General features: G+C 52.0%; 2 protein-coding genes across 2 annotated transcripts; one reads left to right on the forward strand and one right to left on the reverse strand.

Moving 5' to 3' along the window:
- Positions 1-10,048: 10,048 nt before the first annotated feature.
- Positions 10,049-54,940, forward strand: TECR (trans-2,3-enoyl-CoA reductase). Its single transcript, XM_037887701.2, has 13 exons — positions 10,049-10,251; positions 34,998-35,048; positions 43,978-44,029; positions 44,937-44,981; positions 45,485-45,588; positions 45,672-45,787; positions 46,423-46,528; positions 46,685-46,757; positions 48,400-48,443; positions 48,804-48,861; positions 49,846-49,934; positions 52,274-52,319; positions 53,448-54,940. The coding sequence occupies exons 1-13, from the start codon at positions 10,237-10,239 to the stop codon at positions 53,573-53,575; spliced, it is 927 nt and encodes a 308-aa protein (XP_037743629.1). The 5' UTR covers positions 10,049-10,236; the 3' UTR covers positions 53,576-54,940.
- Positions 54,941-57,247: 2,307 nt separating this feature from the next.
- NDUFB7 (NADH:ubiquinone oxidoreductase subunit B7) lies at positions 57,248-59,796 on the reverse strand. The gene is made up of 3 exons (XM_037887700.2): positions 59,562-59,796; positions 58,298-58,466; positions 57,248-57,423 (listed from the first exon to the last, which is right to left on the reverse strand). The coding sequence occupies exons 1-3, from the start codon at positions 59,671-59,673 to the stop codon at positions 57,336-57,338; spliced, it is 369 nt and encodes a 122-aa protein (XP_037743628.1). The 5' UTR covers positions 59,674-59,796; the 3' UTR covers positions 57,248-57,335.
- Positions 59,797-61,970: the final 2,174 nt, after the last annotated feature.

Raw genomic sequence — 61,970 nt, forward strand, 5'->3', positions numbered from 1 at the left:
TCTGAAGAGATTGCCAGCAAAGGGCCAGTTAGTACCAGTTGTGAGGGGAGGGGACCTCTACCCTCTGGGAAATGGAAGGAGACCCCCAAACGAGGGCCACTGAAGGGCCATCAGAAGAGAACAATTTATGGCCCCTGCATGGGGCTGCCATGGTACCTCTGTCCCTGACATTTCCACAGATCCATTTGTCTACAAATTTTTCTAGACATATGTTCTGATCATTTTCACACATTTTTTGCTTGTTGATCCCCTCACCCCACTCTTGACCATTGGCTGATACCAAATAAGCAACAGGAGAGCTGGCAAAGAGTAAACCAAGTGTGGGAGGCAGCGTGGCTTGTCAAGTGGAGCACAGGGGACTGGGAGCCAGGACTCCTGGGTTCTGATGCTGATTGGGAGGGATCATGGTGGTCTAGTGGTTAGAAAAGAAGATTGGAAATCAGGATTTTGGGAGTATTTTTCATGGTTAGAGCAGGGGACTGGGAACCAAGATTTTTCCCAGTTGGACTGCTGGCTCACTGTGTGACCTGGGGCAATCCGCATCATCTCTGCCTCAGTTTGCCTGTCTGGAAAATGGGCGTAATTGTGGCAAGAGAGGTGGGTGAGGTTTGTGTAACATGTGTCAAGCACTCTGTGATCCTCTGATGAAAGGCCATGTGTCATGGCCTAGTTGTGTGCTGGCTAACCAGCCGGATGTGTGGGGTAAAACAGGTGTTAGCCCACTTCACTAGTGGTAACACTGGTAATTCCTGGCTCTTATCGAGCTTCTCATCAGCAGAGCTCAAAGCATTTGACATAGAAATTCAGCATTATGAAGGGGCATTGCAAGGGGCTGCTGTCCCTCTGGCTCAGGCAGATTTGGACAGGCTTTTCAGACTGCAATGATCTCTTTGGGACAGAAAGCATGGCCCAGAATCTGAGCTCAGTTACACCAGGGCAGACCCATTCATTTGCACCAGAGTAACTGAGCTCAGAATCTGGCCCCTTGTTTTCGTACTTAAGTGGCTACCACATCCTCTGTCCTGCGATGCCGGAGCTGACCTGCCTCAGAGTGGGGAAGGAGGAAGGAGGAGCTGGTTGGCAGAAAATGTTTAGAAATACACGTTCTGCTGCTGGAAGATGATGCACAGTGATTTCATTTCCAGCTTTCCGGGATGGAGAAAGCCTGCCAGGAAAGTAATGGGTTGGTCTCAGAAGTTACTGCAGGAAGAGCTGGAGGAGTGACAGGCCGGGAAATACCCTCTTTGGGCCCAAATGGTCTAACTCATGCAAGAGCAGTCTGGTTATTGTGGGGAGTGAATTGCTTGCACGTGCCCTGGCCTTGGGAAACACTGGTTGATCACCAGGACAGCAGGTGAGGGGAAGGGGCCAGGCTTGCTCTGGGTATGGCAAGTTCAGTGCAAGGTTAGATATTCGTAGATTCCAAGCCCAGAAAGGACCATTGTGGTAATTTAGTCTGACCTCCTGTATCGTACAGGCCAGAGAACTTCCCTGGGTTTATTTCTCTTTGAACTAGAGCAGATCTTTGAGAAAAATATCCCATCTTGTTTCAGAAGTTGCTAGTGATAGAGAATCTACCATGACCAGTGGTTAACTACCCATCTGCTAAAAATTTGAGTTACTTCCAGCCATTGGATTATGTTAGCCCAGGGGTGGCCAACCTGTGGCTCCGGAGCCCCATGCGGCTCTTCAGAAGTTACTATGCGGCTCCTTGTACAGGCACCGACTCCGGGGCTGGAGCTACAGGTGCCAACTTTCCAGTGTGCCGGGGGGTGCTCACTGCTCAACCCCTGGCTCTGCCACAGGCCCCGCCCCCTCCCCCTGAGCCTGCAGTGCCCTCGCTCCTCCCCCGAACCTTCTGCACGCCACAAAACAGCTGATCGGGAGGTGTGGGGAGGGAGGGGGAGGCGCTGACCGGTGAGGCTGCTAGTGTGCGGGAGGCGCTGGGAACGGGGGGAAGCTGGTGGGGGGCTGCTGACGTATTATTGTGGCTCTTTGGCAATGTACACTGGTAAATTCTGGCTCATTCTCAGGCTCAGGTTGGCCACCCCTGTGTTAGACCTTTCTCTGCTAGATGGAAGAGCCTGTTATCAAAGATTTGTTTCCCAGGTTAGTACTTATTGGCCATTATCATGTCAGCCCTTAACCTTCTCTTTGTTAAGCTAAATAAATTGAGCTCTTTGAGTCTATCCTTTAAGGCAGGTTTTCTGATCCTTTGATCATTCCTGTGACTCTTCTCTGAACCCCCTCCAATTTATCATAATCCTTCTTGAATTGTGGGCACTAGAACTGGACACAGTGTTCTAGGAGAGGTCAAACCGGTGCTGGGGTCAGAGAAGCAATGATCTAGAGGAAGGGGGCTGGGAGTCGGCATTCTTGGGTTCTATACCTGATTCTGAGAGGGGAGTGGCGTCTGGTGGTTAGATCAGGCGGGCTGGGAGTCAGGACTTACGTAAGAACGGCCACACTGGGTCAGACCAATGGTTCATCTAGCCCAGTGTCCTGTCTCTGACAGTGGCCAGTGCCAGAAACTTCTGAGATTTAGGAACACCTGAAGCATGGGGTTGCGTACCTGACCATCTTGGCCATCGATGAACCTACCCTCCAGGAACTTATCTCATTCTTTTTTTGGACTCAGTTTTACTCATGGCCTTCATGATATCCCCTGGAATCACGTTCCACAGGCTAACTGTGCATTGTGTGATGAATGCTGCCTAGTAAGGTTGTTCTAGGTTCTATACCTGGCTCTGGGAATAGTGAATAGAACATGGGTGGACCAGGAACAGGACTCCTGGGTTCTATCCTTGGCTGTAGAAGGGAGTATATCTGATGGTTAGAGCAAGAAACTGGTCATCTCTGCAACTCGAGTTAAAGAGATCAGATACCATAGTGATGGGCATGGTATAAGAACTGAGGAGAGGAGACTGGAAAGGGCTCAGGGAGGGAAAGAATTGATGAGTGAGGTGTTGAGGTGGATAATTTTGACCTCATTGCTCTGGTAGTTGGAAAGCTCAGAGAGGATCTTTGGGTTGCAGGCACCTGGCCTGCAGACCCAGCCATCTCTGCCTTCCCAGGGCGATCCCTGCAGCGGGTTGTAGGTTTTTTTCTTCTTCTCTTTGCAATGCACAAGCTTGGCTGTCTGGCGCCCAAGGTTTTCACCATCTCGCATGTGGGTGCAGAGCTGCCTGCTGCGTCTCCAGAGGGTGTGGGCTCTGAGCGCCAGGGCTTGCAACCTTTCACCAGCCTTAAAGTCGCTTTGAACAGAATGTGACCAGGGGAGCAAAACGCAGAGATGTGGCTGGGGGGAGGGAGAAGGGAGGGAAGGTGAAGCCGCAGCAGCTTGGTTAAACAAAACACACTTTTAAAAGTGAGATGGAAACAGAGACTAGGGCTCATGGGGTGGGAAAGTGACCCTTAGCTAACCATAATATTGTCAGCATGTAGTTCCGGGCAGTCTCTCTCTCCTTGGTCACTTTATCTGACTGACTTCCACCTCTGCTGTTCTAACCCCTAGACACCACTCCCTTCCCAGAGCTGGAAATGGAATCCAGGAGTCCGGACTTCCAGCCCCCTGTTCTAATTGGACACCCTGCCCTACTATTAGGCTATAAATCCCAGCCTCACCAGCTCTGTTTGTTTGATACAAATGTTACAGCGAAACAAATAGACAGGTGGCTGCGCACATGTCTGAAAACAGTTCTCTGGTGCCTTGGGCAGTTGCCTCCGTTGTCTGCAGCAGTTTCATACATAAAGGGATTTGATCACTCCTTCTGTTGAGCCTTACCAAGCTTGGCCACCCACTGGCTTCAAGGAGATCTGTGACTGTTTTTGGATCCCATTAGCACTGTCCAGTGTAACGGTGTCAATAACTTCTGGCTCCTGTTAGCCTTGTGGAGCCAGCCCGGCTAGGGAGAGCAAGACAGATTCTACTCCAAAGCAACAGATTTGTTGAACAAGGCCCAGACCCTCAATGGGTCCCTAACTCCCCTTGAGAACCTGGGCCTCAGGACTTGCCTGCACTGAGGATTTATTTGGCAGTGTGTCTCTAGCGATAGCTATTCTGCAGCTGGCCATGTGGACTCTCTTGTTCTGCTTCTGCAGTAGCTTTTCCCGGCCATTTCCCCAGGCAGACAAGCCCTTAACTGCAACCTCGGTGTGAAAATCACCGTGGACAACAGTACGCTAGAGGGGTCACTAAGAACACAATCTGAAGACAACAGCGCTGCATGGTTTTAAATCACGACGGGATCTGCTCTAGTTCAAGTAGGAATCACTCCGGGGCAGGTCTCTGGCCTGTGTTATACAGGAGGTGAGACGAGATGATCACACTGGGCCCCTCCGGCCTTGGGATCGTGAACCCCAAGGATTTGCATTCCTGGCGAAGACGCAGAATAGCCCAGCTTGACTCTCAGATCGCAGGGCTAGTTTATGAGATCAGAAATGGAGGTTGGCCCTGCAAATTGGAGCCATTGAGGCAATAAATGTGGAACCCCTCAAGGGCAGCTTTAGAGTCACTCTGCAAGGCAGGGTTGTGCATTAGCCTTGCAGATTTGAATCTAAAGGGAGGAAATGCACTAAGCAGGAGATCCACTGGCAGTTAGCTTGGCTGCATATCCTGGTCTGTATTACTGGTCAGCTAGTCACATGGGTGACTGAATATGACAGAACCCTCCCCATTCCCTTCCTCCACTACACTGTAGCCACTGGAGCTGCCTTGCCTCATTGTCTCTCTGCTGAGAGTCAGAACTCCTGGGTTCTATTCCTGGCTCTGGAAGGGGAGTGTGGTTTAGTGGCTAAAGCAGAGGTGGTGTCCTGGGAATCAGGACTCCTGGGTTCTACCCCTGGCTCTGGGAAGGGAGTGGAGTCTAATGGGTGAGAGCAGGGAGCATCCTGGGAGTCAGGACTCCTGGGTTCTACCCCTGGCCCGGGAAGGGAGTATAGTGGTTAAAGCAAGAAATGGGAAGACCCTGCAGCTGTTTTTTAAGCCAAGTTTAGGAAGAGCATGTGCTAATTTGCAGGGCAAAAGTAGCCAAGGCTGGCGGCTCTGTCAGTCACTCCCTGCATGACTGTGAGGAAGACATGTCGCCACTCTGTGCCTCGGTTTCCCCATGAATACGACTGGGGTGTTTGTGAAGCTGACTAACTGATTGAAAGGCCATTTTGGAGCCTTGCCGGTAAGGGGTTATTATAAAGAGCCGAGTATTATTCCATTTTGTAATCCCATTGCGTGGTGTGAGTCACTGAGGTGCAGTCTTGGGAGTGCCGGAGCAGCTAAACTAGACAGACGTTTTTGCAGCTCACTAGGGCAGCGGTTCGTTTAATTAATAAAAACTGTAGCGCAAGATAAACCCAGGAAGGTGCTGACTTTCCACCAGCACCATCGCTGCAGAGAGAAAACCACATTCGCTCAGGCAGAGGAGCGCATTAGCTTCTCCTCTGAGTCGCAGCCAAACAGTCATGCTGAAAATCAAAGCTTGACAGAATTGGATTTCTATATAATTTAGACGGAAAATATTGATGTTTATTTTTAAGCATTTTTTTAGACTTTCATCAATTAATTTTCACAGTTGTGAGAAATTATGGGGAGGGCAGACAATTATCTAATGCCAGTCGACACGGAGATTCAAAAAGTGAAAGCTGTATAGATGGTTAAAACACAAATTGTCACCACCACATGCCAATATATACAAAGACAGCAGCCTTACGTCAACACACAATACCTGCTTTTACTAGTCATTCGCTAGTCATTTGTAAGAAGCCTAATTCAGAAGTCTAAATCACTGGCTTTTGCCTCTAATAAATTCTCAAGCAGCATTTGTCTTACTTTGCCCCTCTGCCAATTTCAGTTATTAGCAATGGAAATATTTTTTGTAGGGTTGTGCGTCTGGTGAAATTGCCATTTACCAACAAAAATCTAATCCTCCCAAGGCTCTGACTGTAAAGAATGTAGAGATTTTCATATCATGCCATGATCCTAGGCACGAAAGGGGGTAGGCCAGGTCTGGGATGGGGACAGACCTCTTCTGGCTGTGGTGAATAAAGGGATCTGATGGGCAGTAGGAGGTGCTGGGCTGCTGGAAACCTCACATCCTGCCATCCTGTTTATAGTTAACGCCAAAGACTTGGGCTGTTAACCGCTGTCTTCGCCAGTTTCCAACAAGCCCATTTCCGTCCCACCACTCTCAATTTCCTCCTGTGGTTTCACAGGGAGAGAGTACTCGTCACTACTTGTGTTGTTGCTGTGCACTTTTAAACAGCTGTTGTGGCCCTTATCGAGAGGTGGCTGCATTTTGGTGACTTCTGCAAAGCATCCTTGGAGCCACTGAGATGACAGGTGCTGTGAAACGATAAGAGCATATACCTTGTTTTCTCCGGCTGTCACAGGAGGGAGGGAGTTTTGAAGTTCAGCAGCGAAGAGCAAGCACCCAAACTGCAGACCATGGATTTAAAAAATCAACAGGCTAGTCTTTAGAAAGACAGTAAATGTAAGACCCACGCATATGTTACTACATTCATCCGCCTCTCTCCTCTACCTCCCCAAAAAATCTGGGTTGATCGTAGGATCTCAGCCAGAACCTGAGCAAGTGAAATTCCTTAGGGGTTAGTGTAGAACTAGATTGGGTAACCCCCTTCTGGCTCATTGCCTGCCAGATGTTCCTGCAATAAGCTGAGCTGGCTCAGCAGCCCCCGCCCTATCCGTGACAGCCCCCAACAAGTTGGAGTTAGCTGAAGCTCGGGGGGCCTGGGCAGGCATGGATAGGAGCATGAATAACCAGCAAGTTCGGTCCTGCACATGGGACCACATCCATTTGTGGGATGCTCCAAACACAGGGTTAGGCCTTCGCTGCAGGCCTAGGGCAGGAGAGGGAGGCAACACTTGGCCAAGCACAAACACCCGGCACAGCTGCAGCAAGGGCATAGGGCTGGTTAAGGAGGTGGGCCCAGTCCTGCCTCCTTTTAGGAGTTGGATTTGGGCCAAGGTTAAGCAGGTGGGGCTCACACTGCGTACTCTGAACCCTGCCTTCCACTACTGGGGCTTCCACCAGCAGGAGGGATGTGGGATCCTTGCCCACTTCCCCTAAGCTTCCAGAAGGCGCTGGCTGCCTCTCACATGGTAATTCCCTCCAGACACTCCCAGCCTGCACCCATATGAGTCACCAGGCTGCCTTGGTGCATTTCTTTCAGGGTGGATTTGATTTAAATCACAAGTCAGGAAAACTTGATTTAATCATAGATTTCTACACAAAAGTGCATTCTTGTTGGTTGTTATAACCTTAATACATATTCTTCACAACTCAGAGCTAGATGTAGGTTTCATTTTTAGAAGGCACACACTATACATTTTTAAGGGACTTATTTTGAAAGCTATATCAGAAAATGAATGATTGTTTGGCTATTTCATGTACCAAAGGTAATAGAAGCAGATAGTTCACTGCCCAATGACTTCATAAATATCTCCAGTTCAACAGGTTAATCATTAATATTTGGAGGATTTTCTTGCCATGCTGTATTAGGAGGAGAACATCACCAGACAGACATTTAAATTGTTTTATTTAACTAAAACAACGTTATGTATTCTGGATTTTTTTCTTCAACAGCAAACATATAATATTTTAACAAAAAAACATATGATTTTTTGAATTTAGTTAAACATTCACGTTTTTTAAAATCAGGTTTGTTTTTGTTAAAATTGTTCTTAACTAAAATAGTTAAATGAAATATTTAAAAACACAAAAACAAAAATTAAATAGACTATGTCAGCCAGGTCAACATGAGAAACTTAAAATATTGGTTTCTGCAGCCAACTCAGTTGTCTTCACCTTTATTTCCTGTTTGTTCATAATCAAAAAGGAAAACAAACTTTCCTGCTTTTTCAAGTCCCAAACGATTTCTCAGTTTGGAATGAATTAGTCCAAAGGAAGAAAATATTCTTTCTACACCAACAGAAGTTACTGCTGTTAAAGTGAGACGATCACTTCAACAGTCTCTGAATCCAAGTGCTTAAGTGACTTCCACCAGTTCACTGGTGTGACTTTCTTTAAAACATCATCAGCAAACATTTCTTGAATGGTTCTTATTCCCAAACTGGGCCTCTTTAACGGCCTGCTGCCATTATAGGTTTTCCCCCTTCTAGCAAGAGAATGGTATGGTAGATCTCAAATTAATGAAGGCTACACTCAGAAAGACCTCAAGACTTCTGGAATATGCTGCTCAGTTTCACTTTTGTTTCTATTGCCTGCCCCTCCCTTGCATTTATCTCCAGACTTCTCCTTGGCCAGATCTATTCCGACCCCAACAATCTTTTATTCATTGAACTTTTTGAAACTTTGCACTTTAAGAGAGAGGTAAGGGATTGACTCTGTGTACACAAATTTGCAGAGGAACAATAGGGCTGATGTCTGTTATTTCTCACCTCTATATATTATTTATTTTAAAACATGTTTGCTGTTAACAAGCATGTTATCTCTGGAGACACAAATCCACAGTCTGAGAACTGTAAAATTAAGCATCTCTGATGGCATCTTCTAGACTGAGCACTGAGTCCCATTAGGTAGATAGAAAGAATAACCTGAATAATCTATACAGAAGCCCCTGGAACCTCATAAGATTGGGTCCCTAATCCATGAACTATTGGAACTCATTTACAAAACTGTTCTTAAACATTACATGAATATATTATCTCATACTATAGAATTTATAATCCCTGTTCCATGATGAGATATATTTGAGCTATAATGTATCTATCTTTAGATAGTTTTTTCCTCAAAAAGCATTTTATCAAAAACATACAATTAAAAAAAAAAATCATTGATTTTTATCCACCAGGATTTCTTTGCCTGGCTCTGCTTCCTCTGTACCTTCCCCACCCGCTGTGCCCAGCGGGTAGCTGAGTCTCAGGGTGTCCCTACAGCTGGCTACGCCCTGCGAGAGCACAGATCAGCAGGTGACTTAGTGCTGGCTCAAACAATAGCAGGAAGGAACCAGATCCTGGTTCCTAGAATCATGCCATTCCCTCCCCAAACCCTTCCCATGCTTTCCAGGCCCCTCCCCCCCAACCCTCCCTGTGCCCTTCCGGCCCTCCCTCCTGCCAGTTCCCCCCCCCCGTCGTCCCCCAAACCCTGCCAATGCGCTTCTGGCCCCCTCCCCCACAAACCCTCCCTGTGCCCTTCCATCCCACCAGTCCTGCCAGTTCCCCCCATGTCCCCCAAACCCTGCCAATGCCTTCCTGGCCCCCTCCCCCACAAACCCTCCCTGTGCCCTTCCAGCCCTCCCCCGCGAGTCCTGCCAGTTGCCCCCAGATCCCCCAAACCTTTTCAATGCCCTCCCGGCCCCCTCTCCCACAAACCCTCCATGTGCCCTTCCGGCCCCCCCCCACAGTCCTGCCAGTTCCCCCCATGTCCCCCAAACTCTGCCAATGCCTTCCAGCCCCCTCCCCCACAAACCCTCCCTGTGCCCTTCCAGCCCTCCCCCCCAGTCCTGCCAGTTCCCCCCAGATCCCCCAAACCTTGTCAATGCCCTCCCGGCCCCCTCTCCCACAAACCCTCCATGTGCCCTTCCAGGCCCCCCCCCAGTCCTGCCAGTTCCCCCCCATGTCCCCCAAACTCTGCCAATGCCTTCCAGCCCCCTCCCCCACAAACCTTCCATGTGCCCTTCCGGGCCCCCCCCCAGTCCTGCCAGTTCCCCCCAGATCCCCCAAACCCTGCCAATGCCCTCCCCCACAAACCCTGCCCAGGTCTTTCCGGCCCCCTCAGACCGGCTGCAGGGGCCCCCTGGCCAGAGGGACCAGTCACCAGGAAAGCGGCACCATGGGGCTGGGACCAGGCGAGCGCTGGCAGGCAGAGACAAAGGCTATTCCACGGCCACGTGGCTGAGTAGCTGACCCTTCCGTGTTATGGCCTCCGCGCCTTCTGTCTTGATTGGCTCCAGGCGGGCAAAGCTCTGAGGGGATTGGCGCGCCGTTCCATCATTCCCGCCCACCTAGCTGGCTTCCGATTGGCCGGAGCCTTGTCACGCGCTTCAGTTTCCATGGGGACGCTTGGGGCGGGCTCGCAAGCGGAGGGGCGGGACGTGGAGCCCCCCGAGCTCTGATTGTCCAGCTCTCGGCGGCTTGGCTCCTACAATTGGCTGTTCCGACTGGTCGGACCCCGCCCCCCAGGTGAGAGTGGGGACGAATCACGTGAGGGGAGCGGGTGCCAGGCGGCGGCGGTAGCAGCAGCGGTTGGAGCGGGAGGAACTATGAAGCACTATGAGGTGAGGAGGCGGCGGTGGCGGCCGTGGCCCCGGCCGCGCAACGCTCGAACGCAGGGGCCCCCTTTGCGGGCCCTCACTCAGCCCGGCGGCGAGAGAACCGGCCCCCCAGGCTCCGCCCTGAGAAGCGGTGGGCGCCCACTGCGCATGCGCAAGACCAGCCAGACGGCGCTCGTGCGCACGCGTGGGATGAGTGGGCGGGGGAACATAACGCGTAAAGCGCGAAAAATGTGACGGAGAGGTGAGAGTGCGCATGCGCCTAACTTATCTCTGGACGAGCAGGCGTATGCACATGCGCTCAGCGAATGATGTGGGTGGGAGGGTGAGAGCACGCATGCGCACATGGTGGACAAGGGCCTGGGTGCGCATGAGCTGGGTGGATTTATATCGCAAGCAGGGGGGTGGCTGCTGGCTAGGGGGGCAGATACCCCCCACCGCCCGTCCTTCCAAACCTGCCTGCCCTTGACTGTTGCAGGTGCCAGCTCCAGTAGCTTGCATGCACGTGCCCCTCTCTGCACGTCCCTTCCCCCAGCAGGGGCATCCCCAGAGTCACCGGGTCGTGCTGGCTCCACCTCTGCCTGAGCAGCCTCTTTTCATTCACTGCCAGCTAACTCACTAACAAGGCACTTGTCGCCCTCGGAACCATCCTCTGCGTGTGCGGAATTTAGTGCTGGCTTGACAACGCTGGGCGCCTCTGTCCCCTGAGCAGGAGCAGAACTGGCAGCCTCAGCGTACCCCCAGTATCTTCCCTGGCCACTGTAGAGGAGGATTTGGGCTCTGTGGCTGTTTCGGGTCTTGTGGACATGTCAGATGGTAACTCACCATCTCTCTTGGGCTGGATTCCTGCTTAAGTTCCCTTGAACCATCCGGTGTATCAACCCTGTGCCCTACCTCCCGTCCGCCCCCTTCAAATAGAAAGGAAGAGGAGTGGGTTTGTGTAATGATTTCAAGTCCAAGCACTGCTGCGGTCTCTAGAAGGAGATTTCTGCTCATGGGGTTATTTCTGGTGAAATGTGAACAGATTTTTACTATAATTAGCATGAATGCCAAATATCCTATGGCAGTCTTCATAAAAGGTGGGCATGGCCCATTGGCTTTGATCAAAAATTTCCCCTCCCACGGCCAGAAGTGGTTGCATTTCACTGGTTCTGGATGAATATAGTATAAGTGCTTTGGGGCGTCTTCCTTCCGAATAAAAGCAGCTTATATGAATGTAAAATGATTTTTATTCTTTCCTTAATTGTTTGAAAGTTCTGAAGTTCTTTGCTTTCAGAGTGATGTTTTTGGAGTGAGTGTGCAGATTACCCACCAACCTAGAAAACTACTTGAGCCTGTAAAGAGAGGCTGCTGAAATCAGCTTGGACAGCTATGGGGAGAGGAGGTCACAGCAATCCTTGCACCTGTCTTGTAAACAGATATATACCCAGATTTGCAGGGCTATTAATATTGGCTGTAAGTACAGCTCTCTCAGCAAGTTCAGCAGTTTGTCCAACCAGAATGTTGAATGCAGGGCATGAAGTAGGGGAAGATTTAATAACTCCCACATGTGCTCTTTTGATCTGGGAGGAGAATCTGGAGTGCGACAGAGTATCCTGCAAACTGAACATTGTACTCCTGACTCTTCCCACCCTCAAGGACAGATGTGTATGCATGGACATGCTCTTCCTGATTCGCTGACAAGGGCAGAGCTGGTTACCTCATGCAGGTCAGCTCATGTCAGCTGTGGTCTTAACACCATCTATTTACCTCTATTGAAATTGGCAGCTGAACCTTTTATGGCTTTTAATGATCCCTGGCAGTTGTACTAATAAGGATACAGGTAGTTGAAAGCTGTAGGCACACCTAGGGGTGAGATGACAATCACATGGTGAAAATTAAAAGCTACATAAAGAGGTGTAGGATTTGTGCTGCTCCTAGCAGTCTGGGCAGCTAGAGGGGACAAAGGTCTGCACCAGTGTGGACAGTTCTTTCTTTGCTTGTCTTACTGCCTTATCATAGTTCTGTGCCCTTTGGATCACCTCCCTGAGCATAGAAAAGGGAAGAACCATTTGTTCCCCAAAGCCTGGGGTTCTGGGATTTCCCTGGCAAGGAGGACTCCCCCAAAAGACAGCTGTATTTGCAGTTCAGAAAACAGGTACCTGTGCATCACATTCTGCCCACCCCAAGGAACTAGTTCAGGAATACTGGCTTGTGTTCTCAGACTGTAGATTGTCTCAGTGGGATTGCCACTAAACACCTTTTTATATGGCTCCCAACCTATGTTAGTGGGCACCACGGAGCCCAGCAAACATGGAAGGGGGACGTGCAGGGACCTTCGGCACATAGTCTTCCAACGGAAGGATTCCACACTAAGGGAGAAATCGCCTGAGGCACCCTCTCTGTCGCTGTATCTCATGTATTTACAGTGTCAGCCTCTAGTTTCTAAGCCCTGATTTTACTCCCACCACGGAGGAGTTGGGAGAAATCTTGGAAAGGCTGCTTGGATTGGGTGTGGCGTGTGATCTGACTAATCGGACCAGGGCCTCTAAAGATACCACGGGAGCTCCTCATTGCTCTGCAGCCCTGAAGATGCTTGTCACTGTTCTAGACTAGTGAGTCTTGTTCTCCCTGTCAGTAGGAGTAAGCGACTCTCCCACCTGCACGTTACCACTAGCAGAACATTCAGTAGGGGAGTGATAATGGACTATGGAGTCTTGTGCTCCTAGGTGGCTGGTTTAAATTCAGCCCTGGTTGGTAGTGAGTGAAAAAAATCTTATTTACTGTCTTATTGGCTTTTAGTGACCTGTGTGTGAAACAATTTGTTGGGTTACAGTCCAGTTCCCATGAGTCAGGCATCCATGTCACTGACCGCCATACGGACACTAACTGGTGCCTTAGCTGACACCCTCAACAGACAGCAATGATTCACAGATTCCAAGGTCTGAAGGGGCCACTGTGATCAACTAGTCTGCTTTCCTGTAGAACACAGGCTAGAGAAAGTCCCCAAAATAATTCAAATCAGCTGCAGAAAACTGACTTCCCTTCTCATCTCAAATAAAGGCTGAGGATATTTCCAGGAGAGGGAAGCTTGCACTGCCACTCCTGTTCAGGGCACATTTACAGTAGCACTAAACGTGCTTCATTAACAATTTTGTATTTAAAAACCTCAAGGTTCCTTTACTCTTGTTCTTACTGAGCACATGGCTGTGCTGGGAGGATCAGGGAAACCCACAGAAGCCAGTTAGGTAATGAAACCTCTGAAACACTAGCTCAAACTAACTTTTTTGAAAGAGAGGCAAACTTTGAGCTTCCCTGAGAATGTGGAACTTGCAGGGTTATTGTGAGCTCTTTGGATCTTTTAGTTCTGTGTTTGTGCAGCACCTAGTACAATTGGGTCCTGGTCTGGGAGGACTAAGGCTGTGAGGTCCTGCCATAATAGAAATAATGTTTTGTGGTTGCTTTGAGCAGAGGGGATGTGTGGAGAGGGAGAAGAGCTTCCATAATGGTCCATTTGTGAGGACTTGTACTGGGTAGTCAGTAAAACAATCTGTATCGCTGGTTACTGATGAGACTCTTGAAATATATTGAATCTTGCTTCCTTCTTCAGGGTGACACTTTGGCACATCTCATGCTGCCTGTGTATAAATGGCATAAAGGGATCCCCCAGGCTAGCTTAGATTTTGCAATAAGTGTTCTCTCTCTCTCTCTCTCTCCTATTATTGCTAAGGATGGAGCAATATGACAGAGGCGTGGTAATTGCTCCATAATTAAAGTTGCAGCTGACTTTGCATTTTTGGCCTTGCCATTAAAATCTACCAAGTAACTTGCTGTATGAGGTCAATGTGATGTTGAGTATACTTTTCTACCAGACTGGCAGTGAATTGGATGGTGTTTCCATTTCAGAGTTCAAGAAGTCTTAATGTTTTTGCACCACTTTCTAGCAAAAAGCAGAAAAGACACAATTTGGCTTGCTGGACTCCCTTCAATGAGACCTAGTGACCAAATCAATTGAGTTGATTTAAAATCTACTTTCAGGGGATTAGTAAGCTCTTACTCTTGAGTGTGCAGCTTTCAATAGATCGCTGTTTGCCAACCTTGGTCCAGATCATTCAGTGCCTGCTGGAGAACACTTAAGCTTTTCATTTTCTTAAAATATCTCTAGCCCTTTTTCGTGCCAAGAGAGCTCAAAATGTAACCTAATTGTTAGGAAGGCTTGTAAATGGAAACGAGGTTTTCCCACTCAAAGGCACTCATGATGGGGAGACTTCCCACCTTGGCCAGGTGTGTGTGTGTGTATGTGTGTGTGCGTGTGTAAAAACTAGTGCATCTCCGCTTAATGTCCTGTTTCTTGTACCAGTAGCGTCTTGTTGCTGCTGTGAACCACAGGGAGGGGGTGAGAAGTGGGTGTGTGGGGTTGCTTGTTAGGCCCGCAGGAGGGGAGATGGCCCATTGAGCCTTGGGAGGGTTGTTATGCATGCACACTTGAGCTTTAGTTGGCTCTGTAGCCCCCTTGTGATCCTTTTGATGGGAGACTCCTCTTCAAGCTGGATCGTCTGCTAGGGTCAGCTGGGCCTATCTCACCTAATCAGTTTGCTGCCATCACAGGCACTTTGGTCTCTCTTGGTCTCCTGAGGACTGAAGTGCTTTCGTCTAATTGAAATCATTGGGCTCAGTATTGCGGTATCTGGGTGAAATGGAATAGCCTGTGCTCTCCAGGTCAGACTGGATGATCTAGTGGTCCCTTCTGGCCTGAAACTATGAAACTCTGCCTGGTCTGTGTTTTATCTTCTTGTGCCTTTAGAAAACAAGTTCTTCAGGACAGGGAGGCTGTCAGTTGGGCACATCAGACCCACGGCACAGTTGGATCTACCTCCAAGGAATTATAGAGGTGAAGCTGCCTGCGTGACTTTACCAGCTAATATTTCCAGTCGTCTGGAGCTAACAATCAATGCATTATCTCCCACTTCTGCATACTAATGTACTGCTGGCTTCACCTCTTTGAGACAGTGTAAAGTAATGGCTGTTGTAGTAAGGCTGTCAAAGCATATGGGAGTCAAGTAGTGGGGGGGAGGAGCAAGAGCGGGTAATCAGAATGATGTGACTTCCAAGGTTAACGCCTCATGACCAGCTAGAGGCGGAAAGAAGTGTTGTATCAAATCTCATTTGAAAGCTGATGGTCTGTGGATCTCGGCTTGCAAACAACATAAAGCACTTGTTACTAGGCCTGAATGTAGCAATGCATTATAGAGGACCAAAAATTAGGTGGGACAGTACACTTCCAGGAGGACAGCATATCCAGTATATAACATACATAAATCTGATGAGCTGTGGTAACAGACACTGACCTCTACGGTCTTTGGAGTCATCAGTTAGATAGCTAAGTTTAAACTCCCCAGCATGCCAAGGTCCAGTGCCTGGGTACTGGGAATCTTGGAGCTTCCCGCAAGGACTTTCTTTGCTGAGCAGCCTGGGAATTAAAGCCCTGGATGAATCAGTGTGTGCAAACAACTGTCAAACAGTGTCACTTTAACAAACCGCTGATGGCCCCTTAGCCTTTGTATTCCTTGAACAACAACTCCCCTAAGGCAACGTTCAGGGTACAGCAAGGGTTTTAAAAATCTTTTAAAGAAAGAAAAACTGTTTAAGATGCCAAATTATTAATTGTGGAATTGGGTGTCTAACTCTACTCCAAATAAAAGAAGCAAAGGGTCTTTCAGACATTGAATCTATTCTCTTTTTGCTGCTGTGTGAGGGTGTTAAGAGACCAACAGGCAGAATAAAAATCACTGCCCCTATTAATCAGTTGGGATTCTCTTTTTTGGTATGTGTGGTGTCCTCATCTGCCCAGTTCCCCACTTCTTAGTAGACATGACCTAACTTGTAATATTAAAACCTGACACAGCCGCCTTCAGTGTCTACATCCCAGAGAAACAAAGGGAACACACATTTCCCCTCTCTTCTCTGGTCACCTTGAAGAATGCTCTGGAGGAGGCAATTTTAATCTTTTCTGTGGCTGGAACATAATAGTTCTGGGATTTCTTGATGGAAGTGCTTCTTTGAAGCCTGTCCCCTAGCTGCTCTGCATCTGGCAGCTCCTGCTAATGCTGCTGAAGGATTAACCTGCTTGTGGGTTGCACTGGGATGCAACTTCAAAAGCCAGTGCAATGCCACTGCTCATGGAGAGCCATTGATGAGGCTAGAACTAATGTGGTAAGTGGCCCTAGGAATGCAGTAGAGTGATGAGACCTTTCAGGACAAACTCACAACTGGTATTACGTCTCCCAGAAACTTCAACCAGCATCTCTGTCCTATTGTTAGCGTAGCCAGTCAGAAACTCTGCAGACCAGTATGGAATTTGAGATCAGGCACCAGACTGGGAGTTAGGAGACTGGCTTTGCCACTGACACCTTATGTGCCAGTCATATCACTGTCTCCTTGCCTCCATTTACCCATCTGTTAAATGGGGGTAACAGTACTGACCTTTGTAAAGTGTGCTGCGATCCCAAGATGTAAAGCCCCTCTAAGTGCCAAGTATTAATAGAATTTGGTTGGAGTTTCTGGGGTGGGATTGTCCAAAACTCCTGCTCTAAAAACTAACTCTTAAATTCCCCATTCCTCCTGTATCCAAAATATTGATCAGCTCCTCAGGGAGAGGAGCGATGCACAATGGATGGGATCCCACCTTGGCAAACGCAGGGTTCTGGGTTGATTTGTGATCCCCATGTGCTTCTTGGAAATCTACAAGGAGCAGGGTGCTTGTAAATATCAGTGCCCTGTTCATGGGTGGATATCGATCTGATGGAGCAGGTGGGCATGGTGCCCACAGCCAAACACGTTTATTTGGTCTGGCTTACATCTCTTCAGCTGATGCTGTTCTTTAATGCTATTGCCTCACAGCAAATAAAGATCAAGTGACCTCCCTTTCTGTGGTTGCCCTCAGTGCTCTGCTCCTGTCCATGCTTCATCTCTAATCCTCTTGCAGACACTAACAACAAGGAGTCTGGTGGCACCTTAAAGACGAACAGATTTATTTGCTCAAATAAATCTGTTAGTCTTTCAGATTTATTTGAGCAAATAAATCTGTTCGTCTTTAAGGTGCCACCAGACTCCTTGTTGTTTTTGTGGATACAGACTAACACGGCAACCCCCTGATACTTGCAGACACTCATACTGCCGGCAGAGGAGGAGGGTGCATTGTGAATAAACCTGCCAGCAGGGGTTTGGTAAACTTCAGGTGCTTGTTCCTAGCAGAGAGGTCTTGAATTGGGCAAATCAAAGGGCCACTCTCTCCATTGTTTTTTTTTTTTAAATAGGTGCTATAAAAGAAAGGTCTTTTCCTTGTTATTACTTCCCCCGGAACAGTTTATAAAATTGCACTTGTCACTATTCTGTTTCCTCTGCATTTCTTGCTGCTCAGACAACAAAAGTGATTTAAATCAGTTTGTGCTGTTCATACAGTCCTTTTCACCTTCAGGTGGTTAGTAGCCATGGCTGGGTTGCAAACACCACTGGCGACGCACATTCTTAAAACAGTTGTTTGCACTTTAAAAGAAAATGTTTCCATGTGTATATATAAAAGCTTGTTATCATATTTAAAATGTTGGGCCTTGTGTCAATGGCTGTTTCCTAAGTACTCCAGACCAGGGGTTGTCTCTCGCTTGTGTCTGTAGAGCAGGGGTCTCAAAGTCCCGGCCCACAGGCCAGCTGCTGCCCGAGAACCTCCCCACTGTGGTCGGTGCACAGCTCCCATTGGCTAGCGGAGAGGGACAGAGATACCATCACTAGTTGCCGGGCAGTCAGCCATGGCAGGTGAAGAATTGTATAAAGCTGTATGACAGTTTTATTATTTCTAAGAAATTTGAAATAAAAAATACAATATAAACGTTTTCTTTTCTGAACACCACCTTCAGTGATGATATTGGCCCGCTGAGAGGATTTGAGGACTGGCACTCGCCCTAAGGTAAATTGAGTTTGAGACCCCTGCTGTAGAGTGCCTACCACAGTGGGGGTCTTATTCTTGCCTGGTGCTGTCGTACAGATCTCTGCCTTGCCTCTAGCGGTACTACTCCAGTGATGTGATGGGAAGGTTAGCGTGTAATTACTCCTCAGATCCAGATGAGGGTGTTGGAGTCTCTTTAGCACTAGGTCCTTCATGTGTACGCAAGAGGGTGCTGTTGGCTCTTTGATGCCAAACAGATGTTTTTTGATTTATTCTGTTTTCAGTTAGGTCCTATCCTGCCCTGGCTTAGCATGGTATTTAGCAGTAAAAGCCCTCCTGAAACAGGAGCCCAGCTTGATAAGCATTTATATAAACTGTAGAGACGGGCCTGGGTTTTTTTTTTTTTTTTAATGTTGCAACTTAATCGTGCTTTTGGCTATCTGCACCGCTTGGGATCAGCAGCTCCATAGAAAGCAGGATGCGGTTGAAGCTGGGGAGTGGACACAGCTGCCTAATACCAAAATACAGTCACACCTGGATTCTGACATCTTACAAAGCCTCTGAGCACAGTGTCGCCCCAAACACCAGGCCTGCCCCCTATTCCAGGGCCCATCTCTGCTGGCTCTGTCTTGTTCTGGTTTTCATACCCCCTGAAGGAGCTGCTGGCTGGTGAAATTGCCAACTGACTGGCTGAGCTCACGTGCATATCAGGAATGCATCCTCCCCAAAAGCCTGTTATATGTTAACCTGCTGCTCTTGCCCACATGAGACCCCCCACTTCTGCAAGTGTCCTTGAGCCAGTCTTCTCGTGTCAGCAGAGTCCAGTTGGTGAGGCAGGCACCCTTTTGTCTTGCCCTGTCATGGTGCCCACTGAAATAATTTTGAGCATCGGTGGTTCAGGTGCTAGCCAAGAACTTTGGAGACCCCGTTTCATTTCCCTGCTCTGCAGCTGACTTTCTGCATGACCTTGGACAAGTCACTTAGTCTCTCTGTGTCTGAGTTCCCCATCTGTATAATGCAGATAATGGCACTGCCCTGCCTCACAGGGGGACTGTGAGGATAAATAAATTGAAGATTGTGAGATCCTTGGGTACCATGGTAACAGGGCCAGATAAGTACCATAGATGTCTCCCCACCCCCTGTTTACCATGGATTTCAGAACTTTCCACAATCAGTTATGTGATTGCTCAGAAAGACCCTCTTGCTGGAAATTGTCTCTGGCTAAGGCTTGTGCCGGGGTTTCCATTATTGCTGCCCTCTGCAGAGTCATGCTCCCAAGCGAAGCTCCCAAGCTCTGCCAAGAGAAACACCTGTTGCTTGCTATAACTGGAGAGCCAGCACGGCTATGAAATAAACATCATACAGCACAGTATAAAAGAGATGCCACTGCCACTTCACTTCATGCAAAATCAAGCTCTGCTGTCGGTTGCAATAACCGCAGGACAACTTACGGGGTTGGATTAATGATTTATTTGGAGCCAGATATATTTTTTTTAAAAAAAGCCAAGCTTCAATTCAGGCACCAAAATAAGGGGCCTGGTTTTCAAAAGCACTCAGCACATGGGGCTGGGAGCACGTTGGGTGCTGAACTCTGGCCTGTGGTCCTGTAAACTTTGCACATGATGTTTTGTGCAGCTACAAAGATGCATTGCAAATCTGAGGGCCAAATTCATAGAATCATAGAATATCAGGGTTGGAATGGACCTCAGGAGGTCATCTAATCCAAACCCCTGCTCAAAGCAGGACTGATCCCCAATTAAATCATCCCAGCCAGGGCTTTGTCAAGCCTGACCTTAAAAACTTCTAAGGAAGGAGATTCCACCACCTCCCTAGGTAACGCATTCCAGTGTTTCACCACCCTCCTAGTGAAAAAGTTTTTCCTAATATCCAACCTAAACCTCCCCCACTGCAACTTGAGACCATTCTGTCATCTGCTACCACTGAGAACAGTCTAGAGCCATCCTCTTTGGAACCCCCTTTCAGGTAGTTGAAAGCAGCTATCAAATCCCCCCTCATTCTTCTCTTCTGAAGACTAAACATCCCCAGTTCCCTCAGCCTCTCCTCATAAGTCATGTGTTCCGGTCCCCTAATCATTTTTGTTGCCCTCCGCTGGACTCTTTCCAATTTTTCCACATCCTTCTTGTAATGTGGGGCCCAAAACTGGACACAGTACTCCAGATGAGGCCGCACCGGTGTCGAATAGAGGGGAACGATCACGTCCCTCGATCTGCTGGCAATGCCCCTACTTATACATCCCAAAATGCCATTGGCCTTCTTGGCAATAAGGGCACACTGTTGACTCATATCCAGCTTCTCGTCCACTGTAACCCCTAGGTCCTTTTCTGCAGAACTGCTGCCGAGCCATTCGGTCCCTAATCTGTAGCGGTGCATGGGATTCTTCCGTCCTAAGTGCAGGACTCTGCACTTGTCCTTGTTGAACCTCATCAGATTTCTTTTGGTCCAATCCTCCAATTTGTCTAGGTCCCTCGGTAACCTGTCCCTACCCTCTAGCATATCTACCTCTCCTCCCAGTTTAGTGTCATCTGCAAACTTGCTGAGGGTGCAATCCACACCATCCTCCAGATCATTTATGAAGATATTGAACAAAACCGGCCCCAGGACCGACCCTTGGGGCACTCCACTTGATACCGGCTGCTAACTAGACATGGAGCCATTGATCACTACCCGTTGAGCCCGACAATCTAGTCAGCTTTCTTCTATCCACCTTATAGTCCATTCATCCAGCCCATACGTCTTTAACTTGCTGGCAAGAATACTGTGGGAGACAGTGTCAAAAGCTTTGCTAAAGTCAAGGAACAACACATCCACTGCTTTCCCTTCATCCACAGAACCAGTTATCTCATCATAGAAGGCAATTAGATTAGTCAGGCATGACTTGCCCTTTGTGAATCCATGCTGACTGTTCCTGATCACGTTCCTCTCCTCTAAGTGCTTCAGAATTGATTCCTTGAGGACCTGCTTCATGATTTTTCCAGGGACTGAGGTGAAGCTGACTGGCCTGTAGTTCCCAGGATCCTCCTTCTTCCCTTTTTTAAAGATGGGCACTACATTAGCCTTTTTCCAGTCGTCCGGGACTTCCCCCGATCGCCATGAGTTTTCAAAGATAATGGCCAATGGCTCTGCAATCACATCCGCCAACTCCTTTAGCACTCTTGGATGCAATGCATTCAGCCCCATGGATTTGTGCACGTCCAGCTTTTCTAAATAGTCCCGAACCACTTCTTTTCTCCCCCTGCTGTGCTGCCCAGTGCAGTAGTCTGGGAGCTGACCTTGTTCGTGAAGACAGAGGCAAAAAAAGCATTGAGAACATTAGCTTTTTCCACTTCCTCTGTCACTAGGTTCCCTCCCTCATTCAGTAAGGGGCCCACACTTTCCTTGACTTTTTTCTTGTTGCTAACATACCTGAAGAAACCCTTCTTGTTACTCTTAACATCTCTTGCTAGCTGCAACTCTAGGTGTGATTTGGCCTTCCTGATTTCACTCCTGCATGCCCGAGCAATATTTTTTTACTCTTCCCCAGTCATTTGTCCGATCTTCCTTTTCTTGTAAGCTTCTTTTTTGTGTTTAAGATCAGAAAGGATTTCACTGTTAAGCCAAGCTGATCGCCTGCCATATTTACTATTTTTTCTACACGTCGGGATGGTTTGTCCTTGTAACCTCAATAAGGATTCTTTAAAATACAGCCAGGTCTCCTGGACTCCTTTCCCCCTCATGTTATTCTCCCAGGGGATCTTGCTCAACAGTTCCCTGAGAGAGTCAGTCTGCTTTTCTGAAGTCCAGGGTCCGTATTCTGCTGCTTTCCTTTCTTCCTAGTGTCAGGATCCTGAACTCAACCATCTCGTGGTCACTGCCTCCCAGGTTCCCATCCACTTTTTCTTCCCCTACTAATTCTTCCTGGTTTGTGAGCAGCAGGTCAAGAAGAGCTCTGTCCCTAGTTGGTTCCTCCAGCACTTGCACCAGGAAATTGTCCCCTACATTTTCCAAAAATTTCCTGGATTGTCTGTGCACCGCTGTATTGCTCTCCCAGCAGTTATCAGGGTGATTGAAGTCTCCCATGAGAACCAGGGCCTGCGATCTAGTAACTTCTGCGAGTTGCTGGAAGAAAGCCTTGTCCACCTCATCCCCCTGGTCCAGTGGTCGATAGCAGACTCCCACCACGACATTACCCTTGTTGCTCACAGTCCTAAACTTAATCCAGAGACTCTCAGGTTTTTCTGCAGTTTCATACTTGAGCTCTGAGCATTCATACTGCTCTCTTACATATAGTGCAACTCCCCCACATTTTCTGCCCTGCCTGTCCTTCCTGAACAGCTTATATCCATCCATGACAGTACTCCAATCATGTGACTTATCCCACCAAGTCTCTGTTATTCCAATCACATCATAATTCCTTGACTTGGCCAGGACTTCCAGTTCTCCCTGCTTGTTTCCCAGGCTTCGTGCATTTGTGTATAACCTGCTGATCGCCCCTCTTTCTCAGTATGAGGCAGGAGCCCTCCCCTCTCATGCACTCCTGCTCGTGCTTCCTCCTGGTATCCCACTTCCCCACTTAACTCAGGGCTTTGGTCTCCTTCCCCCGGTGAACCTAGTTTAAAGCCCTCCTTTCTTAATCTGGGGTAACTGCTGGAGATGATGGAGTTGCTCCAGATTTTGCAGGGTGTAAATGAGAGGAGAATCTGGCTTTAAAAAAATAAGAACTCAAGACCGTACAGGACAGGACTTCAGAGGAAAGGAGTCTGGTCTTAAGGAGGAGACTGAGTGACAATGATTGTGAAATGCTCAGGGAGGTTTGAAAGGCTACAAAAGCAGAAAGTGCAGTAATAATGGGTGACTTCAACTAGCCTCATATTTACTGGGTAAATGTCCCCTTAAAGTGTGATACAGAGATAACATTTCTAGACAGCATAAATGACTGCTTCCTGGAGCAGCTGGTCCTGGGAACCCACAAGGGGAGAGGTAATTCTTGATTTAGTCTTAAGTGGATCACAGGATCTGGTCCAAGAGGTAACTATATCTGAACTGCTTGGTAATAGTGGTAATAACCATAAAGTGGTTAAATCTAACATCCTTGTAGGGGGGATAATACCAAAAAATCCCACTACAGTAATGTTTAACTTTAAAAAGGGGAACTACACAAAAATGAGGACACTTCTTAGAAATTAAAAGGAGCTGCCACAAGGGTTAAATGCCTGCAAGTGGTATGGGACTACTTAAAAACACCATAATAGAGGCTCAGACTAACTGTATACCCCAAATCACAAAAGACTAAGAGGACCAAAAAAATGCCATCATGGCTAAACAGCAGAATACTGAAGGCTGTTAGAGGCTATGGGTATGTCTAACTGCAATTAAAAACCCCCGGCTGGTTCATGCCAACTGACTCAGGCTCACGGGGTTTGGGCTAAGGGGCTGTTTAATTGCAGAGTAGATGTTCAGGCTCTGGCTGGAGCTTCAGTTCTAGGCCCCTGCGAAGTGGGAGAGTCCCAGAGCTCTGGGCAGCTTGAGCCCGAAAGTCTACACCACAAACAGCTCCATGAGCCCGAGTCAGCTGGCATGGGCCAGCTGTGGGTGTCTAACTGCAGTGTAGACGTACCCAAAAAGACACCTTTTAAAACTTGGAACGCAGATCCTGGTGAGGATAATAGGAAGGAGCACAAACTCCAGCAGGGTATGTGTAAAAGTATAATAAGACGGGAAGAAATAATTTGAGAAGCAACTTGCTAAAGATGCAAAAACTGACAGTAAGATTTTTTTTAAGAAACAGAAGCCTGCCAAAAAGGCAGTGGGGCCACTAGATGACCAAGGTTTTAAAGCAGCGTTCAGGGAATACAAGGTCATTGCAGTGAAGCTAAATGAATTCTTTGCATCGGTCTTCACTACAGAGAATGTAGGGGAGATCTCCTCATCAGAGCTCTCCTTTTTGGGCAACAAATCTGAAGTGCTGTCCCCACACTGATGAGTCAATAGCAGAGGTTTTAGAACAAATTGATAAATAGTAATAAAAGTTACCAGGACCTGATGGTATTCACCCAAGAGTTCTGAAGGAACTCAAATACAGAATTGCGAACTATTAACTGTAGTATGTAACCTATCACTGAAACATGCCTCTGTACCAAATGACTGGAAAGTAGCTAATGTAAGCCTGACTTTTAAAAAGGGCTCAAAAGGTGATCCTGATAATTTACAGGCCGGTAAACCTAACTTCAGTCCCTGGCTAATTGGCTGAAACTATAGTAAACAACAGAATTATCAGACGCATAGATGAACACGATTTGTTGGGGGAAGAGTCAACACAGCTTTTGTAAAGGGAAGTCGTGACTCACCTGTCTATTAGAATTCTTTGAGGGAGTCAACAAGCACGTGGATAAGGCAGATCCAGGGTATATAATGTACTTGGATTTTAAGAAAGCCTTTGACAAAGTGCCTCTCCAAAGACTCTTAAGGAAACTAAATAGTCATGGGATAAGAGGGAAGGTCCTCTCATGGATCAGCAATTGGTTAAAAGACAGGAAATGAAGGGTAGAAATAAATGGGTCCGTTTTCATAATGGAGAGAGGTTAAGGAACTGTACTGGGGCCTGTGCTGGTCAACATATTCATTAATGATCTGGAAAAGGCAGTGAATAGTGAAGAGGCAAAGTTTGCACATGATACAAAATTATTCAAGACAGTTAAGTCCAAAGTTGAGTGCGAAGAGTTACAAAGGGATTTCACACAATTGGGTGACTGGGCAACAACAAAATAGCAGATGAAATTCAACACTGATAAGTGAAAAATAATCCCAGCAATGTGATTCCCACCCCCAATCAGTGGAAAAACACTCGTATCATCATGGAGTCTAGTACCAGGTAACTTGGTCACATGTCCCTTCAGCCATAACTCGGAGGCTGTTTGCAGCTTCCCAGGAAGGTGGGAGATTAGCGTCTTCAAAGACGTATTGTTTGCCCTAATGGCCCTTCCCAACAGGATAGGATAATCATATTCAGTAAATCATAACCTTTCCAATGATCTCTCACGTGGTCCATCTTGCATAGAACACATCTTAGTTATGCCATAATCCTATCATAACAATATCTCTATGAAGAATATGGGGGCGTAGTGTCACAGTAAGAGCTCTTGAAAATCTGGCCCTGCAATAATGCTTTCAAAGCTCTTTACAACCATTAATTAATTAAACTTCAACCCTTTGAGCTAGGTCAGTATCACCACCTCCATTTTATGAGGGAGAAGTTGAGGGGCGGAGAGGGGAAAGGACTTGATCGATGTCAAAGCTGGGAGTAGAACCCAGCAGTCTTGACCCCCCCACTCCTGTACTTTAGCCCCAAGCTCATCCCTTCCATGTGCCCCAGGCATCTATCTGCCTAACCATCAGAAGATAGGACACTGGGCTAGATGCAGCATTGGCCTGACCCAGCAGGGCTGTTCTTGTATCTTCTTTTATAAAGATAATTCCAGCACAAGTCTTTTCTGTATCGGGTCTTTTCTCACACACCTTCCTCACTCCACTGGCTGATGATTCTACTGCTCTATGATGCTTTTGCCCTCTAAAAATATCTTTATTTTCTCCTGTTCTAATGGACAGTTTTTCAGAACTAACGTGGATGTCTATAGCTCTTGCTCCTTCTACCCTGTTGCTATTTCAAACGCACCCACAGGGGATGGGAAAATAACTCTCACTGCCAATATATGTCTGGGACAAGTGCCATCCACCTGCCAAGATATAGATCACTGCAAGTGCCCAAACACCTCCATCGTGCTGTAAGTCTGACCCCTTGATCCGATTCCAAGTACCAAGTTTGTACAGGCTGCGTGTGTGAAACGTGGGCCAGATTCTGCTGTCACTTATACGGGTGTAAATCTAGTGTAATTCTGCTGGCTCCAGTGGATTTGCCATGATGTAACGGAGATCATAACGTGGTCGTTGCTTTCCACATGTGGGCTGAGCACTGAGGGAGGAGAAGCAAACTTGAGTCAGAGTGAAACATGCTATTGTGGGCCCTGAGTGAATGGAATGCAGAACTGTGCTGCACGTTACACCTAACAAGGTGGAGCAGATTACGGGGCTATGTCTGCCTTGGTTGAGAAGTTCCATGAGCGTCTGATGGCCAGGCACACACTGAGGCTGTTTATGTTCCCAATTAGCAGGAGTTAAGGGATAAAGTTCCCACATTCCAGTGCTGTATGTGGTTACCCTTGAAGGGGGGAAGGAGTGGAGTCTGCCCCAGAAGAGGTCTCCAGTCTCTGAGTTCACCCTGTACAGAGGGAGGGGCCCCTGCTGCAGCAGCTCTCTGCCTTGTGGGCTGTGACTGGCTCTCCCAGACAAGGATTTTTGGTGTGTGTCTCTTCCCTGCTTTCTGCTCCATGCCCTTTGGAGCTTGTGGATTTTGCAATGCGCGTCCCATTGGCATTAGCAAAGGCTAGGAGGAAAGGGCTGAAGTCTAGTGGCCCTTCCTTTGCTGCTTTGAAGGCTGCAGAGCCCACTGTTTGCTGGCATCAGGCCTGTACTAACAAGGCCATGTTGTAGGATCTTTTTTATAAACAGCTCTGCTACTTTCACCTGCCAGCCTGGCACCGTTCTTCTGATGAGTAGCTTAACAGTGATCTGCATGTGGGGATGATTGGGAAGGAGTTGGGCTCATGCCTTTGTTTGCTTCTTTGAAAGTTCATCTAAAAGTTATTTTTCCTCACTTAGTTCACCCCCTCCTCTAAAAATATCATGACTATCTAGCCTTCTCATCCTGTCTTATGCTACAGTCCTCATGGAAGACCAGAGCTAACCTGGGAGCTTTCTCAGCCCTTAATAGAACAGGTTGGGGTTTTGGATGAAGGTGCCAAACAGTTACCAAAGAACGTTCCTTCCCACTGTTTGTTAGGCTTTCATGTTAAATCGCTGTTGTGCAAAACCAAAATTTTCAGTGGTCTGAATGCAAATCACTTCTCAGTGCTCAGGTTTCACGTCCTTGGTGCTTGTGATGTTGTCCTCTTACAAGTTCTCTATCCATTGGGTCTTCCAGGAAAAGTTGGTAGATTAGACCCAAACTTCTATTGTTAATTTATCACCCCAATTTTTCCTTTTAAAGAAGCCGTGTACCCCCCCAGTCCCCACTTTTCTATCCTCCTTTGCTGTAATGTACAGGATTCACTGTCTTCTACAGCTTTTGTTCTCTCCCCTCATTTGATCTGATCTTTCTGGGGTCCCTGCTAGTGGGGGAAGATATTTGGGTTTGCAGCCCCACATTCAGCCTTCAGAGTTCTCCCTGTCTCTGCTCTTCAGTTTGGAGTGTGGTCTTTGTAGCCTCTTAAAACCAGATTCTTACGGGACAGGTGCAACCGGTGGTAAAATGAATTGAATCGTGGAAGGATCTGTGCAAGGGAGGCTTTGGCATTAGAGGCTAGGGAATTGAGCATTGCATGACTCTACTGATATCCAGGAACCTAGAGAAGGCTGACTGTGGTGTAAATCCCTTTTAGGGTACAGGCCTCTGAACAACTCAAGGACTGTGACTGCTTCTGGAGGGGCGCCTTGACCAGCCCCTCTTGCTGCCAGGAGGGGTGTCATGAGTGATGGTGCTTCCAAGATGGGGAGAGCTGGAGACTCCTCTAGGAAGCTCCAGAGGGGATCTGGCCACCACTTAATTTACCAAGAAGTGTCTTCTGAACCAGGCACTCTGTACAGATTGGTCATAGCTTCTCTGGTTGGTTCTTGATGCTAAGGTCTGCTCGCTGCTACAGCTAGTGAGGCGTCTTGTGAGTGGTCATTGTCACAGCACTAAGACACAGACAGCCACTGTTGCTTGTCTCTCCTCATTAGAACGTCCTTTCTGGTACCTGTCAAGGATGTCCTAGAAACAGCAGCTCTGCAGGTGCTCTGCAGTGGGCCTGCCAAAGCAGGCCTAACCCAGTGCTGGGTTTCCCATGGGTGGGGCCCCTTCCATTTTCGGTCGCCAGTTCAGTGGAACTGCCTCTGGGACCCTCTGCTCTAACAGATCAGGGTAAATGAGGCTTTTAGAGATGCAGCTTCCTGATGGCCAGACAGCCCCATGCAGGAGCACTGAGTGCGCAACACACTCCCTAGCCTAAGGGGACATGGAGTGCTAAAGGGGGCTAGGGTGAAGCTGTGTTTCAGGTGGAAGAATCTCCTGCCCTATGGTAGCTGTGCCGTGCACTGACAGCCACTAGCTGCTGACGTTGCAATCCTCCAGCAGAAGAGTTCCTTCATTGTCCAGCCGTTGGTGCCCCACAAAGGGAATGCTGCTCCTTTAGGAGAAATTCCCCTGTGCGGATGAGACTGTCCCTGTATTAAAGCCCTCACATGCACTGACCATGAGATCCAGTCCATATCCCAGAGATGGCTCGTGCTTCTTACAGGAATATGATCAGCTCATCTCCTCATTCAGTGTTAACTAGAAGAGAGCCTGGTAAATGGGGAAATAGAACTCCATCCCCATCCCGGCTGTCTCCTGGGCCTCGTCTCCACTCTGGGGAATAGCCCCAGTTCAGCAATTGGTGTCGCTGACCGTTAAGCACAGACAAGAGCGTGCTGAGCTCTGCATCTGGTTCTGAGACTACACATGGATTCTGGGTTCTGCTCCCAGCATGCACTGAGCCGCAGCTGCTTGACGCTTTACCACATGCTATGCCCTCCACTTCTGGCCAGCTCTTCCCCTAATAAACATGGATGAGGCAGCCCACAGCTTCCTGGGGGCTTTGGCTCTCTGCCCCACAGCACGCACTGTTCCAGACGCTGTGTGCCGAGCCTAAGATCCCCCTGCAACCAGTGTCCGTGAGAATGGCCTCTCCCCAACCATCCCTGGATTCTGTCCTTCCCTAAGAACCTCCTTCTCTGGGTCCTGGGAGGATTAGTATTCAACATACTGAGCATGCTGGGTGGGCCCAGCAGCCAATCTCTCTCAGAAGCCCACATACCAGACGCTCCCTTCTAAAGCATGTGCCAGTTTTGCTGTCTCCATCCTGGGGAGCAGCAGTGTTTCCAGTGGTTAGAGCCAGGGGGTGGAAGTTGGCAGATCTGGGTTCTGTTTATGGCCCCGCCCTGACGGATTGTGAAACCTCGGGTATATCATTTTGTGCCTCAGTTTCCCCCTCTGTGAAATGGGGATAATGATACTGACCCACCTTTGAGATTCTCAGATGAAAAGTGCTGCCTAGGTGAAAATTCCTGTCTTCACTTGTGGGGCAGCTGGCTCCTCCCCAGACACCTGTTTGTCCTTCCTAGTCACCAGCCTGGACTTTGGAGTCTGAGTCATAGTGTCAGCCGTTGCTGGAAAACCACAGTCCATCTGTACAGTAATGGCATGTGCCATTTACACCAGAACACCTTCACCCTACCCCCGCCTGTGGTCTCTTAAATAATTACAGCAAGCAGAGTTTTAGGCCCTGGGCTCACGATGTGTCTGATTATTGGCAAGTTCATAATTACTTGTGTCCCTCTGGTGTTAAGAGGCCAAAGCAGATGGCTTGATTTCAGATGGTGCATGCTGCTTTCTAATTCGCTCCAAGCAAGTTCTGTGACTGGGAATCTCTAGGGAGAAGTTGTGCAAGAGGAGAAATAACTACATGTGCCCAATTGATCCTGCTCGCAACCTTTTAGCTCAGGGGTTCTCAAACTGGGGGTCGGGATCCCTTGGGGGGTCGGAAGGTTCTTACACAGGGGGTCACGAGCTGTCCGCCTCCACCCCAACCCTGCTTTGCCTCCAGCATTTATAATGGTGTTAAAAAGGCATTTTTAATTGATGGGGGATTCGCACTCAGAGCCTTGCTATGTGAAAGGGGTCACTAGTAAAAAAAATTTGAGAATCACTGTTTACCTATCTCATTGCCAGGGATATGTACCCTGCACATATGCCTGTGGCTGTCTACCACATGCTGTTGCTTCTGTTGGGAACAGGTTAGACCTGTTTCGAGGTTCTTGCAAGGAACCTCAGGCAGTTAGTCCAGACTCAGGGTAAACTTTCTCAGTACCCAGATTGGTGAGCCCAGTCTGTGCAGCGGAGCCCAGCCTGACTGTGTTACAGTTAGCAGCTTTTTTTCTGTAGCAGGGAGTTGTTTAGCAGGGATGTCCCTTACCTTTCTGTGACCAGTGGGCTGCTCCACCGTCCCTCCACTTTGCTCTTGAAATGAGCATGCTTTCTGTCTCCAGCTCCGTCTACAGTGGAGAGCCTCTTCTTTCCCATGGGGATCCCATAGGCGGCCTGCAGGGTCATGGTGGCTTGAGATCGATTTCTCTGATTCCAACCACTTGCTGATCCAAGCTCTCTTGATCTGTGGCTCTGCCCGACCCCCTTCTGGTGTACTAAGTCCCCCAGTCTGTCCCTCATGTCCCAAGTCGGCTGTTTGTATTTTCAGATGTTGACTGGCTCAGCAGTATCTCTCCTGCTGCTACCCCTGCATGAGATTCTTGTTGTTTCCAGGGTTTAGAGGCATATGATAAACTGCCCTAGCCTCTAGAGCACAGCTTCTATTAATACACCTGCTTGGACTCAGTCCTTCCGATCTGCTGAGAGTGCAGAACACACTGTCCCTGCCCCCTGCAAGCGGCCATGGGCCGCATCCTTACAGAGCGATGGTTTCATGGAGACCCATCAGGAAGGAGAGAGGCTTTCTCCCCTTCTGTTTGTGGATGTGGCTAGGAAGGGGGCTCTGAGGGTGAATGCTGGGGGGGGAAAGGGAAGGAAAGGATGAGTTACAGACAAACACATTTGCTCACGTGCATCTCTGTGCCGTTTTGATCTGATTTTTTGGTAGTGTTCCCCTTGAATTTAAAGCCTTTCCAGTCCATGCATCAGGGTCCCCTGAAGCACAGACTTGTGTGTGTTATGTTGGAGACAATGAGTTGTTCACATGTTGGGGAGCCTCTGGGTGCCTCTGACACAGTCCCTGACCCTTTCTCTCCCAGCTTGTCTGGGGGCAGTTTTCAAGAATCCAAAAGCTCAGGAATTTGTCACCTTCTCCACCGCTTCAATGCAAAGTGAAAATAATCCCAAGTGTCCCTGGGGAGTGCAGCAGGAAATGGCACTCTCTGCCCTCTGAATTCTGCAGATACCCAGAACGCCCCGACAGCTGGGAGAGGGCTAACTGAATGCCCCCGTGGCTGTGAATTTTGAATTGTTTAATAATAATTAATGGTTCAGAATGGCAATGAGTAGAAGCAGCAGGAGGAGAGAAACTGCTAGTTTTTTTATTCTGTAATCTTTGCATGGGCATTTAAGGCCTGTTTTTTTTCTGAGGCGCTGAGCACCTGCAAGTCTGGCTGAAGTCAGTGGGAGCTGAGGCAGATTCAGAACGACTGCAAATCAGGCCCTAAAACCTTTACAGCCAGTAAATTGGCTTATTCTTAATTGTGTTTATAGTAACACCTAGAGGCTCCAGCTGAGATCAGGGCCCCATTGTGCTAAACCATGTACAGACACTGAGGCTAGGTCTACACTATGAACTTACATCAGAATAACTATGTCACTCAAAAATCCACACCCCTGAGCAATGTAGTTATACCGACCTAACCCATGTTAATGGGAGGGCTTCTCCCGTTGACCTAGCTACTGCTTCTCATGGAGCTTGATTAACTATGACAGGAGAAGCTCTCTTAGTGGCATGGTGGCATCTCCGCTGAAGCGCTACAGTGGCTCAGCTGCACTGGTGCAGCGCTTTAAGTGTAGACCTGCCCATAATAAGACACCTCCTCTTCCCAGATAATGTATAGACCAGGCAGACAGAGGGATGGAAAACAGAGGCACAGAGATTGGAAGCGACTGCCCAATGGTTACGGAGCAGGTTGGTGACAGAGCAAGGAGTAGAACCCAGGTCTCCTGAGGCTAGTCCTAGATGGCTGACTTCATCCAGGGGAGAATCAATAACATGACCTCTGCTCTGGGTTTCCTCCTGCACTCACGGCTGATGATGCCTTTTTTGGTTCAAGGCTGTTGGGAATCCTTCCTGCAGCTACCAAAGGTAGAAGCTCCTGTAGTAACCCCTTGCTGTGTTCCAAGGAGACCGGCTTAGGTTTCCCCTATTCATCTCTTTCCACCATGTGCACTGAGTTTGCTGTGGGTAGGAATATGCCATAGTACCGAGGGTCAGACTTCTTTTCACAGAGCATGAGCCCCTGCAGCTTCTATTGGCTGCACCTCTGAAAACTAGACCTGTAATTCTCAGGGACAAACTTCACCGTGTTGTAATTTCGTGATCCCCAGGTTGGTTTCAGGGTCTCCAAGGGGGGAGAGGAAGAGCTATATCTTCATTATTTAAAATACATAACTAGTGCTGTGTCTTCTCCACATTTGAGATCACTGCCACCTTCTTAAGTCCCTGAGAGATGATCTGCACACACAGGTGTCGACTTTTGCTGGTGCTGGTGGGTGCTCGACTCCCCTCTACGTCTGGGCCCCGCCCCGACTCCGCCCCTGCTCCGCACCCATTCCAACACCTTCCCCAAAGTCTCTGCCCCTTCCCCAAATCCCCACCCCAGCCCCGCCTCTTTCCCACCTCCTCCCCTGAGTGAGCTGCGTTCCCACGCCTCCCCCCTCCCTCCCGGAGCTTGTTATGCTGCGAAAAAGCTGTTTTGCCGGGGGCAAGCGCTGGGAGGTAGGCGGAGAAGTGGGGATGCGGCGCGCTCAGGGGAGGAGGCGGAGGGGAGCTTGGCTGCCGGTGGGTGCAGAGCACCCACTAATTTTTCACCGTGGGTGCTCCAGCCCTGGAGCACCCACGGAGTCGGTGCCTATGACTGCAAGTTTCCAGCTACTCCAACAGAATGATTGAAACTTAATGGCTGCACATCACTCAAGGTCTAAAAGGTCCATCCCGTCCTGGACCCAAGTTTCCATGCTGCATGCTCTGAACTCAAAACCAGGCCTTCTGCAGCTCCTTTTAAAAATGCAGTGTTAATTCAAGTGTAAACTGCCCACAGACTTCTCACTCTTCTGTGCAAGCCAGTTCTAACTTTTAGCTAGTTCTCAGAAGTTTGCCTAATTGCCTGGGGAGAGAGTGGGACATGTTTCCTATGGTAACGGCATTTAGTTTTTGCTCTCCGCAGTGCAGTCCCTGTTCTATTGCTCACAGACTGTGTGTTGCAATATTGTAGACATCCATGCTCCTAGCAGGCAAGCCTCAGACTGGCTAATTGATGCACAATGTCATATCCCGCACTCTTAAGAGTAAGAAACAAATACTTCTTCTTTTGGGGAAAAATCCCTAACCAGGCTTAGCTTTAGGAAAATCCTTTCTGCTTAAGCCAAGGGTCAGCATCACCTGTGTTAGCAGCACCAGAGCCCTAGTGGAGATGGTTTGTCAGCTGGTTTGGGTGTGATAAGCATAATCTCTTCTAACCCTCCTCAGAGGAGATCTAAGATGCCGAGTGATGAAATGCCAGTGGGAGCCCATCTCTGCAACAGTGGCATTGCTGTAATATTTCCCTGGTGGAGTTGAGGCTCTAATCTGTCAGTACAAAGCTTCCAATGGTCTGATTTGTTGAAGGGGGGGGGGGGTGCATTAAGAATAGGTGGGGAGAGAATAGGGAAATCGGGAGAATGCAGTGAAAGTGAAAAAATATACTGCATTTAAAATGCAGTGAGAAGAATGAGCCAATGGTCCTTCCAGCAGAAGATCTTTCCAAATCCAGGGCCAAGCTTGTCATGTGTGCACCTTGGAGTTCAGGAATTGCTGGACTGGAACAGACCTGGAGTCCATCTAGTCTTGGGTCACGTCTCTAAAGTTGGCCAGTGCTAGCTGCTTCAGAAGGCATAATGTGTCTATACTATACCTACTGTAATGCCATTTCCTGGTGACGGGGATGGAGATGTCTGTGAATGCAATGAGCAGCTTTTGCCTTCAAGCGGGAGGTTTTAGCCTAGCCACTGCAATTTCAGAGGCAACTCTTATAAATGCCTAGCCCTGTATTTTAAACCTGCTGGCCCCTTTGTCTCAATTATATCCTGCAGCAGAGAGTTCCACAGATGAATTATGCATGCTATTCTTTTAAGTAGCACAGGGAAATCCATCTGTCTAATGGGTTGATACAAACAAAACCATTACCGAGCACCATAGGGGAGATGACTTTTTAGTTCATATCTGTATAGCACTTAGCACAATAGATCCTCCTTTCTGATTGAGCCCTCTATGTATTGCTAGAATACTGACAAATAGATCTCACAGGAATGCAAACTCTTGCTGATGTGAGGTTAGCACCTGATCGGCTCCTGGGTGCTTGTGGGTACTTCAGGACAGAGACACTTTCACCAGGCTGGGTATGTTGTAGCCTGCAGTGGCCCATTTAATAACTGCAAAGTCTGAAAGTAACTAACAAATCCAGGCGAATGCTGGGCGGCGTTTATCCCCTGGGGTGTTGGCAGTGCCTTTAAAAAGCCCCTGGTAGAAGCTGCTTGCTTGTGAGAAGCTAGGCTCTGTTTTATATTTAGCTGGATACGGTAGTGATTCACCTCCCTGTGCTATCAGGTTACACCTCCGAATCAGCCTGCAGAACAGATCTCTGGTCTCCGGGCTGGGTCCCGTTCATGGGCTGGCCCCTGGAATCCTCCCAGAGCAAGGGGAGATCTCACTGAGCCTTGGAGAAGCAGCTCCCTCAGGAATCCACTGTCTGGGACAGCCAGGGCAAAGCTGCAGGGTTGAGTCCCTGGCTCCACTCGCTCCCTGGGGTTTGCTTGGAAAAGTTGTGGAGAGGCATGGACACGAACGTGGTGCCCCTGGAGGGGGGCCAGCCCCTCCTGATGGGTCTGAACGGCATCGGGCTCAAGCGTCACCCCAAGGCCAAGAAATCTAAAAAGGCTGTTCTTTTCTTTGAGGTGGAGATCCTGGATGCCAAGACCAGGGACAAGCTGTGCTTCCTGGATAAGGTAGGCCTGTGCCCTGGGGGCTGGGAGGGGGGTGGCTGCTCTGGTTATTGTAAAGATGCCTCCCAGACCCTGAGTCATTTCTCAGTGCGGGTGGGATTGTCCCTTCCAGAGTGAAGCATGCTCTCCCCTCCCTTAAAGCCATCCTGAAGCTCCCAGGTTCAGGGACCCTCCTCTGCCTCCCAGCTACAGCCCCAAGGCATGTGGTCATGAGTGATGGGTGCCAGAGCATGACACTGTGCAGCCAGGTCTCAGCCTTGGGCTTCTGAGCAGTGGGGCTTGGCCACCTCGTCCCAGCAGAAGGAAAAGCCTTTGGTGCACCAAGGCCCTTGTCTTTATCCCCTTACGTGCCTTGAGAGGTGCGTGCTGCCTCTGTTCAGGGCTGGGAGCCCCACTGCCTTGCTGAGCGGGGCCTGGGGTTTTCGGTGTGTTCAGAGTGAGCGAGCACGGGTAGGGACAGCCTTTCAAACGGCGGTTGCTGTGTGGGAGCGGAGGACTCAGGACTCTGACCGTGAGGGACACAGCCGGTTTGAGCCTTTTGCAGGCTGGCAGTCGTTACGCACCTTGGTTGAGTTTGCAGAGTCTGGGCCCAGTGCCTAGCAGACAGGCACCCGCATCCCAGAGAGCTGCCAGTGGGAGTGGCCCTCACTGGCAGCCTCAGCAGAGAGGGGTAGGGGATGTTGGTGTAGGAACAAGCGCCACTGTGCGTGCTGCCCAGACTGCGAGTACACACAGGCCTTCAGGGCTGTAAATCCAGCATCTTTTGTCAGCCTTAACAAAATACTCCCACCGGGTGCAGGCTCAGACGGAGGGAGCCCCAGCCATGTGGCTCTGGCACCTTGGCCACATCTGGGGCTGAATTCTCATTCTGAAGAAGAGTAAATACACTCCTGGCCTGCCTGACTTTGCATGCATTTCAGGCCTGACCTGTTTACACACATGTGGGTTAATTTGCACTGAGCTGGCAGTGTGTGTTGGGGGTTTTCTTAGAAAGAAAACAAAACACAAACTCTCGGTTTCTGTAGTTTAACAGGTGCCTACAGTCTGAGGTGCTTGGTGGAGTTACAGTGGCTACAGAGAATGTAGCCTAGCCTCGTGCAGTCTGGCCGTTTGTGCTGATTCCACCTGCAATGTGTTGTCCTGTAACCACTTTATCAAATGAGATGGGGAGCCAGCGGGATCTGATGGCTAGAACCTGGGAGGGAGACTGGGGTTCTAACCCCAGCTCTGCTGAAGACTTGCTGTGTGATTTGGGGCTAGTCCCTTCGCCACTGTGTGCCTCAGTATCCCCCCATAAAATGGGGATAATGCTACTCACTCGCCTTCATAAAGTACCTTGGTCTGTGCAAAAGTGGAGACCGGTTCCTCGGAGCCAGGAAGTGCCTTCCTTTTTGGTTTGTACAGCACCTAGCACAATGGGGGCCTTGCTCCTAATTGTAGCCCCGGATGCTGGTGCAGCATGGACAGCAGTAACGATGACAGGCACACGTGTTTAACGGGTTAGCCACGGGACCAGTCTCCCAGGGAAGGGGTGGATTCTCTGTCTCTTGGTGCCTTTGAGACAGGCTGCCTTTTGGATGATGCTTTAGCCAGACAAGTTACTGGGCTCAGTGCAGGGTGACTGACTGCCGTTCTGTGGCCTGTGATAGGCAGGTCCGATGAGAGGCTCTAATGGTACCTTCTGATCTTGACACTACGAATGAATCTATGATCCTGTGGCCTTTTGTTGGGCCACCTGCCAGGCGCGTGGAGTCTCCTCTCCAGCCCAGCTACCGGAAAGAGGTGACTGGCTTTGTGGTCAGTACAGGGGGCTGGGTCCGTGAGAAACTCCTCTACCTGAGAACTGCCACCTCACTCAGCATCCCTAGGAAGGAGGCCCAAAGGTTGCGTCCACTGCACTTGTGCTACTGTTCCCTTCCCAGCCTGTGGACGCCCAGATGATCTGCAGCAGCCGAGGTGTAAATACCTCTTCTGCCCCATCACCAGATGCAGAGAGGCTGTAGTGTTTAACTAAACATGCCAGAGCTGCCCAAACCTTACTGCCATTCCTGTGTGTCCTTCATAGTAGTTGGTGCCAGCTGCCCAGCATCAGAGACCAGCTCTCCCAGATCCTATGAGACCCACTTCTGTTTCCCCCTCCGCAGCCTGTTCTGAGCTGTTCTTTTTCCCTCTGGAGACCAATCTTTCTGTCCTGCCACTGCAGATCTTCTCTGTTTCTGCCACCCACCTAGCTGCTTCCCATTTCAAGCCCCACTTCTCTGCCGGCACCCATCAATCACTTGTGCTTGCCCTTACCAAGCTGAATCCCAAAGCAGGGAGCAGCCTTGTCCATGCCCCCAAATCCTAGCTGAATTGACTGACTGCCAGAGCATCAGCGAAGGTTTGGAGTTCCCTAGGGGCTGCCCCTGTGACACCTGCATGGTCGCACTGACAGCCACTGCTGGGAGACAGGTTTTCTCTTGCCTCAGGGAGGGAAGGGCCTTGGTCAGAACCAGAGCCATGCTGCTGCCCGTGCTGACTGAATCTGTCACCTTGATGGGGTGTCTCCTGGTTGCTGGCTGCCATCTGGGGATCACCAGACACCGCCAGCACCACGAGCCTGTGACTCCGTTAGCGTTGCTGCTTTGAAGCGAGCTTCCCCTCATGCTTTGCAGCATCTCCAGTGCTCAAGCAAAGGAGAGATTAGTTCATGAGCTCGAGCATTGTCCTGCCAAAGCAATTTGCTGTGAAGTGTCTATGGGGGAGTGGGCGTTATAACAACCCCTTGCTCTTATCTAGCAGTTTTCATCCGTAGATCTCAAAGCGCTTTACAAAGGAAGGTCAGGAGCATCACCCCCATTTTACACATGGGGAAACTGAGGCACAGAGCAGGGAAGTGACCCACCCAAGGTCATTCAGCAGGCCAGTGTCAGAATCAGGAGTAGAATGCACAGATGAGCCCCAGTCTAGTGCTCTATCCAGTGGACAGCACTGCCTCTCCTGATGTCAGGAAAGATTCCCCATAAACTCAGCAGGCTTTGAAGTGCAGCAGTACTGAGGTCAGCAACTGTGCACAAGGCACCATAGGGCCCCCAGGCCAACTCTCTCCAGGCCCAATCCTGTGGGCAAACTGGCGTTGGTGGTTTAACTTTGTGTCTGAGCGGGTCTGATGCCCCTCTCTGAATAAACCCGGTGTGAGTTGTAAATCCATTCAGACTGGCAAGGAGGAAATGGGAAAACGAAATATAGAGATGTGATTAAAATAATCCTGCAATGGGAGTGATCAGACCTTCTTCGTGTGCTTTGTGCCCAAGAGGCTACCAGGGGCATCAGCAGTAAGGCCTGAATCTCTTCCCTCTACTGAGCTCTGGGCTGGGCGGGTGGCCCCTGGGACTTCACTGCTCCCTTTGCAGGTCACCCACCAAAGCCAGGAAGCGCTGAGTTTCAGACCTCGTTCTGTCATGCCTACATATGTGGCAATGCAGCAGGGATCAAAAGTCCATGATCTCCTGTACCATTCAGGCCACCATACCTTGCAGAGGCGCAGTGATTGGGATCCCAAATGTGGCTTTTTGTGGGTCCTCTAAAGTGCAGTCTTAAAAGGCGACCTGCAAAGGAAATGGGCAGGGCCCCTTTTCTCTGCTGCTTTTAATGAAAGGGTGTCTCTATTCGGTTGAATTATAGGTTAAATATTCAGATCTCATCCACCCTGGGTGACTCTGGCTTACGGGGGGGTCTGTGGGCATTGTGACAACCCAAGTGCCAAGGAAGTGAAATCTGCTTAACGGAGAGGGGAATTAAATCCTAGACTATTTAAAACTCTTTGGTTTTGTGGATACCTCTTCAACAGTCATTTGGGAGAAAAAAAATCTCTTCCTCAAAGATTCAGCAGCCCTGTTTTTTAAGATTAATTGATATTAGAATATTAGATTATTTAGCCTGACCCCTTGTATAACACAGGCCAGGGCATGTCGTCCAGTTCTCTTCATATTGAGCTCAATCAATTTGTATTTGACTAAAGCATCTTTCAGAAAGGCCTTCAGTTCTGATCCGAAGCCATCAAGAGATGGACCATCCACCACTCCCCCTGGGAGTTTGTTCCAATGCCCCCCCCAGTGTTTAAAGTAAAATGGTGCCTCCTTTCTGCTGTGAGTTTGTCTGGCTACAGTTTCCAGCTGTGGGTTCTTGTTCTGTCTCACGCCGCTTGCTGGTCAGCTAGCTGGGACCTGCCGCAAAAGCAGACTTGCCTCACCTCATATTTAATTTTTTTTAAAAAGGGCAGAAAATTTATTTAAGACGAACCAATAAAATGTCTCCATTTCAGAGCATTTCTGTCCCTCCTAGAGAAGCGAAAAAGGGCACAGACCTCGTGCTTTCCCTTTAACCCGTCAGATACTGCCACCTTCCGAACTGTCAGGCTGCTGGGGAAGGTGGGGGTCTCCCCTGTATTACTGTTTTCACTTGGCATGAGGGTGCCCTGGGTGTGACCCTGGCTGTACAGTTTGCGGGGGTGTCTTGCCATCTTTTGCAAAGGAACCTCGTGGTTCCCAGCATCTCTGTGAGCAGCACAGACTTGAAGCAGCCTGGCACTGGAAACTGAGATGGGGGAGGACGGCATCTGAAACTTTCTCCAGCCCGCCCTGGACTTTCCACAGGGCATTGTGAAGTAGCAATCGTGATTCAGCAGGAACATCCTGATGCTGTGGAGGCAGCAGACCAGTGAAGCCATCAGCCACCTCCAGAGAGAGAACTCCAAGCAGGTCCCTGCCAGCAATAATTATCAGCCCCCTCCTGCGAAGAGCTGATCTCCATGTTACTGTGGAAGAACCGAGGCACACAGAGGAAGTGGCACAATGAATCAGTGGTAGAGCTAGAGAAAGAACCCAGGAGTCCTGATGCCCTCCCAGTCTACTGCTCTCTAATCACTAGCTAACCTTGCCCTCAAAGGAACTGAGGAGTAAATCTTAGCGTGATTTAAAAGGGAGGCTCTGCTCTGAAAATTGGCTGTAAAAATGGCCTTTCTGTACTGCACAGCTCTGTTCCCTGTGTGTGTGTATCGGACAGAGTCAGAGTTCCTGCCGAAAATAACTTCTGGCTGCTTCTTGCTCCTCTTACCCCTGAAGAGTCAACACAGCTGCGGGAAAGGCAGCCAAAGTCTGTGCCTTGTGCATCATCACCAGAACTGTTCCAATCATTCACGCCTGGACAAACTGCTAATGTGTTGGCATGGGTGTTGCTGAGGGCAGTCGTAATGAATACTAGTGATGCATGAGAGGGAAAGAACCAGCTTGATTCTCTGATCCCAGGAGGCGGGGTCTAAAGCCATCTTGTGTTGTGAGCCTGTTGGACCTGGAGTCGCTGAGAGATGGTGGCTGTGTGGCTGCATGGGGCCATCTTACAGAGTCCCTTTTCAAAGCAGAACTGCCCTTTCAGGCCCTTCAGCTGTGGGTGTCAATCTCCTACTGACCTCAATGGTGGTCCTGCCCACAGAACTAGGGCAGGGGATAGCCTTATAGCAGAGCACTCTGCCCAGGATTGGTATGGAGATAGGCTCGGTCCCCTAGCCAGTGCCCCATTTACTTTTTTTCTTTTCTTTTTTTGCACTGTGCCATGTGATTGAAAAGGCATTAAGGAACCCATGAGCTCCCACAACACATTCTGCCTTGCACTGAATGTGGCTTTATTTTACTTGTCCTGATTGTTGTGTGCACCCTTTGTCTGCATACACAGAAGACAATCTCAGGGACGCCGTGTGGCCTAGGTACAAAGGACAGGGCACTGCCGCCATCCCACTCTATGAACAGTGACTCCTGGCACTGCCCTGCCCAGCTCCCAAGGGTGCTGCGAGGAGGATTGACTAATCCCTGGTTGCAGACGGGGTGCGCTGCAGACGTGCTAAGCGGCCTCGTCCATATGAGGAGGATCTCTGACGCTTAGTCGCTTTGCTGATTTGTAAATTTCATTAGCCCGGCTGAGTCTAATCCCACATTAAACTTTCAGCCAGGCTGGGCTCTCGCCATTGTCGCAGGATGTAAACCCCTGGCCCACGCTCTGGAGTACTCACAACACACAGTCCTGCGAGGAGGGCCAGAAAGACTCCTCCTGGCCCCACAACGAAATGCACAAGTCCAGTTCTGCTCTGAGCAGCTTCTGTTTGTTTGGGTTCCTTTGACTTACGCTGGCTGGCTGGAGAGCTTTCTCAGGCGGGAGCCTGGTCTCCCCACTATGGGAGTGGCTGTCAGCTGTTGTAGACACCCTACACCAGCACCTGCTTGGATTAGCTGGGTTTGCAGTGGCCACAACCTCCTTAAATGTAAGTGTCTGGTCCTGCGGTGATTCACAGAACACCCTTTAGCCAGGCACAGTCCGCATTTTGGGATCCGCCCAGGGAGGACACTGGGACTGAAGGTGGGAGGGGTCCTAGGGGAACAGAAGGTTCCCAGGAGCTGTGTGTGAAAGCTGTCACTCTCAGTGAGAGAAACGGGAGGAACCAGCGCGAGGAGCAGCAGAGTGCTGACCTGTGACCAGCTTCACCCAGCTGCTGACATGCTGTGTACACAGTAATACTCAGCACAGCCTCGCATCAGACCCATTGGGGAGCGGGGCGTGGACTCCATGCCTGCCAGGATCAGGCCCAGAGCTAGCGTGGGAGAACAACGCTTCCCTTTGAAACCATTTTCCTAACTCGGCGTCTTGCAAACCCTGACAGCAGCTGTGCTTCGACCTTTGTACAAGGACTATCAGAGCAATGGCCCAGTTAGTCCGGTATCTCAGCTGCTTCAGAGAATGGAGCAGAAAACACCCCAGTGGAATTACTTGCCCTTGAAAGAAGTTCCTTCCTGAGCCCTGTGAGTTGGTGCTGACTGCTATTAGATGTGTTATGGTAGCAGCGAGAGGCCTGCTGTATTAATTTAGATGGAATAAAGGGGCCCAAAGAGTCAAAGGTGTTGACATGATCTGTCATTGTCCAGCATTAAACAATGTTAAACAAGGGATGGGGTTTGGCAGAGACTTCAGCCTGCATAGTACCATGGCAAACATGCCATTAACAATCCTTTTAACGTGGTATTAAAGATAGAGAAAAGAGGGAAAAACAGTTAAAGCATTTAAAATGTAAAGTAGTAAGCTAGGCTTTCATTTCAACAGCGTCCCTTGTTCCCTTCCCCTTTAGTGGGATAGAGTTTTTAGAAGGAAAAACCCTCTTGTCAGACTAGATGGTATCAAAATGGTGATAACTGCCCTTTGGGGGGAAAAGAGAAGAAGTGAGTTAAGAATGAGCTGGAGCTGTTGGTAAAGCCTGATCTCATTTCCTTGACACCAAAACAAGACAAACACACAAAAGGGGAGAGAAAAGAACAGCAAAGATAGCAAATGCAGCTTCGGTCTCTGGGGTTGGCTCTCACTTGCCGTGTCACTGCTGGAGAAACACGGGCCCAGCAGATGGTCTGATTAGCCACTCTAAGACCTGGCAAACTTGTACCAGCATTGGGCAGTTATGGGTGATGGGCATTGTGTTTAGTTGCCTCTCTCTGGTCACAGACTCATAGTTGTGTTGCAAAATAAGCAGCTGTGGCCAGCTAAGCCAGACTCTTATTAGATAGAAGGCAAAAGAAGTGAGAGAGGAAAGAGAAGAAATAAGGTGGGGAGGGGGGACAAAGGGTCGCATCCCAAGTGGTATTTAGGATTCAGCCAGAGCTGGTGGAGTTGGCGATGTCGTCTGGCTCCTTCTCTCTGGCGTGGTCTAGTAAGGTTCAGAGTCCCGGGAAATGGTGCAGGTGGCAGCTCACTCAATAGCCAATTTTTTCTCCCCAAAATCTTTTTTTGAGGACCCCAAGGGAAATGGTGGGTGGAATAGCTCAGCCCCTCGTTATTTTGTCCACCGGTTAGACTTGATTCGTTCACTGAATTCTGGTCCCCCTCTTTTTGTGTTTCCCAGGCATGATCTTAACGGTCCTTGCATTACCTCGAGAGGCCTTTTTGTTTGGATAACTCAGTGTGTCTCTCTTTTGCACCTTTTCCCATCAGCATACATTGTTATAGGTTATTGTGACATCTTATGAACTTACGCTGCCTTTTAGAGAGGAGCTCCCAGTTAGGGTACACTTGTAGGCCCAGTTATTACAACAGGCCCCAGCTGAGATCGGGGCCCCAGCTGAGATCAGGGCCCCATTGTGCTGCGTGCTGCACAAACAGAGGGAGAGAGAATCCCTGCCCCAAAGAGCTTCCAGTCTAAGTAAACAAGATAGGTTGGGTGAGGAGGAAACGAGCACAGAGAGGGTAAGTGACTGCCCAAGGTCACATGGCACGTCAGTAGCAGAGGTGGGAGTAGAACCCAGGTGGCCTGTGTTCCTACCCTGTTCACTAGCTCGTGCTGCCTGTACCACGCTGCAGCTGGAGGAGAGCTTGTGTATCTGTTTTCTATTTACAGAAGCCCAAAGCATCAGGGCACCTCCCAGCCACCTCCCTGGGGAGCAGTTTGCCTGGCTGCTGCCACTGGAATCCCTCTAAGGTTTTATTGCTTGCTTTGGTCTGGCGGCCAGGTCAAGCTCCTTCCGGCTTGTGCACCATGGTCCAAACTGTGAACCGCATTCCGACCGCGGAATCTCTATTCCTGGGGCAGCGCGAGGCCCATGGAGAGCCTGGCTCGACCTTCGAAGCTTGCTGGGCATTTGTGGCACTGGCAGCAAAGAGAGAAAACTATGAAACAGCCCGTTGTATTGGCAAGCTCCAGAGGCAAACACAGGGACTCCAGTGCTGCGCTGTCTCTTTGATCAGAGCCCTGAGGGTCGAGCAGAACCTTGGCAGAGTTCACTGAGTCTCTTCCCAGACCCCGGGTGTAGGGTTATGGGGCTGGGAAGTCTGTAGCCAAGCTCCTGCTGATGTCCGTGGCAGCGGATCAGACCCTCACTCTGTGCCCCTAGGTCTGTGGTCACTTCTGTCTGCTTCTCTGCAGGTGGAGCCCAATGCCACGATCGCCGAGATCAAGAACCTCTTCACCAAGTCCCGTACGTATGGAGTGAGCTCGCTTGTGTCGGCCCTGCACCCCCACTTCATCAGACTCCCCCCCGCTTACTGCCCCCATGAGACTGTCCCCACCGAGCGCTGAGTGCCCTGCAACATTGGGCCTTTGCACCTGAGCTGCCTGTGCAATGGGCATACGGAGGGGGCCCTTTCTTGAGGCAGCTGAGCACGGACAGACCTTGTGGCTCTCCTGACCTCGCTCCTAGCTGGTGCTGTCTACTGTCATCCCGTTGGGCCCAGGCCTGGCCTGTGCGGCAGTGGAACAGGCTGTGCTGTATGCCCCACAAGCTCAGGAAGGTATCGAGTATTCGGAGTGGTAAGGGGGAGCGAAGAAAAAACAGTTTACCACGGGAAGCCGCCACTTCTCCTGAAAAATTTTGTTCAGTCAAAAATCCAATTTTCCGCCAACAGCCAGTTTATGATGGCAGACTTTGACCAGCTTCCGAGTGGGTGGTGAGAAACCTCTGCAGCTTGCGGTGTTCGTAGTGCGCCCGTCACCACAGCATCTAGGCCCTGAGATCGCTGAGTGAAATTCCTCCTGTGCAGCGGGCCAGCACAAAGTGTAGGCAATGCTTGTGTCCCACAGAAGTCCTCAAAATGGGGCATAGCAGGTGCCTGGGCCTTGTACTGGCTGGGGGGGCATCACCCTGGCATTTCAGTGCTTGGGCAATGGGCTTGGCGACCCATCAACGCGGGAGCCACCAAGGCAGGAGCCAGCCTGTCGCCTTCTGCCCTTAGCAAGGTGCCTGAAGGCCCAGCTCAGCCTCGTGAGTCTCTGCGTGGGTAGACTTATCTCCATAACAGCAGTGTGGTTTGGTGCCGATCAGTTGGCAGAGTCAGGGATTTGGAGCCACAGGGGTGATGCCATTGTCTCTGCTTTTCTCTCCGCAGATCCCCAGTGGTACCCAGCCCGACAGTCCCTCCGCCTTGACCCCAGTAAGTTAGAGCGCCATGTGGGTTCTGACAGCTCTCGCCACGTCTGTTCCCAGGCACACCTCTCTGCTGCTGCTCATCGTGCGCCCCATGGGTGGGGAAAAGGGCCTGAGGGGAACACGAGCCACAGGGGTCTGTGGGGCAGGTGCTGACGCTGTTCCAAAGGGTGAGAGATCTGATCAACCACCAAAGGACTAGGGCCCTAGGAAGACCCAGACTTCTGCGGAAGGGCCCCGTGGGCTTCCCAGCTTGTATGCAGGGGAGCGCGAACCTCCAGGATCAGAGTGCTCTGCCCTGCAGCAGGGGCTTTGGTCCATTCTCCACATGGCTTTTCATGGGGGTGTCGCTGTGCTGCAGCAAACAGGAGAGCAGGGCCGTGTTTCAGGGGGCTGGGATCACTCGGGCATGTTGCCATGGAACCGGTGCCAGGGTTAACATATTGCATCGGCGTCCCGGTTGGACCCCCTCCGCCCATTGTCCTCTCTGAGTCTCCGCTCTCCTTCCAGAGGGGAAGTCCCTGAAGGATGAGGACGTGCTACAGAACCTGCCGGTGGGCACCACAGCCACACTGTACTTCCGGGACCTGGGTGCGCAGATCAGCTGGGTGACGGTGAGCAGTGACACAGGTCTGCCTGAGAGAGCCCCGCTGCCCATAGACACCCCCCTGTGCTCACAGCACGCTCTGCCTTTCAGGTCTTCCTCACCGAGTATGCTGGGCCCCTGCTTATCTACCTGCTCTTCTACTTCCGAGTGCCCTTCATCTACGGCCCCAAGTATGACTTCACCTCCAGCAAGCACTCGGTCGTGCAGTGAGTACCAGCCGGGGGCCCGTCGCTTTGCCCTGGGATCTGGGCCTTCTCCTGAGCTGTTGGGGGCAGAGACCCTGTAGAAAACCTGAGTCCTAGGAAAACAAACAGATGGGACGTGCATCCCACTCCTGGAGGGGCCGTGCCTCCCAGGCCAGGCCTGCAGCCCCTGGATTGGCCTCCTCTCCAGAGTGGGATGAGTGGGGAAGAGAAAATCTCACCCCTACAGGGATGCAGTGCCCGTCAGATTCCCTGCTGGCCTCTTCAGGCAGTCTGGGATCTGGCCGTCATTGCAGCCACTGGATATTCAGCACATGGACAGGCCTTGGAGAGGGACTAGGGACTGGCAAGTGCTCTGAGCTGTTGCACTGGAAACTCAGTTGATTCCTGGCAGGAGGGAACAGTTTAGGACCCCCAGAGCATCTCCTTGTGGCTCATCAAGGGTGGTCTGCTTTAGGCTCCAGCACGGCCCCTGTCCAGTCGTGCTGGGGAGGAGCCTTCAGGGGATCTGGCAGGTGCTCTCTGGTGGGACGCAGGGGACTTGCCAGCTCAGAACAATTCCGTAGGGGGGGAACGTACCCCCAGCCCGTATCCCAGTGGCACTGGTACCCACTAGCACCCTTGTGCCTCCCTTCCAGCCTGGCCTGCATCTGCCACTCGTTCCACTACATCAAGCGCCTGCTGGAGACCCTCTTTGTCCATCGGTTCTCCCACGGGACGATGCCCTTGCGTAACATCTTCAAGGTGAGCGGGGTGGAGGGGTGGGGCAGGGGAAGTAAAGTGAGGGATGTGCAGGGCCTGCCAGCCAGGGGGCGAGGGCAGCAGTTGCCTGGGGGATCCCTTTGACTGGTCTCGTTAGTGGAGCCTGTATTAAAAGAGCATTTCCTGATTTGTCTCTAGAACTGCACCTACTACTGGGGCTTTGCAGCCTGGATGGCGTATTACATCAACCACCCGCTGTACACCCCGCCAAGTAAGTGACCCCTCGCCGCTGCCTTGCCTCTCTCTGTGCCCTAGAGGGTGCTATGTGATTCCAGCCCTTCTCTCTGACAGACCGATCGCGTCAAGGGCTGTCCTTCCTTTTCCGCTGCCTTGCTTCAGCCCCCCCCAATTCCATGAGAGGTGTGCGGGTATCCCACAATGCACAGCGGCTGCCGCACAGCACTGTTTCCCACAAGGCAGTGTGTCTGCGTGGCACGTGAAAACACTGGGATCCTACCTACCGTGCACCATGCTATTGCTGATACAACCGTGTGGTCACAAGGCGCTCGCACAAGCAGCCGAGTGTGACCACATGCTGCAGAGATAGTTGTGTTAGCAGCACTGTGCCAGCAGACCTGTCCCTAGCACAGCTTCTTAGCGCAGCCAAGGTCTTAGAGACATTGGGCAAGTCCAGGCTTCAGGCTAGTCTGGCTTGTCTTTCTGCAGGACTTAGTGGTGACTCGGAGGTGTGGGTTGGGAGCGCTGTCAGCCCTGATTGGAGGGACCTGCATTGCTAACACAGGGGTTTTCTCCCAAATGTGCTAATTAAATAGTTGTGCGTTACAGCAAACACAGCCCAAGCCAGGATAAATGGCTGGTAGCTGAACTCGGCCTGGAAATAGGGTGCAAACATTTAACAAGGAGGGTAACTATCCCTTGGAACGACTCGCTCAGTGGAACGTGGAGACTTCAAATCTTGGACGAGTTTCTCAAAGCTCCACTTTAGCTCGGCCACAAATTCTGGACCAGGTGTTGGTGCAGGGGGGAGGGTCTCTGGCCTGGGTTAGGCAGGGGTCAGTCTGAATGGGCAGAACAGTTCCTCCTGGCCCTGAAATCCGATGTCCATTTTAAACAAATGGGTGAAAAATTGCTTCCCTCTCAGTCTCGTTTCCTTGGCATCTCTAGTCGTAAACTGCCTAGCTCCCCAGCTGTCCCCAGAGCCCCCCTGGCGATCAGACCTGATTTGCTAGTGTAAAAAACAAGCAGCAGCCAGTGTTTTGTTTGTTTAAAGGCCTTTTGTCTCGTCCTGCATCGTAAAGGGTTAAAAACCCACATGAACAAGCCCAAACTCTCCTGCTTTGCATGTCACGTTTCATTGAACCTTCCTTCACTCCTGCAGCAGCCCGTGACCTCGATTCCTTCTCTTCATCTCCATGCACTGATGAGTGTGCGGTCCAGCTGTTTCCCTCCCCCCCCCGGCGTCTTGTACCATAACCCCTGCCCAGCGACTTCACCCCCCTTTGCTCGCTCAGGTCCATTACTCTAGCTGGCTCTGACCCTGGAAGAAGAGGGCCCCCTGGGACTGCACTGCCCTCACCCTTAGAGAGGAGGGGTGAACAGGGAGGGTCACCGTGCTGCCCGGCTCTGGATGTGCACCGGGCCTAGGGGTGTTAATCTGGTATCTTTCATGGGCACTTAACAGATCCACCCTTGCTATGAATTTTTGTTTCTTTCCAAGCCATTATTGCAGTAGGGCTATGTGCTCCCCCTGCTGACCGTGTGCTAGCACGTTGCCTACGCAGACGCCAGGCTCTGACCCTGTAAACTCACCCCTGGCGCCCCGTGATGTGAGTGCTCTTCTCTCCCCCCCGCCCCCGTGCCAGGCTGACCTCTGCCCTTCCCCTCCCCCACAGCCTACGGAGACGAGCAGGTGAAGCTGGCGCTCATTATATTCCTGGTAAGAGCTGCTAGCCGTGGCGGGGAGGGAAGCAGGGAAGGAGGCTGCTCAGCTGGGCTTGGGCAGGAGTACCAAGGGGGGTACTCCCAGGGTGTGCAAAGGTATGGGGGGAAATGAGGGTGCCAGAGTGTGGGGCTGGGGAGAGGGAGGGATGAGGGTGCCAGGAGGATGGGTGGTGGGTGGCACACCTCTGTGCTGCCACTGCAAGAATGCTGCCAGGCCAATGCTCTTCCAGGCCCATGCCCCTCTGAGCTGATGCGGGATGCCGCCACTGCAAGGGGGGTTGAACCCCCAGGCCAGGGAGAGGAAAGGGTGTTGCTGGGACCCAGGGCACTGATTGCTTCTCTGCTTCCCCCCCAGTTCTGCCAGCTGGGGAACTTCTCCATTCACATTGCTCTGCGGAACCTGCGGCCGGCGGGTGAGTGGGGGTGGGGCCCCGCTGGCCCTCCCAGGGCCTCAGTCGCTCAGGGGTGACGGGGCAAGGATGGTCAGTCCGAGGGCAGCCTGAGGGTGGGGGTGGGGCCTGCTTGTATCCCTGGCTGAGGTACGGGGATTGGGAGCGCACTCTGGGTCCAGGGCGTAGTCTGAGTGAAAATCCATCCCCCCATGCCCCTGGCTCCCGTTCACAGAGGGTTCTCGTCCTTGCTCTCTGTCCTCCCAGCTCCCTGGGGTCTTGCTGAACGTTTAATGTAAGAAACACAGGAGGAAAACCCCCTGTCTTCCTCAGGCCCCCCTATAAACATCCTCAGAGACAGAGATGGGCAGTGATAGACAAGTTTCTCTCTAAACCCCCACGGCTTTCCTGGGTTGCATAGGACACCTGCCCTCCCAGTGCAGACACCTCCATCTGGACACTGGTGGCTCCAGTGACTGGTTCATAGCAGTGTCTGAACAGCCTGGCTGGCAGATCCTCGGTCTCCAGGCACAAGCACTGTGGAGGCCTCAGCCCCTCTGGGCAGGACGTGGCACCCTGACCGGGATGTGGCTGTCCCAGATCTGTGTAGTCCCAGCAGCCGGGGAGGGGGTGGGGGAACTCTCTGAATGAGTCCTGGCCAGCCTGGCACACTGCCTCTTTACTGCCCCATCAGCCCCATGTGTCAGATACACCCCGATGGTGCCCAGTGCAGCAAAGCGGGGATGGGGGAACATGCCATTGCCTCGGGCACCAGTGGGCTGCAGGAAGCACTGGCCTGTGTGTGACTGGAGATCTGACACCCGACCCCGAGGTCCTGCAGCAGCATCTCCCTGGAGAACGGTCTGACAGGGCTGTCTTCCCAGTGCCTGCGTGTTCCCCCAGAAAGCTGATTCCACTCCCTGGGAGGTGGGGCCGGGGGGGGGGGGGGGGGTGTCACTGTTCATGTGAAATAAATCCGTGCTGGATTTCTGCTTCTCTCCCTCCCAGGCTCCAAGACCAGGAAGATCCCATACCCCACTAAGAATCCCTTCACGTGGCTCTTCCTGCTAGTATCATGTCCTAATTATACCTATGAGGTGAGTATCCCCCCCCTCCCCCCCAGTCCCCCTGCCTGCAGCGAACTGGCGGGCTCCCTGAGCCGAGGGCTGCCTGGCACTAGCCCCCCCGACCCACAGATCTTGTTTCTGGTCTCATTGGAAGCATCTCCATGAGCTGCAGCTGCTTCCCTGAGACAAGTGGCTAGAAAGTGACCTTCTACCTGCCTCCTGCTTGCTGTTAATTAATAATGAGCTTGTGTCACTGTTCACCCCAGAAATGCAACCGTCTCTGGGGTGGAACTCAGCAGTGGCTTAACAGCCACACAGCTGAGCCCACTGGGGAGAATGCCCTTGTCTAACTGAAACTGCAGGGGAAATTCAGAAGGTGGTAAGACTTGAATTTGGCCGGGTAACTGGGAGTTAACAGCCCTGCTTCTGGGAAAAGTGCCAGTGATCAGCAATAGCTGGTACCTCGCTTTCACTCGACACAGCACCCCTAGTGCTATGCTAGGACATTGGGGTCAGCCCTGACTGAGAAGGGAGAGCGCCTCCTACTCAACTTCACACCCCACTCCCTGTCAGACAGCCCCCCCCAGTGCCACACCGGGGTCAGCCCTGACTGAGAAGGGAGAACACCCCCTGGCTGAGCTCCCGACTCTGCTCCCTGCAGGACAGCGCCCCCTTGTGCTGTACTGGAGTCAGCCTGACTGAGAGAGCAGAGCACCCCCTGCTGAACTCCCCACTCCACTGCCTGCAGGACAGCGCCCCTATTAAATCAACAGCAGCCATTAGCATGCACCTGTGCTCTGCCTGGCCGAGCCCTGCATAGCTCCTGGAGCTGATGAGGCGAAATGGCCGCAAATGCCCAGCCTGGCACCACCAGCAAAGCCTCGGTCCTGAAGCCAGCTCCAACTTGGCAGTGTTGGTGACGCTCACAAGGGGTTTGGGTGTTCAGGGGCTGTACCTGCAGCCAACTCTAGGCTCCCAGGCCCTGGCAGAGCTGGGTTCAGGGGGGCTGAATTTGACCATCATGACTCCTAAAGTTGGGCATGAGTCAGTTCTCCAGGCGCCACCCTCCATGGCTCTGCTTCCTGAGAGCTCGTCCCTTTGCTGGAGTGCCACTCACCTGCCAGGAAGGGACCTTTCCCTGCCCAGGCTGGCAGCCGCCTTGCATGTGCCCAGCCACCCCTTCCTCCAACTCAACTGCTGCCAGGGCTGGGGACTCCCCATTGCTGGGGAGACCAGCTCCCCCTGCTGCCCTGATCTCAGCTTGGGGAGCGCCCTGCCCTCTCCTGATCCCTGGTGTAGGTGAGGGGGTGAAATTCCCCCTGCCAGTCCCATCATCCCCAGCACCCTTATTTCTGCCCTAGCCTCTCCCTCTCCATAGGGGGCACAGGGTGGGCGAAGGATTTCCCCTGGGAACTGGCCCCTTTGACTCCACTTTCCTTCCAGCCCCTAGGCATTAGGTCACCCCTCCAGGGGGGCGCACACACCCCCAGCGCTGGACAACCCCTCCCCAGGAGGGTCTGAGATTGCTGCTGCCATTTGAGTCTATGTAAAGGAAGGCGCAGCAGACTCCGCACAGAGAATGCAGTTGATGCAGGCGTGCTGAGCCTGTGCCCATTTGGAGGGAGCACTTCACCGGCTGGGCTGGAGTCCCTGCCTCCCACTGCCACCTATGCTCTGAGCATGCGGCTTGGGGCACTATGGGTTAATAATGCGTGGTGGCTGGGGGCATTGCTCTGTGTCACAGGGTCTGCAGCTCCTGCTCACAACAGCCCTGCGCTAGCTGGGATAGCAGGGGACTGGGTTGGGCTTGAGGGGCACTGGCAGAGATGGGGGGAGAAGCCCAGGGCAGGGGCAGCAGGTGGGCACTGGGATGGGATTGCCAGCATTAAGTGCATGCCTAGCTGGTGAAGTCCTGCTTGGCCAAGGCAGCAGGCTGTGAGGTGCCCTGCTGGAGCCCAGGATGTGCCCCCACCCAGAGGCCAGTCCATCTTCCCACGGTCATTCTCCCTGCCCATGAACGCGGCAGAGCTGGGGCCTGGCAGGGGCGTTTCGCGTAGAGGCGAGTGCAGGGAGTCTTAGTGGCTAGCATCACCAGGCCGCTTCCCCGTGTACCAGGGTTTGTATTGCGCAGCTCATATTGTATTCCCCTCCCCTCCCCACCCCACCCCCACCCCAGGGTCAGGTACGTTAAAAGTCCTGATGTGGGCTGGTCAGTTGGCTGCAAGTGGCTCAGTGAACTTGACTGAGTGCCCCCTTTCTGTGAGTGAGCGCCACTTGCCGGGGCCTGGCCTCCCCTGTGGCCATGCGGGGGGAGGCTTCTGCCCAGCCCCTGGCTTCCCCAGCACTAACTGCAGCTGCTTCTCTTCCAGGTGGGCTCCTGGATCGGCTTCGCCATCATGACCCAGTGTCTCCCAGGTGAGCGCGGTGTGGGGGAAGGCGCCAGGGCCCGGGGATGCCACATTGTCTCCCCACAACGTCCAGGGGCACAGGCCAGGCGGGTCTTGCCTTCTTGCTGCCAGGGCCACCCATACTTGTTCTGTGGGAACAATAAGCCCCTACATGGCGAGCAGTAGGGCTCCCAGCATGTCATAGAGATCATCTCCCTCTCGCAGGGGGAAACCGAGGCAAAGGCAGGCCAAGGGACCTGCCTGAGGAGTCGTTGTAGACGGGGAATAGAATCCAGGAATCCTGATTCCCAGCCCTGTCTACTTGACCACACTCAAGGAGTTTGTTGGGTGTCAGCCCAGTTCCTGGCTGGTAGGATGAGCTGGGTTCATAGCCCACCTCCCTAGGCTTCCTGCGCTCGAGGCTCGTCCTGGTGCCCAGCACTGAGGGACCTGCCCTGATCTGCAGGGAGTAGGCAAAGCAAAGACTGCAGCATGAGCTGCCCTGCAGCCAAGGCTCTTGAATGATTTGCCCTGCTGTGAGCTGCTTTTCCTGGCATCTGCTGGCTGCCTTTTCTCAGGAGTGGCACTGCCCAGGGGCCTCCAGCCCATCAGGCGGGAGCCCCCTGCTGCTGCCTTGGGGAAATGCAGGCACCACATCTTGTCAACATCTGGTTTTTAGTCCCTTTGGTGGGAGGAGGAGGGGAGCCAGTGGTGGGGGCTGGCCCAAGGGGGCAGCTCTCATTTTACATCTGAGCCGAACCAGAGCCAAGCCCAAGCGGATCTAGTCGTTTTTCCAACCTGACCCTTCCCATTGAACCTGAGTCAGTGTTGTTGCCGCCTCCAGGCTGACTCAGCTGGGCCCAGGGCACCATGACTGTGTACCTGGGTCCTGACAGCCCCTGCTGCAATGTGAGAGGTGCTGTGACTCCTCGGTGCCCGCACAGCACAGGGAGGTGGCGGTGGCCGACAGGAGCAGGGCACGCAGTTGTGCCAACCCCCCTGGCAAGGGGAGAGCTGACTCGCAAGGTCCTGTTTACCTACCCAACCCCTGGAGTAGGGTCCCCTCAGGACTGTAGGGTGGGGGTGATGCTGGGGGGGCCAAGGGAGTACCGCCCCCTCCCCCCCGATTCCTCACCACTTTCCTCTCTGCTCACAGTGGCCCTGTTCTCTCTGGTCGGCTTCATCCAAATGACCATTTGGGCGAAGGGGAAGCACCGCAGCTACCTGAAGGAGTTCCGGGACTACCCACCCCTGCGCTCGCCTATCGTCCCCTTCCTGCTCTGAGCCGCCAGGGGCTGCTGGGGCTTTGTGTATTGGTGCAGTCCAGGGAGGAGCCCACTCCCCACGGGGGTCTCTGCACCCCTCATCTGGCCAGCTGGCACAGGGCTCGGGGGAAGCTGTGCAAACTCTCACCCTCCTCGCTGCTGGGGTTTCTGCAGCTGCCCCTGTGCTCCCGTGGGGGCTGGCCCCACTCCCCCAGGGAAGCCAACATCCAAGCCCTGCTCAGAGCCAGTTCCCATGCTCTCCTCCAGCTGCACCATGCACCCAGCGTCTGGGGCCCAGAGAGCCCAGATCTACAGTCCTGCCTAACTGGAAACTAACCCAGGGAGAAGCTGCAGCTGCCTCTGGCTGGATGCAACCACTCAGAGCTGTGGCCTGGAGGAAGGACTCTGGCCTAACCTCAGGCATCTAACCCTGGCCCTAGGCACCTGCCAATGCAGCCTGATCCCAGAGGAGCTGAGTGCTCGTGCCCCCAGTGGAGCTGGTGGGAGTGGCAGGTGCTCAGCCCCACTGGAGACCAGGCCCCTTCTCCAGGTATCAGCTCAGGATCATAGGTGCCTCATTTCAGGCTCCTGAGCAGGAAGACAACTCCTTTCCTGGGTCACATCTCCATGGCAGGGCCTCGGGGGCGAGTGCTGGGCTGGGGCAAGGGCCCTGTTCAGCACTCCTCTCCTTCGAAAGCTGCCAGGGGGCTGCTGCAAGACACAGCTGGGCTCTGGCTTCTACCCTGCACCCCAGGCTGATGGAAAGAGGGCAGGATGGTAGCTGAGGCTGGCAGGGTCTGGTCAGTCCCCCAGCCCCAGGCTGCCTTTCCCCTGTGCTCTGCTGGCCCAGGTGTTAAGGGCATCAGGCCTGGAGCAGGCCCCCTGGGCAGCGAGTTTACAGATCAGTCTGTTTAGAATGGTGCTCCAGGGTCTCATGCTGGGACAAGCAGGAGTCAGGACTAAGGCAGGTTGGTAGGTGGGGGTGGTGTGGGGCAGAACTGAGCCAGGAGTGGGGTGACAAGAGAAAAGGGAAGGGTAACAGCACTATTGTGTAGGGAAAGCAAGGGGCAGCAGGTCAAGATTGAGGGGCACTGGCAGGGCGAGGGGCAGGATTGAGGCACAGTAGCAGGGCTGTGTGGGGGAGCTCAGATGGCAGCTGCTTGACTCAAGCCAGCACCGTTAATTGTAAGCACAGTAAAGTGTTTTCTTTTGTACCATTCTTCTGTTCCATCCTTCCCCGTGCTGCTGAGCGGCCGCCCTGGCCTGTAGTCCCAGGCTGTAGCTCAGGCCTGGCTCTGCCGGGATGGCAGGGGCTAGAGCAGGCTATTCTAATAAAGACGTGGGGTGAGGCCATTCAGCTCCCTCCTGCACTGGCTCCTTGGCAGCTTCTGTCTCCTTTGCTCTTACTCCGTGTGATTGCTGGGAGTGAGGGGTAGACCTAAAGAGCTGGTCTTTCCCTACCCTGGGGGCTTGGTGCATGTTGGACAAGGCACAGGCTCCTGGGGGGAGGGCTGGGCTAAGTAACCCATCACTGAGAGGAGTCCTGGGGAAGGCTCTGGGATCCCCGGAGAGAACCATGGGGCAAGGGGTCAGGGAGGGCAGAGACTGGCCAGGGGCCAGGCTCTTTCTCTCTGAATGGCTACACCTGGAGCTCTGAGTCTCCCAGGGGGGCTGCACCTAGGACAGGGGCCTCCCTGGGTGCCACCACACCTTCCACTGCAGCATGAATGCATCATGGCCCCTGTGGCCAGGATTCCTTGCTATGAGCCAGGCTTGCTTCCTTGGGCTGCTGTTTTGTCCCATCGTGGCTCTGATTTGGACAGCTGAACTAGTGTCTTAGCTCCAGCTAGCCCCCCCCCCCCCGAGCAGCAACCACTACGCAAGTAGGACTGAAAATGGCCCTGCCTAGCACAGGAGCTGCAGCGAGCCTCTGCCAAAGCGTGTGTCCGGGATCGTTCTCCCTGTCCAAGACACAGCAATAAACCAAGCCAGCCTCTGCCCAGCCACCTCTCAGTGCTCCCCCCACCTCTACAGAGGGGATCAGCTGGGCTCTAGGCATGTGTGGGGTGCTCTTTGCATAGCCACTCCCCCTGCCACTGAACAGCAGGCACTGTGCCCTACTTAAGGGCCAGGTGCAGCCATGGCTGGTGCCACCCATGCCTCCCTTCCCCCTGCACCCAGCCATGCAGCACAGCTGGGGAGGGGCAGCTCTGGCTTCTTTGTACACAACAGCAGCAGCAGAGACTAGGCACTTGGGCTGAAGCAAGCCTAGCTCTGCCCTCTGCTGCTGGCAGACATTTCTCCAAGGCCATGGCAGGGGCAGGGAAGCAAGAAAATAGTCCCCTGGGCAGGTGCAGCAGACCCTAGGCTCTCCAGAGCAGCTGACAGCATGCTGCCCCCACATGCCCTCGAGGGGCAAGGGAAGCTGGGCTCGGGGTGTGACAAATCCACCCCCCTGTAGTCAGAGCTGTGCCAACCTAACCCCCGCTGTGGACACAGCTAGCATGACTGTCACTTAGCGAGATGGGTGCTATAAAACCCTTCCTTGGCTTTAGTGCATGTCAACACTACGGGAGCTGTGCCATGGCAGTGCATGCAGTGTAGACATGGCCTCAGTCCAAAGGTTCCCAGCATGGAGAGCAGGGAGCGAGTCTGAGCAGGCTCCGGGCCGGGGGTAGATTCCCAGCACTGGCTGCCAGGGCAGGAACTGAGCCAAGTGCCTGTGGGAGCTGGAACTCACAGCAAAGAGCACGAGTGCATCTGAGCCCAGCAGAGCTCGTCAGTGCTGAGGCAGCCAGAGGGGCCTTTACACGTGTCGCAACCACACACACTCCAACCCTGGGAGGGAGCAGAGCATCACCCCCTCACTGAGGGGAGAGGGGGTAGCCCAGGGACTCCTGGCTCTAGTCACTAGACCATGTCCCCCTCCCAGAGCAGGAACAGAACCCAGGAGCAGTGTTCCCTCTAATTTTTTATGTCCATGTGTGGAATGAATTTTGTTATGTGCACCAATATGGAGGTGACGTGACATATCACCTTCATATTGGTGCACATAAAATTAATGTGGGGGTGGGGCCAAGCACTTTGGAGTGTGGGAGGGGGCTCAGGGCTGGGGCAGAGGGTTGGGGGGGTGACGGCTTCGGGGTGCAGGCTGCCCCCAGGCTACGGTGAGGAGAGAGGACTCCCCTCAGCCCTCTCTTGCTGCAGCAGCTCAGGGCAGGGCTGGGCTGGGCCAAGGGAGGGGCACCTCTCCCCCGGCCACGGCAAGTCCAGGGCAGGTCCGCTGGAGCCAGCGGGGAGGGGTGCCTCACCCCGGGGAGGGGTGCCTCGCCCCAGGCAGGGCTGCGCTGGGGCCGGCGTGGACGAGCACCTCTCCCCACCACAGCCCTGAGCCCCTGCACAGGGTTTAACAGGCAGCTGCGTGGCCACGCAGCTTAATGGGAACGTAGCCCAGGAGTCCTGACTCCTCCCACTCTAACCACTAGGAAATGCCACCGCTCTCTGCTCCCCATAACTTTAGGTCCAAATCTGAAGAAGCTCTGAAGCTGGTCCAGTAAGAGAGATTACCTCAGTCACCCTGGCTTCCCCATCCCTACCAGCACCTGCAGTGATGGGGCATTACAGCCTCAGTGCGATACGCGCTCATGCCCTGCCCTGCTCACCCCACTCCAGTCACCACTCCAGATCCAGATGCAGACGAGCCATTATTTATTCCCTTACATATGACACAAGTAGAGGATTCCGCCAGCCTCTCACGTGGATGGGGACACGGGGCTTTGCTATGCTCCAGCCGCCTCCTGCTCCAGCCTCTTCTTCCTCACCAGCAAGCGCCGCTCCCGCTCAAATTCCTTCATACGCATCACATAGCTGGGGGGAGAGGAGACACTAGTCGGGGGGGGGGGTCCACCTGCATCTCCATTAGAAGCAAGCCCCTGCCCCAGCATGCTGCACCCCACACTGCAGGGGCAGGCTGGCACACTCTGCATTAGGTACAGGCAGATCTCAGAGCTGTTTGACTGTCCCACTTCCTGGGGGGGGGGGCTCACTGAAATTAGGTTCACTGCTTTAAACCAATCCTGTGATCTCTGGCCCCTCCACCCCCCACAATCCTCTATCCCACATCTTCCACCTCCAGATCCCTCCTCCAACCCACAATCCCCACAGTGACACAGCCAGGCCAACCACATAACCACGTTCCATGTAGTACCCCTCCCTTCACTCCCTGGGGTCTACTCAGCCCAGGCCCAGGGCTTGACCCTCGTGGGAAGGGCCCTACACATGTGTTTCATCACCATCCTGCAGGGTTAGCCATATCAGTGGGGCCCGGGGAATCAGCAATGGCCCAGAATGCTGCATTCTGAGATGGCTTCCGCAAAGAGGGAGGGAGGGGACAGTTTATTTCTGTGCTAAACCCCTGCCCTGGCTGGTTACTGGGGACCATCAGCACATTCTTAGGCTTAATACCCTATGTGGGAAGGGCAGGTGCCAATCACACCTAGCTCTGGCAGCACCTTTCATCAGTAGATCTCAAAATACCATGCAAAGGAGGCCAGTTTGCCCCAGGTCACCCAGGACGCAGGTGGCAGAGCTGGGAATGGAACCCTGGTCTCCTTTGTGCTCTCTCCACTAGGCCATGCTGCCTCTCTCTACCCCTAGGGCTGCCACCCCCAGCTCTGTGGCCCTGGGATCGGAGTAGCCTGTGGATGGTGCCAGGAGCTCCCCGGCACAGGTGGTCTCGTACTCAAGGTGCTCGCAGTAGTCCCAGTCGTGCCGCTCGTGCTGGCAGGCCAGGAAGTTGGGGAAGTTGTCGCGCTTGCACTTCATCAGCTTGATGAGGTAGTGGGCGCAGTAGTCGCGCTGATCCAGGGGCAGCTGAGCGTCATTCATCTGCTGCTGCGTCGCTACCATCGCTGCGGGGGACGGAGAGGAGGGGCAGAGGTGAGGCTGGGAGCAGGACGTGGGAACTGAACCTGGGACCTCCAGAGCTAAAAACACCAGCGTCCCCCCACCTCCTGGGCAAAAAGCCAGGCTCCACAGCGGGGCCTGTAACAGCTGCCTCCTACGTGGATCGGGCACAGAGTGGGACTCTGAACGCCCTATACATGAGCCCTTATGATGAAGCCCCATGGGGAAATTGAGGCACAGGGAGAAGAAGCAACTTGTCCAGGCTCACAGAGGGAGAGCTAGGGATACAAGTCAGGAGTCTTTGGCTCCAAGCTCTCTCTCTCTCTCTCCATTTCAATTACACGGATTATTATTTATACTTGTCTCAGGATCGATGCCTCTACACACAGGACGGGGTTCGGCTGCCCTCTGTAAAGATCTTGGGTTTACACCGGTCGTTTCAACACAAAGCGCTGACTGACCCTTGTAACAAGCAGTTCAGACGCTCCTCCAGTGTTGAAACGCGGCCACCTCTGGGGTGGGGCAAGGCAGCTGTCAAACACTCACCCAGAACAAGGGGTGAAGGGGGATCCACTGACCCTACAGGCTCAATGGCACCAGCCTCCCCCGCAGCAAGGACAGAGCCTGCGGGAGGCTGCCGCCCCCCACACATTAGGGCCCTACATTGGCGACATCGGCTCCCTTCTCCTGCTCCCCATGCTCCGGGCCGGTGCAGGCGGGACCCCCACGGGCTACTCCCAGCTCGAATCAGGGGGCTCCGCCCTCGGTCCCTGAACCTCCCAGCCCGCCTGGCTCACCCCGGCCCCTCCCCCTGGGGGCTCACCCCGGCCGCCGCACCCCCCGGAGCCCCCCCCCGCCAGGCTCCCGGGCCTCTGAGCTTGAGGGGGTGGGGGGGTCTGAGCCCCCCCGGGGAAAGCGGGGCCAGTGGCGAAGGGGCGGGGCCAGGCCGCCGTGCCCCGGGCTCACCCCGGCCCCTGTTCCCCCCCCCGCCAGGCTCCCGGGCCTCTGAGCTTGAGGGGGTGGGGGGGTCTGAGCCCCCCCCGGAGAAGGCGGGGCCAGTGGCGAAGGGGCGGGGCCAGGCCGCCGTGCCCCGGGCTCACCCCGCTCCTTGCGCTCCGCGAAGCCCAGCCCCGGGTCGAAGCTCGGCATGCGGAGCGGGTCCGGCTCCACGTCCTCGCCGCCCAGGTAGCGCCGGGCCAGGTGCGCCCCCATGCCCGCCGCGGTCACCTCGGGGCCGCGCCGCCCCGCCCCAGACGCACTTCTCCCACTCCCGGAACCGGACGTGACGAGCTGGCTCCGCCCCCCCCAGTACCAGAGAGTTCACCGGGCAGTTCCTAGATGGGGGGGGGGAGGATTTCCGGTTTCTAGCCGATGTCGTCGTGGGGGCGGGCCCTCTGTTCGCCCCGCCTCTTTTCCCCTGGGACCCCTGCTCCCGCCCCTCCCTGCGGCGCGTGGGTCCCCCGGAGGGTGTGTTCCCGTTCGCCAGGAGCAGGGACACCTCAGCCAATCACCACCCTCTGCTGGGGGGGAATTTGCATGTAACATTCTATTGGCTGCCACAGCTTCTGGGGTAAGACATGGGCCTCCCGGTGGGTGAGGCCCAAGGGGGTCCTGTTCCGCAGCCTCCGCCAGTGTCCGCCTGCTGCCCGTGCTGGGACCCCTCCTTGTCTGTGTATGTACAGCGCCTAGCGCGACCACAGTGCACCTAATAAACAATGTACAGCGCCGAGCACGACGGGGCCCTACCGTAATACACCTAATAAATGTCAGCTAGCCCCAGATTGGCTGGGTACATGTCACCTCAGGACGGGGTGCACAGACAAAGTTTCTTGACACCTTACATGGCTGCTTCTTGGAGCAGCTAGCCCTGGGACCCACAAGAGGGGAGGCAATTCTTGATTTAGTTCTAGATGGAGCAGAGGATCTGGTCCAAGAGGTGAATAAACCTGAACCACTGGTAATACTGACCACAATATAATAAAATTGAACATCCCTGTGGTGGGGAAAACACCGGAGCAGCCCACCATGGTAGCATTTAATTTCAGAAACGGGAACTACACAAAAATGAGGAAGCTGGTTAAACAGAAGTTAAAAGGTATAGTGCCAAAAGTGAAATCCCTGCAAGCTGCATGGAAACTTTTTAAAGACGCCATGATAGAGGCTCAACTTACATGTATACCCCCAAATTAAAAACCATAGTAAGAGGACCAAAAAAGAGCCACTGTGGCTGAACAGCGAAGTAAAAGACGCAATTAGAGGCAAAAGAGCAACCTTTAAAAGTGGAAGTTAAATCCTATTGAGTAAATAGAAAGGAGCATAAAATGGTACATAAAATAAGAACGGCAATATTGGGTCAGACCAAAGGTCCATTTAGCCCAGTATCCTGTTTTCTGACAGTGGCCAGTGCCAGGTGCCTCAGAGGGAATGAACAGAACAGGTCATCATCAAGTGTCGCTCATTCCCAGCTTCTGGCAAACAGAGCCTAGGGACACCATTCCTGCCCCATCCTGGCTAATAGACATTGATGGACCTATCCTCCATGAATTTATCTAGTTCTTTTTTGAACCCTGTTATAGTCTTGGCCTTCACAACATCCTCTGGCAAGGAGTTCCACAGGTTGACTGTGTGTTGTGTGAAGAAATACTTCCTTTTGTTTGTTTTCAACCTGTTGCCTATTAATTTCATTTGGTGACCTTTAGTTCTCATGTTATGAGAAGGAGTAAATAACACTTCCTTATTTACTTTCTCCACATCAGTCATGATTTTATAGACCTCAATCATGTCCCCCCTTAATTGTCTCTTTTCCAAGCTGAAAAGGCCCAGTCTTATTAATCTCTCCTCACAGCCTACCATGCCCCTAATCATTTTTATTGCCCTTTTCTGAACCTTTTCCAATTCCAATATATCTTTTTGAGATGGGGCGACCACATCTACATGCAGTATTCAAGATGTGGCGTACCATGGATTTATAGAGCTAATATATTTTCTGTCTTATTATCTAACCCTTTCTTAATGATTCCCAACATTCTGTTCGCTTTGGGCAAGTGAAATGTAAAAAATATAATTAGGAAGACCAAAAAATAACTTGAAGAACAGCTAGCGAAAGACTCAAAAAGTAACAGCAATTTTTTTTTTAAGTACCTCAGAGCAGGAAGCCGGCTAAACCACCAGTGGAGCCGCTGGATGATCGAGATGCTAAAGGAGCACTCAAGGACGATAAGGCCATTGCGGAGAAACTAAATGAATTCTTTGCGTCGGTCTTCACAGCTGAGAATTTGAGGGAGATTCCCAAACCCAAGCCCTTCTTTTTAGGTGACAAATCTGAGGAGCTGTCCCAGACCGAGGTGCCATTAGAGGAGGTTGTGATGGGTTGGGTCACAGAAACCCCGTTGGGAACTGCCACCTCATGTGCTAAGTCTACCTCTAAGCCCGTTTTCCCCGGCAGCTTGGCACTTCAGTGCCCGGTCTGGGTGTGCCAGACACACTAGCCTGCTGCAAACACAGACCCA

This window comes from Chelonia mydas, chromosome 20, assembly GCF_015237465.2.
Source record: "Chelonia mydas isolate rCheMyd1 chromosome 20, rCheMyd1.pri.v2, whole genome shotgun sequence".
Lineage (NCBI taxonomy): Eukaryota > Metazoa > Chordata > Testudines > Cheloniidae > Chelonia > Chelonia mydas.

Bases quoted from the DNA above. Each gene is read 5' to 3' on its own strand.
- TECR (XM_037887701.2), top strand. The intron at 44,030-44,936 runs GTACGTATGGAG...TTCTCTCCGCAG, and splicing joins GAACCTCTTCACCAAGTCCC to ATCCCCAGTGGTACCCAGCC. The intron at 48,444-48,803 runs GTAAGAGCTGCT...CTTCCCCCCCAG, and splicing joins TGGCGCTCATTATATTCCTG to TTCTGCCAGCTGGGGAACTT.
- NDUFB7 (XM_037887700.2), bottom strand. From the start codon at position 59,673: ATGGGGGCGCACCTGGCCCGGCGCTACCTGGGCGGCGAGGACGTGGAG. The intron at 58,467-59,561 runs GTGAGCCCGGGG...CGTCCCCCGCAG, and splicing joins CGCGGAGCGCAAGGAGCGGG to CGATGGTAGCGACGCAGCAG. The intron at 57,424-58,297 runs GTACGAGACCAC...CTCTCCCCCCAG, and splicing joins GACTACTGCGAGCACCTTGA to CTATGTGATGCGTATGAAGG.